Here is a 72,089-nt window from a genome sequence, read left to right as displayed (position 1 = left end):
CCAGCATCTGAAGTGTCCATGACAAAATATTTCACGTGTTGGGGAAGCCAACGCTGTCATCAAGTCAACTTTTAGGGTTTCTCTGTGTTTCTGAAGTTGGGATTTGAGGCTCAAATTGGGCTGGTGGAGTGTTGGATGATCACCATGGAGCACAACCACCCGATTCTGTTTGACCAGCCACAACCTGTAAACCATGACTGAGAATCTGTGAAGGACGCACAGCCACTAGTACTCCCATCAGTTTGGGAGAGAGGGCTTTCTTCCTCCCTCATATATAAATTTGCACCTGCTGCCCAGGTGCAAGAACTTATCCCTGCAGTGAGTATCATAAGCTGCCGGGAACCTACCTCAAGGAGAGTCTGTCTGGTCAACTTGTGTACCTCCTGTAACCATTCTCAGAGATTGTGGAGGTATTCCAATCCAGGTTCACTTCACAACTCTGGTTCAGGGGAAGGCCCAAATGCCAAGTCCACTGGAGTATGAAGCTTATGTCCAAAGGTTAGGGCTGCATGAGTACACTTAGTGGACTCTTGGACTGCCTTGCGACAGACAATTAATGGAAGGATGCAGTGTCAGTCCCAGTCACGCTGCTTGCGGGAGGTCGGGATGGCAAGCTGGGTGGCAAGGGTGCAGTTAGAGCACTCTGACGGTGCAGTGGTGTAGCCCATGTGTTCTTGATACCCAGACGCCAGCAGACTTCCTTGAACACTAGTGGTTTCCTGGGTTCGTGGTAGGGAAAAGGCCAAGGATGTCTACCCCAAGCTGTTCCATGAAAGCCCCCACCTGATACTCTTGAAAGGGGCTTTTGGGCAGTGCAAGCATCACACCGATGAACATAGAGCTCTACGTTCAGGCGACAACCTGGCCAGTAGAACGGGGACTGATGTCAAAAAGGTGAAAATTTCAGATCAAACATCCATAACTCTATGGATGCTATTAGTGCAATTGAAAAATTCCAAAAGTTCCTGAAAGGAGCAACTCTTTGCTTCTTCCATTATATTAGGGTCATTATGGTAATCACCCACCAAGTGGAACCAAGTGTGGAGAAGGAAGTATTATGTTTTGTCATTTTTATTTATTATTTTGTTATTATTGGTATTACTGTCATTACTGTTGCATCATAAACATATAGCAAGCATATGTATACAAGAAGTATTGATACAAGAGGTATTGATATTGCATTCAAATGTTCAAATATATTGGTATCATATTAGTCTTTATTACAAGTCCAGTTAGAACCACTTCAAATTGTGGAGTTGAATTTATAATTTTAAAGGCTTCTGAATGTTTGTGTATTCTTATACTGAAGTCTTCAGTGGGTGAAGCACTTAAAGAGCAGGGACAGGAAACGCGTCTGCAAGGCATGCTCTTGCAGAAGTGAAACTGAAAGCAGACTCTGAATGCAAGTACTGTGAGTGGGACAGGAAACTGTATGCAACTTTTAGTAGAGGCTTTTGATTAAAACATTTATTCAGTAGATCACATATATAGTTCCAGTTAGGTTATTATATGTAAGGATGAGCCTCTGTTCTGGTGAAAGGTCAGAAGTGTAACGGGTGAGATGTGAGAGCATTTAAGGGCGAGACACACATACAGACATATATAGTGAGAGAGGTCACGACACGTACGCAGTACACAGCATGCACGCGCCCCCGCACGTGCACACACACACACAGATAGACTCATTTAGGTAAGAGTTTATAACTGCAAAGTCGAGGCGTACGTGGTAGTCTGTTAGAGGAAGTGCACCGGATGTTCGGGGAGATAAGGAGGCGCTCATGGTGCGACAGCGAGGATGGAGACAGGAAGCACCTGGCGTCGACCCGAAGAAGATGTTTGTTTTAGACTATGTTAAGAGTCATTGTGGTTTTGGAGTGACGTATGCTTTGTTTAAATCTGCCTAGCAACAGAAAAGGGGGCTGTACTATCTTAACCCTATAAAACCGTTGTCTGAATATGGTAAAGCAGTTCAATACTGATTGGGTTGTTGAACTCACACATGTGTATTCATTAAAATGCCGTCTAAATTGCACCCGCCTGGATCTGTGTTATTTTTAGATCCCTCTCTCAACATTTTTGAACCTTGACATTTGGGGGCTCGTTCCGGTGAGAGAGAGGGATGGTTTTGGTGTAGACGGAGAGATCCGGGGTCCGTGGTAATTGGACGGGCAGACGGTAATCAGTGGTGAAAGTGAGCAGGCATTCCCCGGGGCATTTAAAGGTAAGACACTGCCTGTTGAAATATATTTCCAAAAGGTGTCACATTGGGCATGTCAAATTAAAAGCCTGGTCACTGTAATTACTGGTGAATGTCTGTTTTGAGTTTGCTGAAATTTTTATGAGGTTTACCGGTTGAAGTAATGATAATGAAGTATAAGTGACAGTACTGAGTAATGAGAATAAAGGAATGAAAAGAGAAAGCAGTTGGACTGCTAAAGTGAACTTAGAGTGATAGGGAATTTGGTCATTTTGTGGGTTCAAGTCCCATTGGTTATGCAACCCTTAAGAAGTTTCTCGGAGGTGACGCTCCCTGCTGGATAGAGAAATCTATCCTTCACCTAGCGGCGACTAGGGATAGTTTCGGGCAACATTCGAGGAGGACTTGGGAATCTCCAAAACTGTTGAGGGTTGTCCTTAATCTTAATCCTGGTTCGGATGTAGATTGTTGTTTCAAAGTATTCTAAATTTTTCTAGAACGACAGCGGCGTCTGTTAAGAAGCGCATTTTTCTCCTTGGTAACGCTTGCGCCTGGGCAGGACGCTGACCCTTGACCTACCCTGAAGAGTAGGGATAGTACCGTCGACAGCGGGGGAGAACTTGGGAACCTCCGAAATTGCTAGGAGTTAGAGTCTCCTATTTGCGCTTTTTTGGCTACCGGTAAATTAAGTTAGGGCTAGAAAATCTGGACAGAGCAGTTCAAGTCTGGTCTGGTGAATTGGTTGCAAAAAACCTGGGGTTTGCCCGTTCGAGTCGGTTATGGTAAATTTATCAAAATTATATAGGTTTTAAGAGGCCTAAGAAATCTGTGCAGTGTAAATATAAGACGTCTGTGTAATATAAAATATGAGATCTATGAGTAAGATCAGTCTCTGTGTCAGCAATGCACAGCCGGATGTGCACTGATGGTGTGTGTAAATGCAAATGAGGAGCGGTGACGCGCAGAGAGGGTGGTTTCAGTTTCGAGAGTATTGAGCTTTATAACTATTGTTTGCCAATATTGCTAAATGCCTGTAATTAAGAGGCTGGTTTTGCTTATTACGAGAGTATAAATACAGTGTGAATATATTAGTATGGATGTATAGTAATTGACTGAATTTTGAGAAATGTATATATCTTGAGCCATAAATGCTGGTGTGTTTTATTTTTCAGTTATGTGTGGGTGGTGAGAAGCCGTGAGGATGATGAGAGGTTTCAGTTTTTCTTTTTCTTTTTTCTTTTTGACTTGCTCTTTCTGATCATGGAAGGCATGTCCAAAATACTCGCATGAAAGGGTATTTTGAGTGATTTTAACCGTGTGAATGCTGTCAGTATTTGATTTGAGTGACTCTGCGTGAGTTCTCTGAGTGAGAGAAAAGGCAGTGTGTGTGAGACGACTCATGGCGTCTGTAAAAGGTTAGAACATTTAAAAGTGTGTATGAAATAAAGGAGTGTGAAATACATTTCTTTTGTGATGAAAAGTAGGATGTTCTAAAGTTTGAAAGTGCTTTTAATTCAAGAAATGCATGAGTGATGGTATGAGAGGTTGAGTTTCCTTTTCTCTCAGTTCAAAAAACACATAAGTATATACACTTGGTTAATTGTTTGGATGGTTGAAAGAGCTCTATTTAAATGTGTGTGAGTGAAATGAAGGTGTATTGTTTTTAGATTAAGATTTAGTAGAATTAAAGAGGGTCTGTAGACTATAAATACAAAGAAAAAACAAAAGAGTTAGATTAGTTTGAAGAACAGGAAATATGGCTCTGTGTACCGGGGCTGTGCGACAGGAAATAGTGAACAGGAACTTTGCATGCCCATATATGGGAACTGAGTGTGTAAAGAAAGAACACAGAGAGACAGATGAGTTACCTCTAGGCACATAAAGCAAATGAAGCCTTTAAGAAAAGAAATGAATATAATACTAATTCTATGCTTTAGTGTGCCAATACAGGTGGACTTCTCTCAACATTGATCCTTGAGTGCAGCAGCAGAACAATAGACTAACAGAATTGGGAGAATAAGCCAGTCTTTGGCTCGAAATTGTGCAGTTTGATCTCTCACTTTGTCCTTGACCCTGAGAAGAAGTTCAAAGGACAAGTCAATCTCCTGATGAAGACCGACAGAACATCGTGGACTCGAATACAGCAGGCAAACGACAGTGCCACTGATCCATTAACACTGATGACGACTGACGACCAGCAGCAGCATGTAAGAGTAATGCAACATGTACTGTGAAAATACAGGCTGGGCAGTTGAACAGTGGGATAAAGAATTGTGGAAGAGCACTGGACATTGAGTGTCATATTTGCCATGCTTGGAGTAATTTTGGAAGAGAAGAATGGGGAAGAAAACAGAGAAGACACAGACTGTGTTTGCTGGAGCTTTGAAGCCCGAACAGGATACTGTGAATGAAAGAGGACCAGTGAGAGAGGAAGCTGGACGAGTTTGACTGCGAGAATATAGGATATAATTGGATTGAAAATTGAAGCCTGAACTCATGAATGTTTAGGGATGTCCACCACAGCATAACAAAGAGGTAAACATTAGAAAAGGTAAGAATAATGAAAGAAAATAATTGTCATTACCTTAATGAATAGAAAACACACATACAAATTGTTACATGTGAAATTATTTTGAAATGAATCAGAAGTGAGATAGTTTGAATCTAAAGCTCAGTGAAAAGATGCATAAGTTAAATATGAATATATAGGATGCAATGAAGATGCAGCTTACACTTAATTAAGATGATCACCTGGCACGCAATGAAGAAAGCAGCTTACACTCAATCAACATGAAAATGCAACGAGTAAAACGCTTACATTCATATTCATGACATAAACATGACATAATTGATATTTCTGACCGGAGAAAGAGAAAAGTGGGTCGTTTAACCACTCGTGATAATAATGAAAATGTCTTAGTGTTGTTATTTTTAGGAACAAAGCAGACCCGGACCAACTCTCCACGGCAGCAGTCGGAAGAAAATTGTAGGTTAACACCAATGGATAAGTTAAGGCAAGTTTCTGGTTGAATTGTTCACAGGAGGATGTGTCCATGAACCTGAAAAGCAAGCCCTAACACCTGGCTGAAGACCAGGAGTGCTTTTATTCAAGGTGGGAAATTAAAGTTTGGGTTAGCAATTCGGGAAAAAAAAGAAAACTGACTGGTTAACTGGAGAATTGGGAAGTGTCTGGGAGACTGTGAAGCCATAGATGCAAAAATAACACATACACATACAAACAGAGAATGCATTAACCTTACAGAGACAAGCTCATGAAGATTAATGAACAGATATTGAATAAACCTGGCTAAGAACACAAGCATACGCAATGAAGATCAGCTTGCTACTTGTATGAGTGAGAGAATGGTGTGAATGTTGAAGAAAATACACTTAAAACACACTTGGATAAAATAGAGTTGTTGTGGAATAACTCAAACGAAGCTGTATGACAAGGGAGTGAGTTATGGAAAAAACAAAACAAAAAACAAAAGAGAAGTGATTAAAGTAGTTTAAAAGGGTGACTTAGGAGTGCTCTTGCACTGATTGATCAAAGTAAGTGATTAGTATAGAAAGAAAATGAAAATAATTGAATAATGTGATAAGGTTTAAACATGTATTTCTCTTGTCAAGTTGGCTGTTGAGCTGTGAGTCACTATGCAAATTAGCTGGAGCAAAGACACTTCCTGTGTGTGTGTGTCGGAGGCTTTCAGTTCAAGAGAGAGCGGTGGCTGTTGAAGATTATTTGGCGAAATATATAATGGTAAAGTATCAGGATATTTGATTACGGTGGTCAGGTCTGTTCAGAGGGGCAGATTTGGACAGGAAATTTATAATGTAGTGATGACACGTTGTCAAAATCGGTTTATATCATATGCTGAATGAAAACATGGCAGAGTGAGGAAGGGAGACATTGTGCAAACGGTCTTTGATCTTTTGACGAGGTTTTCGGTGTGTTGAAAGGGTGAACTTTGAGATTGTTTAAGATTTTTTGGGGCTGTTGTTTTTCATTTTAATAGAGGGAGTTTTGATAAACATGGACATGTCTAAAAGGGCCCATAGTTTTTGTAACAGTGCACTTAGGAAAAACCTGTCAGGTGATTTTGTTTTGTACTTTGATGAGCTAATAATCAGCTCTCTTTTCATTTTTGTTCTAAGCAGGCCTGGAAGAGAGTGAACTGACGGCGCTGGCAAAATTACCAAGCACGAAAATCAGGTGGGCTTTATCGATTATAAATTGGCTGAAAAGGAGACCTAATTGGCGGTGAGTCTCTGTTTAATTTTAGGATTGCAGCAAGTCAATCCAGTCAAAAGTATAGAGAACTATTTTCCTAAAAAGGAATACGAAATAAAACAAATGATTGAGCTCATTTTGCTGATGTGGAGCATCTGATGACGTGCGCAGAAGGCTGCAGAATCAGCAAAAATATCATGTGTGGATGTGTGAGTGAATGTGAGTGACTGGACGAAGGTGGGGATGAATAAATGTGGACAAATTTACCATGGGAGGAAAATAAAGGGGATGCTTTGTTTTGCTTTTGCCATGAGCAGGACAAGTGGGAGACTTAAATCTGGGGATGCTGATTTTGGGATGTTGATGTTTACTTTGAGGTAATTATTTACTGGGGTTGGATTATGTTATTACATTATAGAATGCTAAATGCTAAAAGGGAAACATTTTTTGATATAACTCAAGTTGCCATTAACTGAGGTAACACATGATTAATAACTGTTCTGTTTAAGTTTATTTTTTGTTATGACATAGACGGGATCAAAAAGGGAGAGTTGAGTATGAAATGTGAACTACAGGTTTTGTTTCCAGGAAATTCCAAGGATCCAGAGTTCGATGGAGCAACGAGTTTGAGAAGATTTGACATAATAATTAAATTGATTTTGTTCCTTAAACACAGGTTTTCAGGGCTGGAGCAAAATACCGGAGAGGAGAATTGCTGAGCTGTCCTGAGAAATGATATGACTAACCTTTTTTCCTTTTAATTTCCTAAGCTTGGGTGAAGCAGTTTGAGTTTTTTGCCACATGAGATGTGTCAAAAAAGAGAGGGATTTAAGATTTAATTTGTTTAATTTGAAATGGGTTTTAGTATGATTTTATAATGATTGGGGTTGTTTGATAATTTAGATATGGTAAAACTGAGGCAGAGATTGTTAATTCTAAAGAAAGGAGTAAAATGAACTGAATTCTGTTTAGAAGATAAATTGCTGGTGTTAATAAGAAGTGGTATATAAAACTTAAAGGGAAACTGTGGGAATAACGGATATGCTTTGGGGAGATTAGTGAAGACTTTGAGCAAAAAATGTGTGATTTCTTTTTGACTTTTAGAATAAGTTGTTATAATGTAGGTTTTAGAAACAGATAGTAAATAGATTTATTTCTAGGGTAGAGGAGAGCTTTTGATGAGGATGTTAGAAGTGTTACTGACCCAAATGAATAGTATTGAAGATTACATACACAGGAATGATTTCATACACATTGCATTTTGTGCTCATTAAAGAAATGTTGCTCAAGTCAATAACTGAAGGTCAGAAGCTTTGTTTGGCGTTATGTCCAAGCAATTTGTTGTGCAAGATGACCTGAGCATTGAAGGCTGCACACGCTTACAGACATATAGAGCTCATCAAGACACAGGACAGTATTGATTCCAGGCCAAAGGCCTCAAAAGTGCATTTAGCTTCTAACTGAATAGGAGTTTGGTTGTAACTAAACTGTGTGACATGTAAAATATTGGGATAACATATGCAGCTCTGAATTAGTCCTCTTATATAAAATGCAGTTACAGAATAACAGATGTTGGTTGAAGTGACCAAGTGGTTGCTTAAAACAGAAGCAAATGGGAGAAAGCTTATATATATTTTGGTTGAGTCTGATAAAGTATAAATTAGAATGTATCATTACATTAAGAGCAGCAAAAATGAAATAAAAGGGTATACCAAAACAGGTTATAACACAGGAAATGTGAGTTTTAAAATACAGTTAGAGTTCAGCTTTTAGCTATGATGAAATTTATTTAGGAGCTATTGATAATGTGCTTACACTTAGTGATTAAAGTGGTTGTGTTTTCTTGGATCCTTTAGTAGAATAAGTAGAATAAGTAGAATAGAATAAGCAGTTATAGTGATTTTTTTGATACATTTTCTTGTGATAGGTGACTTTAGATGAGAGGCACCTGCAGCAGCAGTGACAGTTTTGTGAACAGGATGTTGATGATCAGATAAGGAGCAACAGGAAGTCTGCAGAGACGTGCTTCCTTTGATCCTCTTAAAGGCAGTGCTTGTAAGAGTTTTACAAATGCTGAGTACGGTTGAATGAGATATAAAAATAAAAGTCAAAAACCAAATACAAAATTAGGTTCATGTTTTGGGTAATATTAGCTTGAATCAGGTTTGAATAAAGAGAACAATGGATGGACACAAGTTAGAGCATAGTAGGGAGAAGGTTTTTATCCATTACAGTTAAGGTGAATCTAGTCTTAGACTAGGATCTACTCCGTGAATTATTAGTTTCAGTCATGCTTTCATTTGTTTTGGTGACCGCTGGATACCATCCAGAGGTCAAGAGAGGAAGTGTGGAGAAGGAAGTATTATGTTTTGTCATTTTTATTTATTATTTTGTTATTATTGGTATTACTGTCATTACTGTTGCATCATAAACATATAGCAAGCATATGTATACAAGAAGTATTGATACAAGAGGTATTGATATTGCATTCAAATGTTCAAATATATTGGTATCATATTAGTCTTTATTACAAGTCCAGTTAGAACCACTTCAAATTGTGGAGTTGAATTTATAATTTTAAAGGCTTCTGAATGTTTTTGTATTCTTATACTGAAGTCTTCAGTGGGTGAAGCACTTAAAGAGCAGGGACAGGAAACGCGTCTGCAAGGCATGCTCTTGCAGAAGTGAAACTGAAAGCAGACTCTGAATGCAAGTACTGTGAGTGGGACAGGAAACTGTATGCAACTTTTAGTAGAGGCTTTTGATTAAAACATTTATTCAGTAGATCACATATATAGTTCCAGTTAGGTTATTATATGTAAGGATGAGCCTCTGTTCTGGTGAAAGGTCAGAAGTGTAACGGGTGAGATGTGAGAGCATTTAAGGGCGAGACACACATACAGACACATATAGTGAGAGAGGTCACGACACGTACGCAGTACACAGCATGCACGCACCCCCGCACGTGCACACACACACAGATAGACTCATTTAGGTAAGAGTTTATAACTGCAAAGTCGAGGCGTACGTGGTAGTCTGTTAGAGGAAGTGCACCGGATGTTCGGGGAGATAAGGAGGCGCTCATGGTGCGACAGCGAGGATGGAGACAGGAAGCACCTGGCGTCGACCCGAAGAAGATGTTTGTTTTAGACTATGTTAAGAGTCATTGTGGTTTTGGAGTGACGTATGCTTTGTTTAAATCTGCCTAGCAACAGAAAAGGGGGCTGTACTATCTTAACCCTATAAAACCGTTGTCTGAATATGGTAAAGCAGTTCAATACTGATTGGGTTGTTGAACTCACACATGTGTATTCATTAAAATGCCGTCTAAATTGCACCCGCCTGGATCTGTGTTATTTTTAGATCCCTCTCTCGACATTTTTGAACCTTGACAATACCCAGACGCCAGCAGACTTCCTTGAACACTAGTGGTTTCCTGGGTTCGTGGTAGGGAAAAGGCCAAGGATGTCTACCCCAAGCTGTTCCATGAAAGCCCCCACCTGATACTCTTGAAAGGGGCTTTTGGGCAGTGCAAGCATCACACCGATGAACATAGAGCTCTACGTTCAGGCGACAACCTGGCCAGTAGAACGGGGACTGATGTCAAAAAGGTGAAAATTTCAGATCAAACATCCATAACTCTATGGATGCTATTAGTGCAATTGAAAAATTCCAAAAGTTCCTGAAAGGAGCAACTCTTTGCTTCTTCCATTATATTAGGGTCATTATGGTAATCCCAGGCAAAGCATAGAAAACAGCACACCAAACAACAATGCAGGCCTTTTAAAAGTAGAATGGGAGGGAGAGCCTTCAGTTTTCAGGCCCCTCTTCTGTGGAACCAGCTTCCAGTTTGGATTCGAGAGACAGACACTATCTCTACTTTTAAGATTAGGCTTAAAACTTTCCTTTTTGCTAAAGCTTATAGTTAGGGCTGGATCAGGTGACCCTGAATCCTCCCTTAGTTATGCTGCAATGGGTGTAGGCTGCCGGGGGATTCCCATGATGCATTGAGTTTTTTCCTTTCCAGTCACCTTTCTCACTCACTATGTGTTATTAAACCTCTCTACATTGAATCATATCTGTTATTAATCTCTGTCTCTCTTCCACAGCATGTCTTTCATCCTGTTTTCCTTCTCTCACCCCAACCGGTCGCAGCAGATGGCCCCGCCCCTCCCTGAGCCTGGTTCTGCCAGAGGTTTCTTCCTGTTAAAAGGGAGTTTTTCCTTCCCACTGTCGCCAAAGTGCTTGCTCATAGGGAGTCATATGATTGTTGGGTTTTTCTCTGCATCTTTTATTATAGATATACTGTACAATATAAAGCACCTTGAGGCAACTTTTGTTGTGATTTAGCACTATATAAATAAAATTGAATTGAATTGAATTGAATTAATGCAGGCTCTCTCTCTTCTTTCTCCTGTGCTTTGCACACTGTAAAAACGATAACTAGTAGTTGTTGATTTGATTAAAGTTTTCAAATTAAACTGACTTAGAAATAAAACTTTCCATTTACAACCTAATAAAGCTTGCCTGCCCAACAAATTTCTTCCATTGCTGTCCTAACTAAGATTTTCTAGTGAGCATAACAAAGATTATCAAATCTAATATCTAATATGAGTAGATTTTTTGAGTCGAGTTGGGAACCAGTGGGAAACCCCGTAGATGACTGGCACACGTGGTCTGAACAAGTTTGAACTAGACCAAACGAGCCTGAGCAGACTGTGTGATAGTGGTTTGTCGATGTGTTCTGGACTGAAAACCTGCTAAGAAAATTTGAACAAACGTGGCCAACGTTGGATGAAGATTACAATTTTTCGACCATTACGGATTTTACCTGGTCTGAAGTTGGAGTGTATTATTTGACCATTTTTTGGACAAGTGCGGGAGCTGGCAACCATTTCCCCTAGCAGGTAAGCTAACGACATCTGTTATTAGGATTTTCTACAAGGATTTTCTAAGGGACTTGTATATCATGTAGCGAAGGACCGCGCGGGGGGGGAATGATATGCCAGGAGTTCGCTGTTCTCGCTGCTCTAGCGAGCCTTGAACCCCAAGCTAGCTATCGAAGCTGGTGGTAACAGACGTCTCCGAAAACGTAGAAGCATTTTTGCAAAAATGTGTTGTCTTAATAAACTGAGCAGATATTTGAAATTTACACATCTACATTCTCGCCTGAAAATATCTTAAAAGTTTACTTTGTGACCCAGAAAGAGTAATAAGAGTAATATTAAAATTAAGTGGCTGCCGCCATTGTTTGAAACTAGAATCGGCTGGGCCGCGCTATGAATTCTGGCATAGGGTGGGCCACGAAGGATACACCTGACCCATCCTTCAAAACTGTGGAAAGTATTGTATTGTTTTAAGAGCCTTTTTGTTGGTGGAGTATTGATTTTATTTAATTCCACGGGTAGACGCGATCTGTACGGTCCGACTTTGCACATGCGCAGTAAGGATCGTGGAGTCCGATCCGTAACTTTTTTTTTTCTCGTTTTTTTCCTACATTATATTGAAATGTTTCATTATTGCAAACATTTTCTCTCAGGCGGAGAGAGGTCGTGGAGTGTCAGCCTATGGTATCTGAGGTCCAGGAGAGCTGACCTGTGCTATTTTCATTATAATATATAATATTATATATATCATATAGATCTAATGAATTATTAGAATATATTATTTCATTATGAATTATTATTTCATTTTCATCTGAGGAGGTAAGACTGTCCTAATTTATTTATAATTTAATTATTATTCAAATTGGGCATGATTTATACTAGATTGACTATATTGAAGTAGTACACTATTTGCTGGGGTAATGCATTGGCCAACTATATTATCTTGTGCTACCACTCCAGTCAAGGCCCTTGCCAGTGTTATATTGAAATCCTTACCCTGAACATTTCTGCCAGTACAAGAGTCCCCATGCTAAATCGAAATTTTGAAACAGAAAGGCAATCTCATAATTTTGACTTAGCATGTTTTTTTTTCTTTTTGTGCTAGAAATAGGACTTCTATAGACTGAGATGGTTAGGGGAAGAATTCTAATGCAGGTCACAGAATCTGATTGGTCACAGATTTTGGTGCAACTTAGAACATAATATGTATTTGCATATTCATACTGGGTTTTGTGGAGTATATTTCTATTCCTGTGCAAAAGACGTATTCATGAGAGATTTTTGAAGTAGGTAGGTTTTGCTGTTGATAACACAATCAGGCATATAACATGGTGCAGACTGTCCAAGACAGCTACCCAGGAATTTTCTGTGCTGAATAAATATTTTGGTCAATGTATTGTTTAGATATCTGAAAAATTTCATCGGATCACAAGAAAAGACCTCCTGGGGACCTTCAATGCATCCCTTGACAAATTTGTGCCTGGCCTGCTGAAACTGTAAAGAAGAAGGGAGTTCTTTGTGAGGAGATGGAAGACCTCCTGGATAAACTTGATGAACAGGTGAGTGAAGTGCTCCTTTATTTGACAATTTTAGAAGAGAGTATACTTTTCTCTTAACAGAAACTGAAAAAGATGTTTGCTTCAAACAAAACACATCAGTGGACATGTCAGTAAAAATGAATGTCATCAGTCATTGCTTTGTTCTTATTTGGCAGTATTTTATTTAATTTGTAAAAAGAAAGTAAAATTGTTAACATGGTGTTGTTGTTGTTTTGGTTTTTTTTGTAAGTTTTGCATGTTGCTGGGTCTGACCTGTGCTTTATTTTCATTACTATGAGAGTTCCGATTTTGCATTGTGTATAGTACACTATGTTACTTCACTAATTGAAATTGTTTTCCACTGAATACTCTTTAGACATCCAACATTGTGTCCAACTTGCACTGAGAGGCCTGCCCATTTTCCTCAAGAGAAGATGCAACAGAGGTTTTCCTGAAGTGCTTAGTAAGTACAAAAAAATAATGCAAGTCAAACTAATTACTATGAGATGTTTTTAAAGGATGAGTTAATCCAAAATGGAAATGTACACTTCCTCAGTGCAGTCCAGATAATTTTATAGTGGGGATTGCAGTTGTCATAACTCTCACTCCTTTTTTTTCTGCTGAGCAGGAGCTGGGCATTGTTAGTGGTTGTTCCATAGCAGAAAATATTTTTGTACAAAACTCACAAGGTGGCATTAATTAAAGGAAAATAAGCTTTTTCTTCTTAAAACCTCCATGAGTCGAACGACCAGCATGGTATAGAGGTTAAAGTTAAAATCTTTAGAAATTTGTTTTGTCTTTAGTTTTTCTTAGCTTTCAATAATTCATATTTTACTTTTCTTCAGGACACTGACATTTTGGAACCAGTGTTGAACGGTGCATCAGGTGCCATCCTCACCATCCTACAAGATGACGATACGTCTGTGCGAGAACATGCAGTTGGTTTGGAAGGGGACATCGTGCTACATAACATTCCAGATCTCTCTACTGCCCTGGCATAGCTCTTTGGCCTTCTGTATGCCCTCAACATTGATTATCAAAAGCAGATGAGTTTTACCTTTGAAGCAATTGCCATCTTATTTTGACCTGGTCAGACAATATGAAGGCGAAGTGGATAAATCATTATTCGAAATGTAAATTTTAGTCAGATGAATCTGTATTGTTGACAATATATGGTGAAAATTTGTCTTGTAGTATTTTAAAAGATTTGTTATAGTGTTAGTTTCCTCTTCATTGATGGTAACATTTCTAATAACTTTTAACTTCCATATTTCATCATAGTAAGCCTGTGTAAAATGTCAATGTCTGGGTACATAGGCAATCGTTTGTGGCACTACCCTATTTAATATGCAATAGTAATGTTCAGCTTTTACAAGACGGTCAGCGTGTGTGTGCGTGAATTATTAAGTTGCTGGACACTTTTCTTTTTTGGTTCTGGACTCTAGGATTTTTAACATCTGCTCAAAGCACCCAAAAGAAACTGGCAACACGTTTTTGTATGTTTGTTATTACTTTTCTTTCTTTCTTTTTTTCTTTTCTTTTTTTTTTTTTTTTTTTTTTTTTTTACAGAAATTTACCCTACTACCCATGACATTCTGAAATGTACTGAAAAGACTGTTGAACAAAATAAATAAGCTTTTAGATAACATTGAATTGTGCTTTGTTTTATTCTTTATCTATTTATTGAGTGTTTTTTCAAGTATAATAACAGCATACATTTTCCTTTGTTTATATAGGTAAATTTTCAACTCACTGGAGTAAGAATTGTATGATTACTCAACAAGAATATCTGTGTTTGGTGAAGGCAGAAATACATGGCATTGAAACCAGAATTTCTTCGTTAGACTTCCAGGATTATCCTAATTAGGTGAACAAGAAGATCCAAGTTGGCAGAACTTGTAAATCTTAGTTAAGTCAACAACAGTTGGCAAAAGTTGAGAAAACTCAAAAATCTCTTGCATCATGTTGCCTTGAAATTTTACGTTTTCTCAACTTTTTCTTTTTTACAGTGCAAGCTCTCAGCCTTATTGCATACTCTGTGGTCTGTGCAGGATATCAGCAGCCTCAAGCCTTGATAAGGCTCTCTCTGTCTCTCTCTCTCTGTGAGTTCATTTAGGAAGATCTGTATTCACTCATCTGTCTGCTTTCTCAAATATTTGTCTCCTATTTTATTTTTATACATCCCTCCCCTGCAGCTGAAATAGAAACCACACCCTGCCACAGTAACCTCTGGCAAAGAACCAAGCTCTGGCCTCTCTTGGGATAACATTGATAAATTCAAGCTGTATGTCAAATAAGACTGTCATCCTGAATAATCTGATTCAGTCCAAAGACTGAAACTTCGACTGAAATTATCCGTTCCTCATCATTGCATTCTTATTATAAAGAGCGAGATGGCAGCAAATTAACTGTCTTTACATATACAAAAAAATGAAGTTCTGATCTGTGCACCTGATAACTTTGTTCCCAGGATAATTGAAAATCTCTGGTCTCTCTTCAGTTTTCCATCCATCCATTTTCTTCTGCTTATCCGGGGCCGGGTCGTGGGGGCAGCAGCCCAAGCAGAGAAACCCAGACCTCCCTCTCCCCAGCTTGTCCGGGGGAACACCAAGGCATTCCCAGGCCAGCCGAGAGATATAATCTCTCCAGCATGTCCTGGGTCTGCCCCGGGGCCTCCTCCCGGTGGGACATGCCCGGAAAACCTCACCCAGGAGGCATCCTGGTCAGATGCCCGAACCACCTCAACTGGCTCCTTTCAATGTGGAGGTGCAGTGGCTCTACTCTTAGCCCCTCCCAAATGGCCGAACTTCTCACCCAATCCTATCTCTAAGGGAGAGGCCAGTCACCCTTAGGAGGAAGCCCATTTCCGCCGCTTGTATCCGCGATCACGTTCTTTCGGTCACTACCCACAGATTGTGACCATAGGTGAGGGTAGGGACGTAGATCGACTGGTAAATTGAGAGGTTCGCTTTTACACTCACCTCTCTCTTCACCACAACAGACCAGTACAGCGTCCGCATCGCTGTGGCCGCTGCACCAACCCATCTGTCGATCTCCCGCTCCCTTCTCCAGTCATTCGTGAACAAGACCCCGAGATACTTAAACTCCTCCACTTGGGGCAGGAATTTGTCCCCAACCCGGAGTGGGTACGCCACCCTTTTCCGGGTGAGGACCATGGCCTCAGATTTGGAGGTGCTGATTCTCATTCCCACTGCTTCATACTCGGCTGCAAACCGTTCCAAGGCGAGCTGGAGTCCATCACCCAAAGAAGCCAACAGAACCACATCATCTGCAAAAAGCAGAGACGAGATCCTGAGACCACCCAAGTGAAAGCCTTCCGCCACTTAGCTACGCCTAGAAAGTCTATCTATAAAAATTATGAACAGAATCGGTGACAAAGGGCAGCCCTGGCAGAGCCCATCACCCACCAGGAACGAGTCCGACTTATTGCCGACTATACGGACAAGCTCTTGCAACAGTTGTATGACTGAATGGCCCATAGCAATGGGCCAGACACCCCATACTCTCAGAGCACCCCCCACAGGACGCCCCGAGAGACACGATCGAATGCCTTCTCCTGGTCCACAAAACACATGGAGACTGGTTGGGCAAACTGCCATGCACCCTTGATCCTTGAGAGGATAAAGAGCTGCTCCAGTGTTCCACGTCCAGGACAAAAACCGCATTGTTCCTCCTGTATCAGAGGTTGGACTAACAGATGAACTCTCCTCTCCAGCACCCTGGCATAGACTTTCCCAGGGAGGCTGAGGAGTGTGATTCCCCTGTAGTTGGAACACACCCTCCGGTCCCCTTTCTTAAAGATGGGGACCACCACCCCGGTCTGCCAGTCCAGGGGTACTGCCCCTGATCTCCACGCAACATTGTAGATGCGTGTCAACCAAGACAGCCCTACAACATCCAGAGCCTTCACGAACTCGGGGTGGACCTCGTCCACCCCAGGGGCTCGGCCTCAGTGACCTCGCTCTCAGAGATTGGCGGGTCATCCCCTTCGTCCCCAGACTGCTTCCACCACGGAAGACATGCCAGTGGGATTGAGGAGGTTCTCAAGTATTCCTTCCACCGCCTGACAATTTTCTCAGTCAAAGTCAGCAGCACTCCACCCGCGCTATACACAGTGCAGGTAGAACACCGCTTTCCCCTCCTGAGTCGCCTGACGGTTTGCCAGAATCTCTTCGAGGCAGTCCAAAAGTCTTTTTCCATGGCCTCTCCAAACTCCTCCCATACCCGAGTTTTTGTTTCTGCCACAGCCCGCGCCGCATTCCACTTGGCCTGTCTGTACCTATCAGCTGCCTCCGGAGTCCCACAGGCTAACCAAGCCCGGTAGGACTCCTGCTTCAGCTTGGTGGCTCCCCTCACCTCCGGTGGCCACCATTTGGTTCGGGGATTACCACCACGACAGGCACCAACTACCTTGCAGCAGCAGCTCAGTGCAGCGGCTTCGGCAATGGAGGTGCTGAACATGGTCCATTCAGATTCAATGTCCCCAGTCTCCCTCAGAATGCTGTTGAAGCTCTGCCGGAGATGTGAGTTGAAGATCTCGCAGACCGGGGCCTCTGCAAGGCATTCCCAGCACACCCTCACTGTACGTTTGGGAGCGCCAGGTCTGTCCAGCGTCCCCCGCTACCTGATCCAACTCACCACCAGGTGGTGATCAGTTGACAGCTCAGCCCCTCTCCTTACCCGAGTGTCCAAAACATATGGCTTCAGGTCTGGTGATACGATTATAAAATCAATCATCGACCTGTGGCCTAGAGTGTCCTGGTGCCACGTGCATTTATGGACTGTGGGGATCAGGGAAATATTTTACTGCTGTTGTTCATGATCATCATCATTACCATTGCATTAATAACATAATCTACAGCATTCATATTGCATTCAGATGTTTAAACATATTTGCATCATATTAACCTTTATTGCAGGTGCAGTGATAACCACTTTAAACGGTTGCGTTGAATGTATAATCTTAAATGCTTTTGAATGCTTTTTTATAATCTTAAATATTTATATGCTGATTATGTTGGTTCGTATGGAAGAGGCCCAGACTTCAGTGTGAAAGACTAGGTTGCAGGCTGACAGGAAACGCATGCTTTTGCAGAGCGTGCTTGTGAAAGTGAAACTAAAGCATAGTGTAAGTGTAAGTTATTTTGAGGAGCTGTTTGGATGATGCTATTTGAATAACCAGGTTATTCATTATTATCTTTTATTTGTCTATATCCTTCTTATTAAGCTTTTAGTAGTGGTCCTTGATTAAAACATTTATTCAACATATTACATATATAGTTTCAGTTAGGTTATTACACATGTAAGGATGAGCCTCTGTTCTGGTGAAAGGTCAGAAGTGCAACGGGTGAGATGAGAGAGCATTTAAGGTCGAGACACACACACACACTGGAGGTAAACTCATTTATAGGTGAAAGTTTAATCATATTTTGCTTGTGAGTGCAAAATTGTGTCTGCATAAGTGACAGTGTGCCTTAAGATGTGTTGCTGATGTTCCAGACGATAAGCGAGCATCCGGCAGCGACAGGAAGCACCTGCCGTGGAGACGAAGAAAATGTTCTTTTCTGACTGTGTCAAAAGTTGCTAACAGAACATTCGTGGTATCTGTGATGACGCAAGAGGGGGCGTTAAACCCTGATGCTATAAAACGATTGTCTTGTGTATTTTTGGGCGAAGATCTACAGCTGGTGTGTGCAGTGTTCATCGCTGCGTATGTTCATTAAAATCATTGTTTGATCAAGCTTTTCTGGACTTCGTTGTTTTGTTCTCATCCTCAATATTCTGAACACATGACAGGACACTCTTATGTTCGAACATGGTGTTCCTTATGGCCAAACTGTAGTTTGCACAGAAGTCCAATTACAAAACAGAGCACGGGTTCAGATCCAGGAGGCCGTTCCTCCCAGTCACGCCCTTCTCGGCCTCGCTGTCATTGCCTATGTGAGCATTGAAGTCTCTCAGTAGGACAACAGAGTCCCCAGGAGGAGCATCCTCCAGTACCCCACCCAGGGACTCCAAGAAGGCTGGGTACTCTGAACCGCCACTCGGCGCAAAAGCCCAGATGATGGTCAGGACCCTTTTCCTGACCCGAAGGCAAAGGGAACAAACCATCTCTTCCCTATGGGAGAAACCCCAACATACCAGCAGCAAGCCGAGGGGATACCAAGATACCCACCCCAGCCGACCGCCTCTCACGAGGAGCAACTCCAGATTGAGACAGAGTCCAGCCCCTCTCCAGGAGGCTGGTTTCAGAGCCCAAGCCATGCGTTGAGGTGAGCCCGACTATATCTAGCCGGTACCTCTCAACCTCATGCACTAACTCAGGCTCCTTCCCCACCAGAGAGGTGACATTCCAAGTCCCAATTGCCAGTCTCGGTAGTCGGGGATTGGTCTGCCAGGACCTCTGCTCCTGGCCGCCGCCCTGCTCACATTGCACCTGACCCCTACGGTGCCTCCTGCGGGTGGTGGACCTACAGGAAGATGGGCCCATGTCCCTTTTTTGGGCTGTGACCGGCCGGGCCCCACTGACACCATGGACACGCCACCAGACGCTCACCCTCGGGCACCCTCCCCGGGCCAGGCTCTAGGGCAGGGACCCAGTAACGCTATCCCAGGCAGGGTGAACTGTTCCCTCGATGGTCTTGTCATAGGATTCTTCTGAATCGCTCTTTGTCTGATCCCTCACCCAGGACCAATTTGCCATGGGAGACCCTACCAGGGGAAAGAGAGCCCCAGACAACATAGCCCCTGGGATCCCTGGGACACACAAACCCCTCCACCACAATAAGTTTGCGATTCGCTGAGGAATCTTCAGTTTCCCACTTTGAGAAATCTGTTGTTACTTTTGATCAGGTTCAGCTTTGATATGCACCTTCTGTCTTCTATAAACTCTTTTTTTTTTATCTGCAAAGCACTGCCTGTCTTAAATATTTTATTTCTCATAATGAAATAGAAGTTATTATAAATGCTTTTATTTCACCTCAGTTATTGTAAATCATTATTCCTCTGCTTTTATTTTATCCCTGCCATTATTCCCTTTTTCTAGCTACTTGCCATATTGTATTGTAGAAGAGAAGTGGAGCAATCAGTCCTTCCTCTAACTGCTACATCATGATCTAACACAAACTGGCGCTTCCCAGGGAAGTCATTTTATGCATTTATGAGCTTCTTTGAATTCACAGATTGGAACCTAAACATTAGAACTATGCTCCTCTCCAGTGTTTTTCTGATTTTACATTTCAATATGATTCCTCTTTGCTCTCATTTGCATCTACCTTTATAATTTCAATTATTTCCGCTTAGGATTTGAGCAAAATTCTTTAACCAACATTTCTTAATTTTCCTAATCCATACTTCCTTTTGCTCCTTGACCTACTAATACCAACATGTTCTCAAAACGTAACATATTATGCTATGTGACAAATTGTCAGTATGTTACACTGTCGGTCACCCAAAACATCTCTGTGTTACTGCGTTCAGAAACAGGAGGAAACATGAGAACCATTTGGACTGAATCTATGCATGTATATTTATTTATTTATTTGTGGATCGCTTTGGAAAACATTTTCTAACACGATTAAGGTTGTGGTTAAGGGTTAGGGATAAGGTTATGGTTGGGGTTAGGATTTTCTATACAGGCACTGTGGAAAGCATCCTCACACAGAACATCACATCCTGGTTTGGGAACAGCTGTGTTAAGGACCAAAAAGCTCTTCAGAGAGTGAGCCATACAGCAGAACGCTGCTGCAGGGTTGCTCTCCCCCTTCAGGACACCTACACCAGGAGATGCCGGACTAGAGCAGCGCAGTTACTGAAGAACCCGTCCCATTCTGGCAACAAACTGTTCCAACTTCTGCAATCAGTTTCCGTCCTTTACTTCTGTGTTACATACCTGATCCCATCATGGCACCATCATCCTCTGTACACTTCCTCTACTCACTGAGACAACTTTCTCTGCTGCATTTCCACTTCCTCTCATTCTTCATTTCCTCTGGATATCATCTATGTCCTCCTGTGTCCTAATATCATCTAACCCCTGTTTAACTTCAGACTTAAATATAGTCCACTAATACCGCCAAACTTCCACCTTCCCTTTCTCCTCAAGATTTCTTTATCAGTTCAGTCCTGTTTTACAAGAAATGAGATCGTGGTCTCTTCCCATTGTTGTTTCCTGGAAACTTCCCAGCTGTAAATTCCTGCTATGTTTCTTGATACCGATGTTAAATCCAGCACAAACTCTTTGATGAGTCTGTAAATGTACTCATTGCATTGTTTTCAGTTTCATTACTTTATCATGTGCACCGGCTTTTCAAGCACATTGTGATCTTTACATGTCACATCTCCATGAATCAAACAGGAACTGAGTGAAAGATACAGGAAATGTTTCCAGCTCTTCCTCCTCTATCGGTCATTCTCTCCATACCTGAGAGTGTCCAGTCTCCAGCCTGGATCCTTCAGTCCAGCCGACAGCAGCTTCATTCCTGAGACTCCAGGATGATTGTAGCTCAGGTCCAGCTCTCTCAGATGGGAAGGGTTTGAGCTCAGAGCTGAGGCCAGAGAAGTACAGCCTTGCTCTGTGATCAGACAGCCTGACAGACTGCAGACACACAAAATTCTGTGAATAATGATATTCTATTTGTCAGATACAATAAAATATTTCCATTTCCACCCATTCAATTTCATTTAGCTTCATTTATGAGTAACAAATGTCTAGTGTCAGGTAACACCTTACAATATTAGAGAGAAAGCCCCAACTATCCATTCCATTATAATTCCGTTCAATTCAATTTCAATTATACAGATCAGAATCACAACAGTCCCCTCAAGGCTTTTTATATTGTAAGGTAGACCCTGCAAATAAAAAAAACAAAACAAAAAAAACAACAATCATAAGACCCCAAACCATGAGCAACCACTTCGTGACAGTAGGAAGGAAAAACTCCCTTCTAACAGGAAGAAATCTCCAGCAGAACCAGGCTCAGGGAATGCCAGACATCAGCTGCTACCGTTTGGGGTGAGAGAAGGAAAAAAGGATAAAGACATGTTGTGGAAGAGAGCCAGAGATTAATAACAAGTATGATTCAGTGCAGGAGGTACGTTTAACTTAGTTTTACAGACAGCAAGATGTAGGTTATAGACTAATTAACTTTAGCATAGCTTCCCATCACTCATTAGCTGAAACTCCCCACATGGATTTGGGCAATCAAATAGAAACGAGTGTTGCTGTGTGGAAGCATTTTACAGTCAGTGCTGCAGATGAAACCAAAGTGATATGTAATGTGTGCAAAAGTCAAATCAGCAGAGGCAGATATATCAAATATCTGTCAACATCTGCTATGCATAATCACATGCACTTAAAGCATCCTCTCCTGGTACTGTCTGCCAACCCCCCCCACAAGAACCAATTCATCATCACAGCCTTGTTCTGCCCCTGCAAGTCAGTTTCACTGTCTGTTCAGTGTCCTCCAACAAGGACGGGTAGTGGTGGAGTTCATAATGTTCACAATGGTATTTTATTAGTTGTTGGTTTAACCATGGATGAGGCAATGGCTGTTATGTTATTTTTTTTTTCAATGACGTTACATGTTCATTGCTGGATTTATAGAAAACCATCAACTAATACTGCATATTCATAATTATTATTATGGATATAAGTAAAGAATACTTACACTATAACATTAATTAGAAGTGTAATGCAAAAAAAACCTAGATTTTTTGGCCTATTTTGAATTTTATGAATACAAATACAAATACTTTCCCACCCTCAACAAATACAAATACAGATACAAATACCGGCTGCTTTGCACATCTCTACTGTTGACCATAATATTCTATTAGAGTGATTAGAACATGCTGTAGGTATTACAGGTACTGCACTGCAGTGGTTTGTATCATATCTAATAGGCTCCAATTTGTTCATGTAAATGGAGAGTCTTCTTCTCACACTAAGGTTAAATTTGGAGTTCCACAGGGTTCAGTGCTAGGACCAATTCTGTTTACATTATACATGCTTCCCTTAGGCAGTATCATCAGAAGACATAGCATACATTTTCACTGCTATGCTGATGACACCTAGCTCTATCTATCTATGAAGCCAGATAACACACACCAATTAGTTAAACTGCAGGAATGTCTTAAAGACAAAAAAGACCTCCGTTGGGCATCTTTCTTCGCCTTTAGACAATAATTCTGATGGCAAAAGAACCAAACGGGACAGGTTAAAAAAAAAAAAAAAAAAGACAAAAAAGACCTAGATGGCCTCTAACTTTCTGCTTCTTAATTCAGATAAAACTGAGGTTATCCTTCCCACTGTCGCCAAAGTGGTTGCTCATAGGGGGTCATTTGATTGTTGGGTTTTTCTCTGTATGTATTATTTTAGGGTCTACCTTACAATATAAAGTGCCTTGAGACGACTGTTGTTGTGATTTGGCACTATATAAATAAAATGTAATGTAATTTAATTTAATTGAACCCTGCCCCCCACAAAGGCACAGGGAGAACAAGGAAACTGTGTTGAGGTGGAATTTTTTCTTATTTTCGTGCTTTGGATGATGTAACATAACAATTTACCAACATTTGGGACAAATGACATACTTTGCACCTTATATAACAAAGATAGTTCTACAGTTATCTTAATATATTAGTATTTATTTTATAGCTTTCATTTCTCTTTCTTAGTGTTATGTTCCAATATTCACTGTTTTCAGTTTGCATTTGGACTTTGTTTTTTTTTACATTCTGCATTTGCTACATTCAATTTAATAATTGGCTTGATTTTTCTTTAAACTCTGCCTGCTTATGAATCTTTACTTGGGTCCTCATATCGTCAACATCGACATGACAGGGGGCTGCAATCAAATCTGCCATCAGCAACAAAATGTCAATGTTAAGATACAGTTGGTTTCAGTGATTCATGCCAAAATGGGCAGAAGTCAACTACAACACCTACTGCTGTCAAACCAACCTCATTGTTTTGTCAAACCAAACGTAATACAGAAAACATGGAGCATAAAGACTGAGGATGTTGTGAAGGGCCAACAATTGGATTTTGAGCAAGCTAGAACTTTTGCCATTGATCAAAAGATTTGGAAAAATCAAAAGACAATTCTATAGGGGTTAACTGTTTATGCAATAATATAATTCAAATATTAAATGATAACCTGTGGGAAAGTCTGAATTCTGACCTCAGAGTTTCCAGTGTACAATGTAGTCTCTTCACTCCAAAAGACAGAAGCTTCATTCCTGAATCACACAGGTCATTGTTACTCAGGTCTAGTTCTCTCAGACTAGAGAACTGGGAGCAGAAAACTGAGGACAGGGCTTCACAGCTTCTCTTTGACAGTTTACACCAGTTCAACCTAAAGAAGCAATGATAACTGTGAGCATCTTAAATCCTTAATCTAGAGAAGACAAAAAAAAATAAAATAATGAATACCATTCAATGTGAAAAATCATTGTAGTAAAAACTATTTCAATTATCTACCATTATAGTTAACTATATTTAGGGTAGCACTGTGGCACGGTGGTTAGCACTGTTGCCGCACAGCAAGAAGGTCCTGAGTTCAATTCCACCATCAGGCGGGTATTTCTGTGTGGAGTTTGCATGTTCTCCCCATGTTTGCCTGGGTTCCCTCCAGGTACTACGGCTTCCTCCCACCATCCAAAGACATGCAGCTTGTGGCGATAGCTTAATTGGATAATCTAAATTGCCACTATGTGTGAATGTGCGAGTGAATGTGAGTGCGAATGGTTGTCTGTCCCTATGTGTTGGCCCTGCGACAGACTGGCGACCTGTCCAGGGTGTACCCCGCCTTTCGCCCTATAACAGTTGGGATAGGCTCCAGCACCCCCACAACCCTGAAAGGGATAAGCGAAGCGAATGGATATAGTTAACTCTTTAAATGTGGTCAGTAACACATTTATATTTATGTATCTAAATCAGGGGTCCCCAATCCAGGTCCACGAGGGCCGGTGTCCCTGCAGGTTTTAGATCTCACTCTGGGTCAACACACCTGAATCACATGATTAGTTCATTACCAGGCCTCTGGAGAACTTCAAGACATGTTGAGAAGGTACTTTATCCATTTAAATCAGCTGTGATGGATGAAAGACACATCTAAAACCTGCAGGGACACCGGCCCTCGTGGACTGGGATTGGGGACGCCTGATCTAAATGGAAAGTAGTAAATTGGGGTAGATTAGTTGAGTATCGAGTGGCGTAGGCATACATTGCTATTGGCCATCTAATTAATTCTCTTGCTAGGAAACCATAATCACATTTTTTTTAAAGATATAGCAAATTAAAGAGGACTATATTTTCTCATTACCAGCTCTAAAGTTATATACTGGACCTTCACTGTATAAAACAATCCCTTGATGCACCTAAATTTTTGAACTCATTCTCATATAAAGCCAACCTACATAAAGTCTCCATTCTTCTAATGGGCCACTTTCAGGAAACCCGCCTAAGAACAGTAATAAATAAAATCCTTTCTCGTTGCTGAAATCTGGCCCACACAATGTGCTTACACATGGCCCACACTCTGCAAAGAATGATGGCCTTTTGGTGGCCCATATCTGGTTTGCCAGAGGTGGCCCACACATGGGCCCATGGTGTACCAAAGTGTATACTCACAAACCTGTCAAACCTGCATTTGAAAGGTTGGCTAGCATAGCAGTATAGTATTGCAACATGGCATTTGGGTCTTCTAACTAAAATAGGAAAATGGGAGCATAAATAGTGCCATCATTGCCAGACCTGGCCCACAACTGATTGACACCAGTCACTCAGATCCAGGCCAGTCAGATCTGCCTGGACGCTGGTCTCATTTATACTGCCGCTCCTGGTAAAACCTCTCTGCTACTCACCACTCTCACCTGCCTGCCACCCTGTGCTTCTACTTGGAATTTTGGACTCACCCAGACCTCTGTCTGTCGCCTTTCCCTCCAGCTTCTCTCTACCTGCAACCAATGCCTTTGACCTTCCACAGTTTCCCCCATCAAGTTCCCATACCCAGCCGTCATAGTGTCCCCTCACAGTTCATGTTATTTGCCACTTCCTTCTTCCTAGATCATGTTCATAGTTCTTGCTTTATTTACAGCCTTTCATAGTTCATGCTCTTAGCTCCTGCTCAGTTCTTGGCCTTAACTCTGTTTACTTTGTGCACTGTTAAATAAAGTTCTTTGTTTAAAAAAAAATACAAAACAAGAGTAACTGTTACAGTTACAGTTTAAAAAGGTGGTATTCAGAATATGGTTACTTTGTTGGAATAAAGGGATTGAACGGCGGACTTTTCCTGTTTCATATGTTAGGCTATGCCCTCTCTATTTTTGGTAATTCCATGCCGGTGGAAACCCAAACAAAACACGCATTAAGAGGCTCTAATGCCTGTGTCTCAATCTCGTGGCCCATACTTGCAGCCCACATACTGACGTGACAAAATATTTTTTAAAATTATTGGTCCAGAGGCAGCTGACAGGTATCGACAGGCCAAGCGGAATGCGGCTCAGGCAGTGGCTGAAGCAAAAACTCGGGTGTGGGAGGAGTTCGGAGAGGCCATGGAAAAAGACTTTCGGACTGCCTCGAAGAGATTCTGGCAAACCGTCAGGCGTCTCAGGAGGGGAAAGCGGTGCTCTACCTGCACTGTGTATAGTGCTGGCGGTGCGCTGCTGACGCCGACTGAGAAAATTGTCAGACGGTGGAAGGAATACTTCGAGGACCTCCTTAATCCCACTGACACGTCTTCCGAGGAGGAAGCAGAGTCTGGGGATGAGGGGAATGACCCGCCAATTTCTGGGGTCGAGGTCACTGAGGCAGTTAAACAACTCCTCGGTGGCAGAGCCCCTGGTGTTGATGAGGTCCGCCCGAGTTCCTGAAGGCTCTGGACGTTGTAGGGCTGTCCTGGTTGACACGCCTCTACAATGTTGCGTGGAGATCAGGGGCAGTACCCTGGACTGGCAGACCGGGTGGTGGTCCCCATCTTTAAGAGGGGAGACCGGAGGGTGTGTTCCAACTATAGGGGATCACACTCCTCAGCCTCCCGGGAAAGTCTATGCCAGGGTGCTGGAAAGGAGAGTTCGTCCGTTAGTCGAACCTCGGATACAGGAGGAACAATGCGGTTTTCGTCCTGGTCGCGGAACACTGGACCAGCTCTTTATCCTCTCGAGGATACTTGAGGGTGCATGGGAGTTTGCCCAACCAGTCTACATGTGTTTTGTGGACTTGGAGAAGGCATTCGACCGTGTCCCTCGGGGTGTCCTGTGGGAGGTGTTGCGGGAGTATGGGGTGTCTGGCCCACTGTTACGGGCCATTCGATCCCTATACAACCGTTGCGAGAGTTTGGTTCGCATTGCCGGCAATAAGTCGGACTTGTTTCCGGTGGGTGATGGGCTCCGCCAGGGCTGCCCTTTGTCACCGATTCTGTTCATAATTTTTATGGACAGGATTTCTAGGCGCAGCCAAGTGGCGGAGGGCTTTCACTTGGTGGCCTCAGAATCTCATCTCTGCTTTTTGCGGATGATGTGGTTCTGATGGCTTCATCGGTGTGGGGCCTCCAGCTCGCACTGGAACGGTTCGCAGCCGAGTGTGAAGCAGCGGGAATGAGGATCAGCACCTCCAAATCTGAGGCCATGGTTCTCAGCCGGAAAAGGGTGGAGTGCCCACTCCGGGTCGGGATGAGTTCCTGCCCCAAGTGGAGGAGTTCAAGTATCTCGGGGTCTTGTTCGCGAGTGATGGGAGAAGGGAGCCGGAGATCGACAGACGGATTGGTGCTGCGGCTGCAGTGATGCGGACGCTGCACCGGTCCGTCGTGGTGAAGAGGGAGCTGAGTGTAAAAGCGAAGCTCTCAATTTACCGGTCGATCTACGTCCCGACCCTCACCTATGGCCACGAGCTGTGGGTAGTGTGACGAAAGAACGAGATCGCGGGTACAAGCGGCAGAAATGAGCTTCCTCCGAAGGGTGGCTGGCCTCTCCCTTAGAGATAGGGTGAGAAGTTCGGCCATCCGGGAGGGGCTCAGAGTAGAGCCGCTGCTCCTCCACATCGAAAGGAGCCAGTTGAGGTGGTTCGGGCATCTGACAAGGATGCCCCTGGGCGCCTCCTGGGTGAGGTGTTCGGGCATGTCCCACCGGGAGGAGGCCCAGGGCAGACCCAGGGCGCGCTGGAGAGATTATATCTCTCGGCTGGCCTGGGAACGCCTTGGTGTTCCCCCGGATGAGCTGGAGGAGGTGGCTGGGGAGAGGGAGGTCTGGGCTTCTCTGCTTAGGCTGCTGCCCCCGCGACCCGACTTCGGATAAAGCGGATGAGGATGGATGGATGGATGGTCAAAAAATTATTTAATATGAAGGCAATAGGCAGAGAGTTACAGCCATAGCCCTAAAGAATGTAGCCTCATGGGCAGTGTAGCCCAGTTTTAAGTAACCTATTAAGACTTGACAATAAGTTCCATTGGAGCAGACTTTCAACGCCTCTCTCTGTCTCTCACTAGCAAAGTTGACGCAGACAACAAAGTAAAGCTAGTTTTCGGCTATGAGCCTGATACAGAACCTGACGTATTAGCCAGAGGTCCCTTTACTACGGTTTGGAGCCGCAGACCTGTTTTATTATACGAGCTGAATAGTTTTCTATACAAGATTTCTTGACCTACTGTTACTCATTTTATATTAAGATTTAAACATCTAGTTGGTATTGGTATGGCGGGTAACCTTCAGTAATAGTAATAAGTCACACAGCAATAGTACATTCATGTTGCAAAAAGCATGGTAATATATTAGGTAATCCAAAGTATTCAGAAAACGTTACTCTCATTGAGTAACATAACGGAATACGTTACAAAATACATTTTGGGGCATGTATTCTGTAATCTGTAGTGGAATACATTTTGGAATACATACTGGTTATATGATTTTGACATACTGGCATACATCGATGCCAGTAAGGTTAAATGTGAGTCCTGAAAAAAAACTAAGGGTCCAATTTTTATCACGTGGTTAATGTTGAATGTTATAAGATTGTGTTTAACAATAACTAAGGGTTCAGTACTGATGTCTTAGAGAGTAAAACTTCATTTTGGAAACTGCAGGAATTTATTTTATTTTACATCATTTCTAGTATTACAAAGGAAAACAAATACGTTCCAGCTACATTAATAAAATCATATGACAATATTTTATGCATATGAATATGTTGACCTGTGTTAAAAGCACACTGGCTTTATTGTGGTTTAAAAAAAAGGATAATTATATATTTACTTACAGAGCTTTGTTGGAGGCTTTGACCACTGGCAGCAGCCTCAGAAGAGCCTCCTCTGAAGCAGAGTATTTCTTCAGGTCAAACACATTCAAATCTTTTTCTGATGACAGTAAGATGAAGGCCAGAGCTGACCACTGAGCAGGAGACAGTTTATCTGTGGAGAGACTTCCTGATCTCAGGGACTGTTGGATCTCCTCCACTAGAGAATGATCATTCAGCTCATTCAGACAGTGGAGCAGATTGATGCTTTTCTCTGCAGACAGATTCTTGCTGAGTTTCTTCTTAATGTACTGGACTGTTTCTTGACTGGTCTGTGAGCTACTTCCTGTCTGTGTCAGCAGACCTCGCAAGAGAGTCTGATTGGTCTGCAGTGAAAGACCCAGGAGGAAGCGGAGGAACAAGTCCAGGTGTCCATTTGGACTCTGTAAGGCCTTGTTCACAGCACTCTGGTAGAAGTGTTTCTCTGCAGATTCTCTTGTGTCAGAGTTCTGGTAGGTTGTCTGTTGTTCATCCAGCAGATTGAGTCCAGAGTTGATGAAGGTCAGATGGACATGAAGAGCAGCCAGAAACTCCTGAACACTCAGATGGATGAAGCAGAACACCTTGTCCTGGTACAGTCCTCTCTCCTCTTTAAAGATCTGTGTGAACACTCCCGAGTACACTGAGGCTGCTCTGATATCGATGCCACACTCTGTCAGGTCTGATTCATAGAAGATCAGGTTCCCTTTCTGCAGCTGATCAAAAGCCAGTTTTCCCAGAGACTCCATCATCTTCCTGCTCTCTGGACTCCAGTGTGGATCTGTCTCAGCTTTTCCATCATACTTGACCTTCTTCACTTTGGCCTGAACCACCAGGAAGTGGATGTACATCTCAGTCAGGGTCTTGGGCAGCTGTCCTCTCTCTCTGGTTTTCAGCACATCCTCTAGAACTGTAGCAGTGATCCAGCAGAAGACTGGGATGTGGCACATGATGTGGAGGCTTCGTGATGTCTTGATGTGGGAGATGATCCTGCTGGACTGCTTTTTATCTCTGAATCTCTTCCTGAAGTACTCCTCCTTCTGTGGGTCAGTGAACCCTCTGACCTCTGTCACCATGTCAATACAGTCAGGAGGGATCTGATTGGCTGCTGCAGGTCGTGTGGTTATCCAGAGCCGAGCGGAGGGAAGCAGTTTCCCCCTGATGAGGTTTATCAGCAGCACATCCACTGAGGTGGACTTTCTAGGGTCAGTTAGGATTGTAGTTTTGTGGAAGTCCAGAGGAAGGCGACACTCATCCAGACCATCAAAGATGAACACAACCTGGAAGTCTTCAAAGTTGCAGATTCCTGCTTCTTTGGTTTCAGTAAAGAAGTGATGAACAAGTTCCACCAAGCTGAACTTTTCCTCTTTCAGCACATTCAGCTCTCTGAAAGTGAATGGAAATATGAACTGGATGTCCTGGTTGGCTTTGTCTTCAGCCCAGTCCAGGCTGTATTTCTGTGTTAAGACTGTTTTCCCAATGCCAGCCACTCCCTTTGTCAGCACTGTTCTGATTGGTTCATCTCTTCCAGGTGAGTCTTTAAAGATGTCTTCTTGTCTGATTGTTGCTTCTGGTCTGTCTGGTTTCCTGGATGCTGCTTCAATCTGTCTGACCTCATGTTCATCATTGACCTCTGCAGTCCCTCCCTCTGTGATGTAGAGCTCTGTGTAGATCTGATTCAGAAGGGTTGGGTTTCCTGCTTTAGCGATCCCCTCAAACACACACTGGAACTTCTTCTTCAGTGCAGATTTAAGGTCATGCTGACAAACAGTAGTACAGAGTTCTAAATCAAAAGAAGAACAATGCAATATGTAAGTTACTGATCAGTAAAATGCACATGACAATTTTAATCAAATACATCATTTTGAGGTTTGGTGCATCTCTTATATTATTAGTAAGTGTTACCTTTATCACTAGCAGCTTAAATATTTAGATAAATCCTCTTACTGTTCTGCAGACGGTCAGCCAGCTCCTCCTGCTTCATTCTTCTCAAAATGTTTAGTGTGATCTTCACAAATGCCTCTCTGCTGCTCCTCCTCTGCTCTCTATTCTCTCCCTCGAACACCTCCTCATACATCCTCTGACTCTCTAAGCATTCTGGGTAATATGGACTCAGAACCTTCTGTATCCTCTTCAGCTCGTTCTTCACAAAAGTGAAGATGTTGTCCTCAAGCAGCTGGAACAGAATACTTTACGAATGACCCAATCAGACTGAAATCATGGAGCCAAACATCAGATCCATGTTGGACACACTGACAATCCACTGGTCTACAAATTGCAGCATGGTCATGAATTTGAACAGATTTCATGTAAAAGTAGTTGTTGTACATGTACAGACCATAAATATGGAGTCCAGCTGTGTTTGATACTGCTGGGCAGACTGACCACTGGGAACCTCTGAGCTCTCCTGGTCCACTCTGTGGAGGAACCATGAAGAATTAGTTCAAGCACAGGATAAATATCAAGAAAAAGGCATTTTGACAAACAAACTGACTCAGATAACTCCCTGTAGTGTTAGGATTGAAAATTATTATTTTGTTATTTTATTTATACACAATACAAATGTGCTCATAATTGAGTTGGCGCTCTGTAATTGAGGATTAAAAGCTTTGTCCAACGCTACTGTCTGGATTTGAAATATTGGGAGATGACGTAGAGTGCAGAGGGTTTTGCAACATGCTTACACATACACTGACAATAGTTAAAATAGTCTCTGGGTCAGAGAGTCCAAACAAGATGTCACCGAACCAGACCTCAGGATCAACAGTGGAATAATATTAGATAGCCAAGGCTTCGCAGGGGTGTGTTTTGTGTCTGTCTTTTTGATTCCAGGAAATGGAAGCAGATAGGAGGCTAAGGAGCTTGGAAAGAAAAGCGTCTGAACTTCTTTAAGTTGCTTGAAGACGTTTCACCTCTTATCCGAGAAGCTTCTTCAGTTCTAGGGTCAAATGGTGGTGAGTCCCAGATTTAAGCTCTGTGGGAGTATCCCCCCAAGAGGGACAATGGACCCCCTGTTGATCCTCTACCTAATCACACGAGCCAAGGTGTGAAAATGGGTGTAGGTCACAATCAGCCAGGGTCTCGGGTGAGCTCATTGTGAAACCTAGCCCTACCCTATCATGAGAACACAGAGAGAGAGAGAGGGGGAACAAGAGAACATGGAGCACAGACAGAGCAACTAAGAAACAAGAGGTACTCAAATAATAAAGACAGCAAAAACTATAAATAACTGACAACACAAAAGACTGGGTCACCGACTGAGGACCCTGACACTGACACCAGTAAGAAGAGTACCACTGTTCATAACACCATTAAAATTAAACCTGTTATGACTGGAGAATTTTCACAATTTGAAACTTGTCAACCGCACATAGATTGATGTTATCTTCTCTCATTTTTTGCACTATGTGAACAACCTCATATATCAGCAATCCTATTAGATGAATTCAAATAAACTTATTCCAAAACCAGGTAATATTTGTTTGTCTGGTGCACTTTTACATGGCGACACGTCTGTCGACATTGCGTCCGTCAACTTTGCTAGCTTTGCTTTGGCTTTCGCTAGCTTTATCCTTTTCTAGATTATCCCAAAATGCCCTTGGTCTACGTGTGTACAATCGCCAGCTACTTTTAGAAATCAAAGCATCATATGATCTGGCTCTTCAACAAACGGTGACAGGAGATGATTATGGGCCTCCACCACTTTTTGAGCCCCGTATTCTGGCCTATCTATACCGACACTCCTACACCACTTCCTGGAAGAAGGGCCCGAGGAAACGAGGAAAGCGGGCTGGTACACTCATCAAAGTCAAGGCTTTTCTCTGTGCTTCCCGTGGAACTATAGGACCAGGAGAGTAAATCATTACATGGATCCTGCCTGTTGTCCCTGGAGCTTTCAGCTTTTTATTTCCCTAAGCGGCCTCGGACCCGTGGATGCGGTGTGGACCACAGAAATCTTCGCAAGCTTGCCAGAGCATCAGATGCTAGGATCTACGCCCTTCCAATGGCTCTACTAAATGTAAGATCTTTAGCAAACAATTTGTTTATATTAAACGACTTCCTAAAGTCACAACAGCTGTACTTTCTGTTTCTGACAGAAACATGGCTTCAACGGGTGAGTCTGTAGCTTTTTCGGAACTGGTTCCTCCTAATTGCTCATTCTTCAGCCTCCCTCAGTCCTCTGGTGGGGGGGGGAGGCTTAGCCACCGTGTTCAACACTCGATTTCATTGCCATCAAACATTACAGCACTATTCATTTTCTAGTTTTCAACTCCAACTATTTGAGTTACACCTGAACTCTACTGCGCCTTTGTTGTGTGCCCTCATATACCGTCCTCCCAAGTTCAGTGTCTTGCCTGGTTCTCTGTGTCTGTAAGTTTCCTGTTTTATTCTGAAGGTCTTTGTCTCATGTGAGTGTGTTCAGAATATGTTTCCCCTGTCTCGTCAGCCCTGATTTCTCCCAGGTGTGTTCCCCTCCTGTCTGTCATCCCTTGATTACTGCTGTGTGTATTTAAGCCCTGTGTGTTCTCCTGCCTGTTGCTGGTTTGTCTGTGTTAGTCCCCTCTGTCATCCTGAGTGGTTTCCCTGCATCTGTTTGCATCTCTCTGTCCTTCACCCTGTTTGGTTATCATTTCAGGTTTGTTCTTTAGTTTTCCCAGTTTAGGTTTCCTCAGTTGCCCCTCATACCCCCTCTGCCTGTTCGTGTCATTCTGCCACTTTGAAAATAAACGTTCACTCATATGTTCCGTGCTCTCCTTGCGTTTTGGGTCCTTTAATAATTCCACATGGCTCATCCCACGAGCTGTGACACTTGACTGCGATAGTTAAGTAACCTAAGATCATCACACTGCCCCTTTGATTGTCTCTCCCAAGCTTGCTTAAAAACACTTTTAATACTGTTGGGCCTTTTATCCTGAGATTAATTAATACGTCCCTTGCTACAGGCTGTGTCCCATCATGCCTTAAACAAGCTATAGTCCAGCCTCTTCTTAAAAAACATAACCTGGACCCAACTGTTGTGTCTAATTACAGCCAAAAGTGGTGTACTTACAGTTGCAGGCCCACCTTGATTTTAACAAGATCTCTGAAAAATTTCAATCTGGTTTTAAATCACTACATAGTGAGAGAGGCGGAACTTTTAAGAATTTTTAATAATAATTTATAATATTTTTTTTTTTTTTTTTAAATAATTTTGATATTCTTTTAACCCTGGACTCTGGCAGCCCTGCTGCTCTTTTACTGTTAGACCTGTCAGCAGCTTTTGACACGGTCGACCATGACATCCCGTTATCACGGCTAGAATTTCATGCCGGCCTAAAAGGACTGCCCTCCTGTGGTTTCGGTCCTACTTGTCAGAAAGGTCTTTTTACGTCAATATGGGCCCCCATAGTTTGTGTACAAACAGACTCAATGACAGCTTTTACAAAAGGGCAATTGATTATGGAAATGTTTCGTCACTCATCCAAGTGACTTCTTAAGTCTCAGCTGACTGCAGGTTTCCCCAAACCTTATAAACAGTATATTTCCATAACGACTGAAACTAGCACCACTGAATGAAAAATGTCTGCTTCAGCTGTAGGTCAACAATCCTCACATCACATCTGAGTAATAACAATCTCTGGAAATGACAAGAACATTCTCCAATCATTTTATTAACTTTGCCTGTGTTATGAACAAACATCAGAATTTTCATATCTGTAATGTAATATAATATAATATAATATGATATAATATAATATTTTGTGTGTTTAAGTTTGATTTTTTTTTCTGTCAGTATAAATTGATGTAACTAATAGATTGTTGTGTGAAAAAATAATACTCAATGTTTAATCTTTTTCCCTTGTTGGTAGTGGCTCCTAAGAGACCAGTTAATTTGAACAGTAAATCTTGAACACTGGCAGCGTACAGTCGTGGCCAAAAGTTTTGAGAATGACACAAATATTAGATTTCACAAAGTTTGCTGCTAAACTGCTTTTAGATCTTTGTTTCAGTTGTTTCTGTGATGTACTGAAATATAATTACAAGCACTTCATACGTTTCAAAGGCTTTTATCGACAATTACATGACATTTACATGCAAAGAGTCAGTATTTGCAGTGTTGGCCCTTCTTTTTCAGGACCTCTACAATTCGACTGGGCATGCTCTCAATCAACTTCTGGGCCAAATCCTGACTGATAGCAACCCATTCTTTCATAATCACTTCTTAGAGTTTGTCAGAATTAGTGGGTTTTTGTTTGTCCACCCGCCTCTTGAGGATTGACCACAAGTTCTCAATGGGATTAAGATCAGGGGAGTTTCCAGGCCATGGACCCAAAATGATGTGGTCCCCGAGCCACTTAGTTATGACTTTTGCCTTATGGTACGGTGCTCCATCGTGCTGGAAAATGCATTGTTCTTCACCAAACTGTTGTTGGATTGTTGGAAGAAGTTGCTGTTGGAGGGTGTTTTGGTACCATTCTTTATTCATGGGTGTGTTTTGGGGCAAAATTGTGAGTGAGCCCATTCCCTTGGATGAGAAGCAACCCCACACATGAATGGTCTCAGGATGCTTTACTGTTGGCATGACACAGGAATGATGGTAGCGCTCACCTTTTCTTCTCCGGACAAGCCTTTTTCCAGATGCCCCAAACAATCGGAAAGAGGCTTCATCGGAGAATATGACTTTACCCCAGTCCTCGGCAGTCCATTCACCATACTTTCTGCAGAAGATCAATCTGTCCCTGATGGTTTTTTTGGAGAGAAGTGGCTTCTTTGCTGCCCTTCTTGACACCAGGCCATCTTCCAAAAGTCACTATGCACCATGGTTAACAATGGAAGGACAATGATTTCAAACATCACCCTCCTTTTAACATGTCAGGTCTGCCATTATAACCCAATCAGCCTGACATAATGATCTCCAGCCTTGTGCTCGTCAACATTCTCACCTGAGTTAACAAGACGATTACTGAAATGATCTCAGCAGGTTCTTGAATGACAGCAATGAAATGCAGTGGAAAGGTTTTTTTGGGATTAAGTTAATTTTCATGGCAAAGAAGGACTATGCAATTCATCTGATCACTCTTCATAACATTCTGGAGTGCAAGAATGTTAAGCAGCAACTTTTCTAATTTCCAATATTTATGTGATTCTCAAAGCTTTTTGCCACAACTGTATAACATAGAAACACTACGTTAACTGCTACAGCATACTGCTTTGGTTCATGTTAGAAGAAGCATATATGTGAGGGTTTTTTTTGGTATCTTCACAGTGTACATTAACTTCACTTGTTTACTAAGACTGACAGGTCGTCAGACAGCCCCACCTGTAAAATGGTGCACTACCTGCTATTGATTACTTCCTGTTTGCTGAAGTGGATTTTCAGTTGTTTAGAAACCAAAGTCTTGTTTTTAAGAGACAGTTTAAATGGGATTGAGGGAATGATGTGTTTGCACTGCAGTTTATATCCAACAACATCAAGCAGTTAAATCAAAGAGTTCATGTTACTAACAGCTCACCTCTCTGCAGCAGATGTCTGCTGGTCATTAAAATGAATGAGGCGATCATTAGACCAGTCACTCTTTAAGGACACAGAGCTGGGTGTAGGTCCAGGTTTAAGTCTCCAAGCCTCCTAAAAAAAAAAAAAAAAAAGCCCCCTTCAATAAATACCTCTTATGAATATTTAATGAAAATGTGAACTGTATAAACTGATAAAAATTTTAAATAATTGAATATTGACATGAACTTACGTTTTACCAGATGACTTTTTCTCCCCTAAATTACTAAACAAATCCTTCATCCGTTTGTTCTTAGATGACACAGAGCTGGGTGGAGGTCCAGGTGGGTTCCTGTGAATAATGATGGAGCAGTGATGTGAGTGCTGAGCTGTGACATGGAGAAGAGTCATGGACAGTTAGAGATGGTCATCTCACCTCTGAGCTTTGGTCTGGCTCTCATGTTCCCCACACAGAGTGCTTTTAGAGGGAGGGACTCCCTCCTCTCTGTCCTCACACTGATCCATGCTGCTCAATTCACATCAGCTCACACACACTTTCTACCTTCACCTGCAGAGGAAACACAAATCATTCATGTGCACATCAGCTGAAATCCTCCTTTCCATCATGTGAGCTGTCCAAATATCAGCTGCTTCTTTCCTGCTTCATCTCAGTGTCAGCTGAATGCAGTCAGACAGCAGTGTGAGGCAGAGGAAGCTGCCATCAGCTGCTCTACTATCAGTCCACTAGATGGAGCCGTGAAGCACACACGATGCATTCACTGACATACAACAACAGTCAGCACTGATAGAATTATGATGTTTATGATTATGGAATATTTATTTCAGTACTGTTCATTATCAACTTCTCAGATCATTCCAGAGTAAATTAATGAACACATTACTGTTTACTTTAGTTTTTCCTAATTTCTCATTAATGCTCATTTTTGCATTAACAGGACTTTTATTCTTCTGTTATAGTTGCTAAAGTAACACACACACACACACACACACACACACACACACACACACACACACACACGTACGCTGCGTCCTCTGTGGACTCTCAGTGAACTCACAAAGTACGAATTATAAGTGCACAAACACGAACCTAGCTCAGAATGGTGGACTAACTACAGTGGGACTTCAGCAAATCCCTCAAAGCCTCCATAAATCTATCTACAGGATCATTGCAGACTGACAGCAGTGGTCAGAAGGAACCAGCGGGGGGCATTCACTGAGTCCTGTTAAATATTCTCCATGAATCCTGGAGAATATTTAACCAACAAACATGAACTCTGATCCTTCATAAAACAACTTCGGAGTCAAACTGGAGACCAGACTCTGAAGCAGGTCCTCATATCAGGACTCCAGTTTGGTAGTTTGGCTGTGAGCCTGTTCAGAGTCCACATGAACATTGAGTGTGATTAAACATCACAGCACAATCACACTTCTTCTGTTAAAGAAGATGAAACAGTGGCAGATGTGTGAAGAACATTTCATGATGTTGGTACCGGCCTGCAGCACAGTCTGATGAAGACGCCCACACAGACTGTTAGTCTGAAGTGACGTGAGGAGAACAAACCTGCACACTCTGTTTGAAAGGCTCTGAGCTGGATGTTGGAGACTTTGTTGTTGCTTTGGAGTCTTTATCCAACACCAGGCGTCAGAGATGAAACCAGTCTTCGTGTGTTCTCCATGAGAAAACACACTAACAAACAAAGAGCAGCTGCTCTGTGATGAAGAGGAGACCTCAGAGACTGGAATGAAAGTTGCACTTACTCAGCTTCTTCCCATGAACGTCTTCACTCTGCAGCTCTGCTGTCTGGACCAGGTCTGTGTAGAAACAGAGAAAATCCTCTGCTTCTTCTCCGTCATCAGTCCTCTGTGTCTACAGGCTGCGTCACATTAAACACTTCACACCATAAAAGATTCTTAAGTTTCTGTTGACAGGGCAAAGATCAGCTACCGTACACTAATATTAAATCAGTTTGATTAATAGTTAACCTGCAGCAGGTTTCTGCTCCGACTCTGAGACCTTGAAGAAACCTGGGAACAAATAATGTGATGTGCGTGTGTCTTCATGTTGTAGATTTTATTATATACTGTATCTCTGTATACACTGGACATATACTATGTCATTATAATCACATATACTCACATATATACTATGTAATCATTTATACTTGTATACACTACATATACCTACACTAGAATCACTGGAATATATTGGAATCACTGTGTTAAGCGTTTAACCATATTCAAATCACAAAACCCACATAGGCCAAGTATTATCAACAACTATTTTTAAAAAGTCTGTGCCACCTCGTTCTATAAGCACCAAACAAAGGGTTAACTAAACTTGGTACTACTGAGGATGCACCTGGGACCCTCTCTCTGCCTGTCTTCCCTGCTCAAACTGGTGAAAAACCCTTCTTTAACAAATATTGTAGCCTATCTTTGGCAAACCCGACAAAGTTGTCAAGAGGATTAAATGTTTTTACTGTGCTGCTGGCGTTGCACCTGTTGTTTTGACAACTTTTGAACTGTCCATAAAACTGTTAAAATGGACCCAATTAAAAATGATGGATCACAAGGGAATTGTCGTGGAACTTTAATTAACAAAGTCCGCAGACTCAGTCAGCTGTAATTAATACCTTTTAATATAATGCGCATGAGAGAGATGGCATCCAGTGGGGCCGCTGTCATGCAGTCTCAAAAGAAAAAAACATAGCCCTTCTTTAAGTGCAGGGTAGACAAAGACATTCCACAGTCCTTGAGATGGGGCAATGTGTAATTAACCACCAACTAAAGAATTACATCCCAAATCCTCCCCCCTTCCTGAGATAAGGAGAAGGAGTTTCATTATCTGTCTAACCTCCCATGAACCATACCCCACTGTGTGTGTGGAAACATAAAACACAGATGTAATGCTATTCTATATGTATATGACTAAGTTACACAAAAGGTGCTATGGTCAAAACATGTGGTCAATACATAAAATAAACAAATTTCCATTACTAAATAGTGCCCAGAAAGTAATGTAACACATGTCAGAGTATAAAACAGAACAAAATACATGTAGAATTGACAACTGATTGGGGAAAAGTACTGACAAACATATTACATTGATAATTAGTGTAATATCAGCATTTGCAGAATTGGGAAAATACCTATAGTTTAAACTTAAACCTTTAAAAGACAAAGACTGGAAAGTTACCCAGCAAATGGAGGAGGGATGAGCTTTTTACCAGCTTTTTACTGCGTGTCACTTTGTGTGTCTCTGCTATTTGTGCTTAAAGGCTCTACACCCCATGGTATGCTTGTTGCTTTGCTATGTGTTGGCAATGTAATGTTTTGCTGTTCATATGACACTGTTTATGAAATTCTGTTTTAAGAATTCGATTCTTTTCCAAACAATCTTATTGAGTGATTTGATTTGATTTGATTTGGATCTAAAAAGAGGGATCTCCATACCATTGGTGAGATAAAGTTTTCATGTTGGCTTTAAAATTTGCAACCCTACATGCAAGTTTCAGGACTGTGAGGATTAGACACCATTAAAGAGTCTGAAACTCGAAAGTCAAAGGTCAGCTGCCTTTACATTAACCTGCAGCAAATGTTCCTCAGTCTATGGGTGTGTCCCAATTCAGGGTCTGCATCCTTGGAGGACACGGCCTTCGAGGTCTACGTGGGCCGCGTTCTTGAAGACCGAGAAGGCCGGAAGTGCAAGGCTTGTGAAATGGGACGGTCTAGCCTCCGTCGCGCTGCTCAGGTTGCAACCATAACACTAACCGCTGGAAATGTTTCATACAGCATTGTTTGACAGAAATGAAGGAGAAAGTCTTTTGTTCGTCTGTCTGTTTTTTATATGAGCTTTGTTTGATTTCAATAAGTATCTGAGGCTGAGACCACAGGACTGTAAAACATGATTGTTGGGCTTCATTTCTGTACAACAGTCATTTAAGATTAGCTAGTAAATAACAATTAGCTAATGTTGTTTATGAGACTAAAGTCAGTGTAAATATAATATGGCCAATATTATTGTTATTATATTAATCATTATTAGTTATTACAGCAGTGAATATGAACTCTGTGTCAAATACTGAGCTTCAGTAAAGATTCAAGTTGCAGTTATTTATATTTCCTATCACCTTAAATCTTCAATCAAAGTCAAGGATCTTTGACACTGTATATATAGATGTATTGTGGTCGCAAATTTTGAAGCCATTCTGATAACCTTCTCCCACCAACGATGTGGAGATCCAAATCCAATTAAACTCAAGACACTCAAAAAGATGCTCTGTAAAAGAGTAGAATTCTTGGAACAGAGTTTAATACACTGAATCATATGAACAGCAGGAAAAATACATACAGACATTTAGCAAGAGAATTACATAGCAGAAAACAAGCAAAGCAAAACCCCGGGGTGTACAGCCTTAAGCACAGACAGCAGAGCAACACGGAGACGGACAGGTAGCAGCAGCAGGAGGAAAAGAGCCCTGGGGGCGTCCTCTGGTCCCCTAATATAGGGACCAGTGTCGCCGCCCCCTGCTGCTGGGTAACTTTCCCACACGCCCAGCACAGCTGCTGGGGTCAGATAGTGGCCAGAGTTCACACCTGGCGCTGGCTGAGGGCCCGGTCCAAAGTGACACCAATAGGTTAACCCTTTGCTTTACCCTCTGACAATAGGTCACAACATGGTCAAAGGTCACACATTAGTACAGCAAATAGCATAGTTTTTGTGAATAATACTTGGCCTAACTACATCAAATATATGAGTTAAATGCATTACATAAAAATAAACACTCCAGTGTAGGTTTATAGTGTGTGTGTGTACATGACAGTGATCTCATTATGTTGTTTTCAGTATCTCTGCTACCATGTAACATTTATTGTGTGCGTGTGTGTGTGTGTGTGTGTGTGTATTTTGTATGATATTTTATCGTGATGTGTTCAGGATCTCTATTACAATGTTACTGTTTTGGTTGTGCTGCGTTAAAGACGTTAAATTAATTAATTATTAAGTAAATTATTCAAGAGAACTCTCCCCCTACATTAACTGCCCTGTTACAGTACCAACTTAATAAACCTCGGTGAAGCAAAATGTCTTGTGCTTAAGACTCTACATGAAAGTTAAAATATATATGTTCAGTGCACATAGATATATAGAGTATATAGTTACATAGTTATACATATCAAACAAAAATCCACCACAGTATCATATATAAGAGACAAACATTGTTCTTTTAATATGTTGGCATTACTAAATTTGGCTCAATGCTTACATATATGTGTAAAAAGGAAATGTACGAGCTGTGAAAACTGTTTCTGATAGAATGAAGATCAGACTGATATATGAAATATTCCTTTATTGGGTGAGAAAATCAGACCATGTCATAACTGCTTTAAGTCATACAGAATAGATATCAGAGCCTTAAACAAACAAACACTCCTCTTGTAAGACCATAGTGAAGTTTGCTGATGACACTACAATAGTGGGAAGGATATCAGACAACAACAAGTCTCACTACAGAGAGGACGTCCAACATCTAATCAGATGGTGTGGAAACAACGAGCTGGTTCTGAACACTGTCGAAACAAAGGAAATGGTTGTAGAGACAGGAGAGCCAAGAAAACAACACGACCACGCCTCCACATACATGGTGAGGAAGTTGAGGGTGAATGACATTATCACAAGTCCATGAGAACACAAGTCCACATATTGAGAAACAGCCTCAGAGTCAGTTTGTGCCAGTATTCATTTAGTTTTGGTTGTCAGTGAATTATCAACTAGTAAAAAGCTGCTGCACCAGACAAACCAGTGTTCCATGTTAACTGGTTTTTATGTGAACTGGTTCCATTTGTTCATGTTTCTCACTCTCTGTGTTCCAGATGTTGGCTCTGCAGATTCCTCATTTTTATTGAACGTTTGTCTCCGTCTGTCAGTGTATCTGATATTTGATTACAGACCTTGGCAAACAAAGCTTTCCAGTTTGTGCCAGTGCAAATGCAGACACACATCATTATGTTCTTCACACAACAATGATTTTAATTAACTCAGATTAACTGGTGATGGTCGCAGACAGTTGATGGATATTGTGAAAAATGAATCATCTTAAAAAATCAATCTCAGGTGTTCTGGTCAATATCAAACGTCACCACTTTGTATTTGTAATGTTTTATTATAGCTTAAAATAATAAATTAGTTCAGGGTGCCAAGAATTTAATTTTAATTAAATTTAAATACATTTAAAATTAAATTTAATTAATTAAATTTAATTAAATTTAATCCTGAGAATGAGAGTTCACTACAGACACCTCAAACAATAAATATACTTCTCATCTTTACCTTAATCAATCATTATTAATTAATTAATAAATAATAAATTAATAAATAATAATTAATCAAGTACAATGATTGTCTCAAAGACACGTACATCTCACACTGATAAATAAAGCACTTGGCATTAGATGAGTCAGATTGGATACAGGTTTAAGGAACCTGGATGAAATCACGTGTTTCTTGTAGGCTGATCTGCTGCTCAGTGTCCATCGCTCCTCATTTTAAATCCTGTTTATCATCTTCGACTCGGGTCAGTCACTCTGAGGGAAACAAGTCCCAGCAGCTCTAAGCTCAGGAAACAAACTACATTTACTTATTTTGTGCACAATATGGTGATGATGGTATACTGAAAAGCAGCTGCCCACATTAAACTATCACCAGGTAACCTGTGTGTTTCCTCAATCAGCAGCAGGTGTTAACCAGCTGACAGGTGAGCAGAGTGTATGCAGGTAGAATGAGGGTCTGTCGAGCTGATCGTTGGTGTCAGGAGGAAAATGTCAGCTTGTTATTAAGTTCTGAATGATGTTACAGAAACACAGAGACACAAGACCAGGCAGAAAATAATTTCTTGAAAAGGAGCTTTACAGACATCCTGAAACACTGAGGACAAGACAGACCATGTAATATACTAGAACAGTCTCATAACTAAGAATACAGAGAATAACCTAAACTAGACTTGAAGGCAACTTGTTAACAATACTAAAACTTAACATCCTTTAAATATACCTTAGAAATCACAAATCCAGCAATAAACTCAAAATGTTGGGTCACATGACCCAGGACCGTGACAAACAGATGCAGCCACATGTTGTATTTGGTACAGATTTGAATTCAGATATATAAAACTGCTCTTCCTGACACAAACACTGAGGCACTTCTCTTTAGCATGAAAACATTGTGAAGCTGACTTCTCTCTGAGTAGAGATGTCAGTGCTGATCAGTAATCAAAAAGTAATCAGTGTTTTTAATAGTAATGTGCCATCTGTTAGCAACAACATACAAACATGTGGTGTACATCTGAACATGTAGTGTAGAGAGTATCGGGGAAAAGCATCTACACAGCTGCCTGATGCTTCTTTACTTGTTTGACAGCAGGGGAGGGATCTCCCAACTGAACTGGGAATTGTCACTTGTTTCATTTCATTTTCAAGAGTTTCTGAAATATTTTCTTGATTTCTATTCTATTTCCTGTCTGTTTCAGTGCTTCTTTCATGTTTCTGATTTCTCTCTGTTTCACTTCAGCCAGCTTGATTCTGTCTTGCAGGTTTTGGATGCAGGCTTTCAGTCTGATTCGTTCATTTAACACTTCAACTGTTGTCATCAGTTTTTGAGGATTAGATTTTCCCAAGAAGTCTGTCAGTTGATCCATGTTTGTCTGTGTAAGTTCACATAAATTTCTAAAAACTGCATTTTTCTCTCTTCGGTCTTTATGCTGGCAGTTATCAAACAGGAAGTAAACTGGCTGATTCTTCTTATTTTTGGCCATTTAATTTTTGCATCTTCAAGAGCTTTAAAAGCATTTTCAGGTCTGCTTCCATCTGAGTGTGTGATCAGAGCTATGATGTTTTTCTCGTACACGATCACATCTGATGTCTGACTTTTCTTCTTCTCCTCTACAATCGTAAACCAGACTGAGTTGTAATAAACCAGAACGAGATTCTGTGATGTCACTGAAGAGGGTGAAGTAAGAATCAAACACTGAGCTACATCATGTCTGGTCTCACCTGAAGAGTCACAGGCGAAGCACCTGCTGGAGGAGCTGCTGGCCTGAACAGTGGGTATTCTAGAGCAGTGATGTGGCTGATGGAGCTCAGAATCCACACGTCTCTGTTCATGGAGCATAATGGAGACGGAGACAGCAGCTCCTCCCTAACACTTCCTACCTGCTGTGTGAGTCACGCCTGGAGAAATGAACCAAGATGGAGCTGAATTCTTTACAATAAGAACCAATCAGAGAGCCTGTCTGTATTTTTTCCATCATTTATCATCATCGATACTCGTGGATCTCACTCTGGTTACAAATGCAGGTTTTGGATGTTTTTTGAGCTGACTGGTGTATTTGTACCTGCAGGCTTCACACAGCGTGAACACTGAGTGTTCAGACAGGCCTCAAATGTTTCACCCTATAATCTGGAAGAAAAACATATAACACAGTGCACACGTTCATAATAACATGTGAGGATAGTAGGGATGCAACAATACCAATTTTTTCAAACCGATCCGATACCGATACTTGGATCTGAGTACTTGCCGATACCGAGTACAAAAACCGATACTTCTACCACACACAAGTTAAACTTAACCAGTAGTAAAGAAACGACCCCACACAACTCTTTAACACAAACGAAATGTTTACTGAACGTAAGGGCAGAGACAAATACTGTACAACACATCCCTTTTTTAAACTCAAATGATATTCCAATTCCTTAACCAAATGAAATACACTGTATAAATGAAATAATTCCCTTTCAAATTATATTAAACAACCCAACTTATGTTATCACCTTTTGGTAAGTGACTCACTAATATACACTCCAAAACACGTTATATAAATCCACTAAACATACAATATTCACACATGGGCTCCACACACTCACATTCACACTTGTTGCAGGCCTGTTTGCTGCTCACGCCGGACATGGAGAAAAATCCTCTTCTCCCCAGTAAGAGCACAAAAGTCTGACTTACAGTTCCGTTGCCCGGTAGATCGCCGTTCACCAGTCCCACACTAAATCCACTCCCTGCGGACCCGATGCTGTCTCTGCTACAGCACGTTAGCCAGTCACTGTCCAGCTCTCCGACAGTCCATAGCGGCTGCCTCCGTGGCGCAGCCAAGCAGTCCGGGCTAGCCTTTAGACTCGGCGGTCGTAGCTGGAAACACAGTTTTCTACGGTGGTGCGACCGTTGAAACAAAAAGTCACTTCACCCACACTCTGTTGCGAAGCTCTCGCACGGTTAGCTTTCTAGTCACACACTCTTTTGTGCTAGTTAACCTCAGTAAAACTAGCCGAGTCTCTCACTTTGGTTCTCTTCTGTGAACTGTGAACACCTTATGTGGCGTTCAAGTCCATGGGAATTATGAGTATCTACTCCCAAATTCCCATCCGGGCTACATTAGTATCGGTTCATGGTATCGGTTAACTTTTATGAGTACGAATACGCACACATTTTACAGTATCGGCCCCGATACCCGATACCAGTATCGGTGCATCCCTAGAGGATATGCTGCTGTTGTCATGATGAGTGTTTAGTGCTGACACCAAATAACAATCAAAGTTATTCAGGTGAACAGTCAGTGATGAATATGGAGGAACAGGACAGTCACACACATCCAAATAAAGCATGTTGTGTAAATACATAACTATATTGTCGTTACTACTGGTTGTTACAGTTACTTCTTTGTGTTAAATGTTTAAATGGTTTAACAGGCATGTTCCTGTCTCTCTGGTGCAAACAATAAATTGAAAGTGTTTGAGGAACAAAGAGAAACAGAGAAAATCAGCTGATGATCCAGTGAAGACACTCTGAGCAAAGTGACTGAATGAAGCAGAATTTTTATTGAGAATTGACAAAAAAGTGCATAAAGCAGGAGATGATTTAATATGGAAGAACAGAATATGGAGAATTTAAACAAAGTCCAACATGAAAGGAGCCAAATGTTTCCACTCGGCCTGACTCCTCAGAAATATTTCCAGTGTGAACACATGAAGAATCCGAGGCATCGATCAGATGGAAGAAGATCACGTTTCAGGACTGGACTCAGAAACACTGAAGAGTCAAAGTTGGATTGAATATTTCTACACTGTGTCTGAGTTCAGTGTCTCCAACATCCTCTGCACTCACTGATTAGAAAGACAACAACATGTCTGTGGATCTGGAGTGACATGTTACTGTCCCACTACTACTTTACTGAGTCACCATGAGAGGAGCAGCAGAATAAAGCTCACACTGACAACATTAGAACAACGTGACAGAAACACATGTATTTGTGGAAAACACAGAGTTTAGTTTGTGACATCAGAGAAGCAGGGAGCTGTTGTCACACTGTTGTACTGATCATTAAACAGCAGGGGGCGTCCTCACTGCATTTACAGCTGGCAGCTCAGACCTGCTCTGCATAATAACTCACTGTGGGGTCCATGTCGTAATATTTGTCATGAGATGTTACATAAGTACAAATACCTGTGTGAAATACATGTATGTTAATAAAGAAAAAGCAATAACTCTAATTTTTTATATAAATGAGAAATTATATATTTGTTTTATTAACTGGATAAAATATGAAAGCACAAATGATGTTCCCGTCTTAGAAGGAGGCCCTTTTGTCCACATCAAAAATCAATTCCTCACATTCAATTAACTATCAGCCGCTATAAAAATACAAAATATCATTACCACATGATTTATAGATGCATAAAACAAACACTGAGCCACAGTAGCTTCTCCTTAGGACTCTAAAACTGCTAAACAAACTGACTGCTCTCTAAGTAGAGATGTTCAATAATCGACAAGTAAGTAATTTCTAATATGCATTTTTAATAGTAATATGCCATCTGTTAGCTAAACAAGAAAAACCTGTGGGGTACATCTGAACATGTAGTATAGAAAGTATCAGGAAAAAAGCCATCTACACAGCTGCCTGATGCTCCTTAACATGTTTCACTTATACCAAGGGAAGGATTTCCCAATGTTTTTGATAGCTGATGGTATTTGCATGTACCAATGTGCTGCTTTTTCGTTTTTTTCATCCACCCTGCTTCGCATCTCCTCCAGTTTCTGGACCTTCTCTGTGTCTCCTTTCTGCTTCATCTTCTCAATCAGGAAGTCCAAGTGGACAATAGTGGACAATGAATCAGCTTTCAGAGCGATCTGCTCCAGTCTGACAACATGTTGGTAGGACTCATCCAGGAACTGAGACCTCTCGGCTGTCAGCTGTTTCATTTCATTTTCAAGGTTTTCTAACAGGGTACACTTCTCCTCACTTTCTTTTTGATACGTTTCATATTTCTGCTCCTTTTCTTTTTTGTTCTCTGATAAAACAGCTACTGTTTTCATTGTTTCATCCACTTCCTCTGTAAGAGTTTTTAACTGTCTGGCTTTCATCTCACGTTCTGACACATTCTTTTCATACTGCTTTTTCATTTCTTCATTCGTCTTCGTTACTCTCCTTGTCTTAGTCATATATCTCCACTTTTCTTTCACATGATCTGATGCAGGACACTTGTTGGTACAAACAGTGCAGAGACCTCCTTTCATGACCTCACAGTGTGCAGGTTTCCAGGCCATTGTGCATCCAGGATAGTGACAGTTCTCCTCACAGACTGTACAGCAGACAGCTCCTCTATAAAAAACCAACAATCTCTTCCCACCATCAATGGCATCTTTCACTTTGTAGGGCTCATCAACTTCTACAGTGAACCTCTCATTCCTCTTCATCTGTTCTTCATGTTCCTTTATAGTTTGTTGTATTTTTAGAGCTTCTTCACGTTTCTGTTCTCCTTGGCTCTTCAGAGTTTCATGGATTTTTTTAACTTCTTCAAGCTTTTTCTTTTCTTCTCTTTGTTTTTCTTCATGTTTCTTCAGAGCTTCTTGCATCTGTCTGATTTTTGTCTGTTTCTTTTCACCCAGCTCAATTCTCTCTTTCAGGTTTTGGATGCAGGCTTTCAGTCTGATTCGTTCCTTTAACACTTCACCTGTTTTCATCAGTGTTTGAGGATTAGATTTTCCCAAGAAGTCTGTCAACTGATTCATGTTTTCCTGTGTGAGTTCCCATGAATGCTTTGAAGACTTATTTTCTTCTGTTCGGTCTGCATACTGACAGTTATTAAACAGGAAGTGAACAGGCTCAGTCTTCTCATTTTTGGCACATTTAATTGCTGCAACTTCAAGAGCTTTAAGAACATTTTCAGGTCTGCTGCCATCTGAGTGTGTGATCAGAGCTACAATGTTTTTCTCCATGTTTTTTCCAAACAGAGATGTCACTGAATCAAAGACGTACATCAGTCGGTCACTCAGTCGATTATCACTTGCCTTCATTACCAAACCCACTGCATGAAGTTCATGGACTCCATCATCTGATCCAAACAAGTCCAACAATCTGTGACTGATGATGTCATCATGTCCGATCCCTCTGGTGTCTCCATATCCAGGAGTATCGATGATGGTCAGAGAGTAGGGCAGAGTTTTATCTTCAAACCCAAAGATCTCGTACACGATCACATCTGATGTCTGACTTTCTGTCTGACCTTTTGTCTGATCTTTCTTCTCCTTCTCCTCTACGATCTGAAACCAGACTCTATCCTCCCACTTCACTCCCATAGTGAAGTTGAGCAGAGCGTTGATCAGAGTAGATTTTCCTGCTCCTGTTTCTCCCACCAGTAAGATGATTCTGTTTGTCTTGTATTGATTTCTTTCTCCAACAGTCATTCTTGTCAGAGTTCCAATCTTCTGTTTCTTTGCTCTCAGCTGGTAGACAGCAGGGGGTGCTGAAATGATGAGAAAACTGTTTAAGATGATGTCTTCATGTGGTGATGAGTTCAAACTGATCCTGCAGAGAAAAGAACAAAATGTCTTCAGTACACATGTAAACATTATGAACATGTTACTACTGTTTAACATTTAACACTGAGCCAATCCATCTCTGCTCTGAATCAAAAGTCACATAAAATTAAACGTTTTTTTCTTGTAACCATTTAGATTCATATTTTTTTCTGTCCGCTCTCCCAAAGCATTAGTGGTCACACTGATATTTTAAATTATACGTTATATATTTCTGAGACAAAAGTGACTGTGGAGGCTGACAGCACACTGCCCACATGATCAGAAGACAGCTTATTTTTTTCATTTCTTTATTAGTAATTCACAGGCTGAATAAATTTATTTTTTCCCTCAATCTTTCATTGGGCTGGCATGACACCATCTAAGTGGGTCACAGCTGTTGCTGGCCTGGATTCCTACAGTTTCAGTTTCATTTGTAGTTTTTATTGTCATTATTTGTGACACTCATGCTCTTCATCGATTACAGAAATGTAGGTTCTGTAATCGAATTCATTAGTGTTGTCATGCTGAGAGAAGAAACAGTTTGAATGCTGAGGGTGAAATAAACCCAGGACAAACTTTCACTGATGTGTTTCAGCAGTGACATTAATCTGTACACTTTGTCTCAAATTCTTTTGATTGACGTGTGAGACAAACAACCACTGGTCCAGATGTGTCAAAACAATGATTTTATCAAACACACGCGTGGGAAGAAATACACCATCACAATCCTCAGCATAAATCTCTACTAGAAAGCACACTTCAAATGATTTTTAAATGTCAGGGTTCAGGCCCCTTCTTGCATCAAGCAGATACATAACATGCATAAGTTACAGTTAATGACAGTCACCACACTTCTTTGTTGACAACCTTTAACACACTTAAAGAGACATTTTCACCGTCTTCACGCCAGGTGTTTCCTGTTATTTGGTCTTCTTCTCACTTATCTCTGGAAGATCATGAGCACGTTCTGTAAAAAACTGTCGCTCTGCAGGTACAAATTGCAGTTAAAAGCAAAAATATGGCTTAACTCTAACCTAGAAATGAGTCTACTTGCTGTGTGCGTGTGTAAGCGTGCATGCCCTGATCTTTACTACACTCTGTGTCACCTTTCACCACGAATCATCTAAAGCCAACTTTTTATGAACACATTTTGCAATATGTCTAAGAAAACGATTATAATTACTTCATCTAATAAAAGTTTTACCAAAATGCCACTACTCATGCTTAATAAAAAGGATATATTTCCAACAACTTTTAATTATCATATACCTTTGAAACGAAAATAGTTATTAATTATAATTATTACAACTAAAATGTATACATTAATAATAATTATAAATGACAGTCACTTGCTGTAAATGCTGTCGTTTGATATACCTCTGTGCGTCTTTGCTTCCTTTATCCTCTCTCCTTTTCATCTCCTCCAGTTTCTTGATCTTCTCTGTGTCTCCTTTCTCCTTCATCTTCTTGATTAGGAAGTCCAAGTTGACCATAGTGGAATCTGAATCAGCTTTCAGAGCGATCTGCTCCAGTCTGACAACATGTTGGTAGGACTCATCCAGGAACTGGGACTTCTCTACTGTCAGTCGGTTCATTTCCTTTCCAAGTAAATGAACATCCTTCTCTTTTGTTGGTGGTTCATTTTTCTGATCTTTTTTTATTCTGGTCACATATCTCCACTTTCCTTTCACATGCACTGATGCAGGACACTTGTTGGTACATGACGTGCAGAGACCATCTTGAAAGACCTCACAGTGATTTAAGGGCACCGTGCATCCAGGATAGTGACAGTTCTCCTCACAGTCTGTACAGCTGACAGCTGCTTTCAAACCTGGCCCACTCATCTCCTCTCTGATAGCTTCTTTATGTTTAAAAACTTGAGCAACAAATTGAGGGACCTCTTCATTCTCAGTGTTCTCAGGTTTCCCCAGAGCTTCCTGACTCCGTTTCATCTCTTTTTGTTTGATTTCAGTGAATTCAATTCTTTCTTGCAGGTTTTGGATGCAGGCTGTCAGTCTGATACTTTCCTTTAACACCTCAGATGCTGCCTCTGGCTTTAGAGGTGTAGTTTCTCTCAGGAAGGCTGTGAAATCTGTCATTCCTTCCTCTGAGTTTTCATAATTTTGTTTCAGGTATTTTTCTTTCTGTTTTTCATGCTGGCAGTTATTAAACAGGAAGTAAACAGGTTGATTGCTCTCATTTTTAGCGCATTTAATTTTTGCAGCTTCAAGAGCTTTAAGTGGGTTTTCAGGTATTCTTCCATCTGAGTGTGTGATCAGAGCTATGATATTTTTCTCCAAGTTTTTTCCAAACAGAGACATAACCAAATCAAAGATGTACTTCAGTCGGTCAAACAATGGATTCACACTTGCCTCCATGACCAAACCCACTGCATGAACTTCATGGACTCCATCATCTGATCGAAACAAGTCCAATAATCTTTGACTGATGATGTCATCTTTTTCAATCCCTCTGGTGTCTCCATATCCAGGAGTATCGATGATGGTCAGAGAGTAGGGCAGAGTTTCATCTTCAAAACCAAAGATCTCGTACACGATCACATCTGATGTCTCACTTTTCTCCTCCTCTACGATCTGAAACCAGACTCTATCCTCCCACTTCACGCCCATAGTGTATGAGCAGAGCGTTGATCAGTGTAGATTTTCCTGCTCCTGTTTCTCCCACCAGTAAGATGGTTCTGTTTGTCTTGTTTGGATTTTTTTCTCCAACAGTCATTCTTGTCAGAGTTCCAAACTTCTCTTTCTTTGCTCTCAGCTGGTAGACAGCAGGAGGTCCATCAGATCTCTTGGAGATGATGCTCTCATATTTCCTTTAGATAAAACATAGATTATGTAAATACAAAATGATATAATTTGTGTAACTGAAGTAAGTGTTTTCCCCCTCTGTCACAATATTTCTGATGACTTTTCAGAGTTTATTGGCTTTGAATGTTTATTCTCAAGCTTGGAGAATGTTTTTTCACCTTTTCCCTCAAAACATCACTTAAAGTCACAGCTCATGCTGCTATTTAGTCTAGTATTATTTTGTCTCAGTTTGCCTATGTATGAGCAATTACCAATATTCTGTGGGCATTTTTATTGAATTTTTATGAATCAAAATTTCTATTCCTTTTTGGTTTTTCTTTAAAACAATAAGAATAGACTTAGCTAGTTTTGCTACGTTCTGTAGTTAATTATACTTTTAGAAAAGGGATTTGTCTGGTAACTTTTGGATCCTCCCATTAATTAAGGGATTAAGAGCACACTAGATGGTGTGGAGGAAATGTTTTTTTTTTTGGTCAAATGTCAGCTGGGACAAAGGGAGGGTTTAAAATGATTTGTGTAATCATACAAAGTTAACTTTTATTTATGTTTAAGTTGTAAAAGATTTTTCAGAACGCACTTCCGACTTGATCCTTTGAAAATATATGGTATTTATTTCGTGGTAAAATATAAACCAAAAATCAACCCAACAATCCACCTGTTGCCACCCATAGCATTTCTTGGACTGTTTTTCTGTTTTGGAAAAGGCTATGACACGAACAAATGAAATCTAGAATTTTCTGACCGTAAAGGGGCAAAGGATTTGAACGCATTTGTTGTTATTCTTTATTTTTGTGATTTTGAAATATGTTAAAGTTTATTTTTTGTTTGTTTGTTTATGTTTTTAGATTATTTACAAGTTTTATTTGTAGGTTAATATTTTGCTTCATTTTGTTTTGCGTTATTGTTTTTCATGTTAAGTGTGGTGGCAGATTTCTTTTCTCATGTATTAATCACATATTTTAACCATGTCACTTAAGTATAGTTAGAGCACTCCTGTCACCAGTTTGTATGTATGTGGAATGTGATCACAAGTTGGGCCCAAGTTTTATTGCACCTTCACAGTAGACTCATTTTACTCTTGAGGGCTCTGGACGTCCTGTTGCAGATGAGGTGATGGTTGGTTGGAGCTTTTCTTAGAATGAACAGATCTGGTAATAATTGATCTGCTTGTTTAGAGTTTGTTTAAGAGTGTCTGTGTCTGCATATATAAGATGTAAGGGCAGTGGACACAATTCAGAGATGGTCCTGGTGTTTCACTGGGATGCTCTCTCTACATTGCAATGTGTTTATTAAACCCACTTCAAATCAAGCTCACTGGGTATGTTGCAGGTTATTGTTAAATTTTCCACAACATTAAGTCAGTCAGAAAGAACTGTAGGGCCATTTTGTATAACTAAAGGGACTGGTATAGGACCAGCATGCACTGGGGTGGGCCTGTGGTTTGTTATCAGAGCAGGAGAAGCAGCAGGAAGGAAGAAAGATGGATATTTGTTATTGCTTGCCAAACTGGAAAAATAAACCATAAAATGCAACTTTTGAGTTTGATCATTGAACTTCTGTTGCCTGCGCCCAAAACATTGCCACAGTGCAGCAGTGGCTTGTGGATTTTAAACTTTAGGATGTTTGGTTGAACAAACAAAGGGAATCGCCACTACAGCATTATTATTGCTATATACATAGCTATCATTTGTATGTTGCACAATGACAGCAATGGAAGTAATAAAACAGCTGGAGACTATAAAAGACACAAGTCAGTCAGAGGACATTCACAACTACTAAAGGTTATAAAACTACAGCAGTGAATCAGAGTCTGGAGTAATCACAGTGATAGATTCTGGGGACAGGAGTAGCTGTCCAAATGGGTTGAAAAGGGTTTGGTGGGATTGAGCTGGACATGAGCGGGAACTGATAAACATCTATCCATCCATCCATCCATCCATTCTCTTCTGCTTATCCTTTCCAGGGTCGCGGGGGGTGCTGGAGCCTATCCCTCTGTGAATAGGCTTTCACTGATTCTGTGAGGGTTTTTTGTTTACATTGAAACACTTGTTACTTGTGTAGTGAAAACAAATATTTGAATCATTAGTTGATTGCTTGTTTGACAGTCCTATACTGGTGCTCAGCCAACATTTTGTGTCATTAAATAACAACATGAAAAAAGAAAAGCAAACTTTTTTGCTAAAGAAAAAGAGGTTGCCCCATTTTTTTATTGTATACAGTGGCTTGCAAAAGTATTCCACATTTTCCACATTTTGTCACATTACAGCCACAAACATGAATCAATTTTATTGGAATTCCAAGTGAAAGACCAATACAAAGTGGTATACACGTGAGAAGTGGAACAAAAATCATACATGATTCCAAACATTTTTTACAAATAAATAACTGCAAAGTGGGGTGTGCGTAATTATTCAGCCCCCTTTGGTCTGAGTGCAGTCAGTTGCCCATAGACGTTGCCTGATGAGTGCTAATGACTAAATAGAGTGCACCTGAGTGTCTAATGTCAGTACAAATACAGCTGCTCTGTGACGGCCTCAGAGGTTGTCTAAGAGAATATTGAGAGCAACAACACCATGAAGTCCAAAGAACACACAAGACAGGTCAGGGATAAAGTTATTGACACATTTAAAGCAGGCTTAGGCTACAAAAAGATTTCCCAAGCCTTGAATATCCCACGGAGCACTGTTCAAGCGATCATTCAGAAATGGAAGGAGTATGGCACAACTGTAAACCTACCAAGACAAGGCCGTCCACCTAAACTCACAGGCCGAACAAGGAGAGCGCTGATCAGAAATGCAGCCAAGAGGCCCATGGCGACTCTGGACGAGCTGCAGAGATCTACAGCTCAGGTGGGGGAATCTGTCCATAGGACAACAATTAGTCGTGCACTGCACAAAGTTGGCCTTTATGGAAGAGTGGCAAGAAGAAAGCCATTGTTAACAGAAAACCATAAGAAGTCCTGTTTGCAGTTTGCCACAAGCCATGTGGGGGACACAGCAAACATGTGGAAGAAGGTGCTCTGGTCAGATGAGACCAAAATGCAAAATGCTATGTGTGGCGGAAAACTAACACTGCACATCACTCTGAACACACCATCCCCACTGTCACATATGGTGGTGGCAGCATCATGCTCTGGGGGTGCTTCTCTTCAGCAGGGACAGGGAAGCTGGTCAGAGTTGATGAGAAGATGGATGGAGCCAAATACAGGGCAATCTTGGAAGAAAACCTCTTGGAGTCTGCAAAAGACTTGAGACTGGGGCGGAGGTTCACCTTCCAGCAGGACAACGACCCTAAACATAAAGCCAGGGCAACAATGGAATGGTTTAAAACAAAACATATCCATGTGTTAGAATGGCCCAGTCAAAGTCCAGATCTAAATCCAATCGAGAATCTGTGGCAAGATCTGAAAACTGCTGTTCACAAACGCTGTTCATCTAATCTGACTGAGCTGGAGCTGTTTTGCAAAGAAGAATGGGCAAGGATTTCAGTCTCTAGATGTGCAAAGCTGGTAGAGACATACCCTAAAAGACTGGCAGCTGGAATTGCAGCAAAAGGTGGTTCTACAAAGTATTGACTCAGGGGGCTGAATAATTACGCACACCCCACTTTTCAGTTATTTATTTGTAAATAATGTTTGGAATCATGTATGATTTTCGTTCCACTTCTCACGTGTACACCACTTTGTATTGGTCTTTCACGTGGAATTCCAATAAAATTGATTCATGTTTGTGGCTGTAATGTGACAAAATGTGGAAAAGTTCAAGGGGGCCGAATACTTTTGCAAGCCACTGTATACCTCATAATTTGTTCAGTTGTTTTAATAGTACTCACTGTGTTGCCATAATGAGCTGTGAGGATCAAACAGATGTGATGATACCTGTGTTACGGGTCCGAAATTGAGGACGAGAGTAAAACAATCATGGTCCAGAAGAGGTCGATCAAACAATTGATTTTAATGAATACACGCAGCGTGGGGAGACGTACACTGGAAACCATCAGTTGTAAATCCCCACCCAAAAATACACTTCAGATTGCTTTTATAACATCAGGGTATTATGACGCCCCCTCATGCGTTTACAAGCACATAATTTGCATCTTAAGAACATTGTTTGTCTCCTCTACAGATAATGATCTATTCTGAATAGAAGTTCCCCTTTCTGGCATCCTCTTTCAAATATGGTGATGATCTCAGGCCTTTGAGGTCCCCCTGGACTGGACAACTTCTTCTGTCACCTGTTGGCAAGCAAGCTCTAGTGCAGCAGGTTGCTGAATACATTCAGGCCTTTGCTCAGCTACTATTTTACTGTAACAATATACTCCGCATATGAGTTTTGATATATATATTTAACTCAATCATTTTAAAGTGGTTATAACTGCCCCTATAATAAACATGTTAATATTTGATTATGATAACCCCTGTAATACAAATTATAACATAATGCCAGCAGCTTCAATCAATGCTCTGATGAATGATAATTGATGCAATGATAAGGATGATGGTTATATACAGTTCAGCAGTAAACTAATTTCTTTAAATCTTACACCTGGAAAAAAATATGAGAGAAAATAAATCTAAGCAGCCATCCTACAAAAATAATTGATTCATCCATCCGTCCATTCGCTTCTGCTTTTCCTTTTCAGGGTCGCGAGGGGCGCTGGAGCCTATCCCAGCTGTCCGGAGAACCCACGCAGACACGGGGGAGAATTGAGTCAATTCAAGTTTTATCAATATAGCACCAAATTGTCTACTGTGTTTATTCTGTAAAGAGCCTACTGCCATACGCTGTGTGCAGCAGGCAGAATATTTGACACACAATGCAGACTCACCTACAGAACTCAGCTTTATTGCTGGACTCCAGAAGAAGAAAACAAACTGGAATACACATGAACTAAACAGACAGGCAGAACCACACAGTGGGGAATGATGGACAGTGTGATGCTGAACAGAGGAAGACGAACACAATAAATACAAGAGGGAAACAGTGCAAAAAGGGAACATCTGGAAACATGGCAGGTAACAGAACACAAAACAAAACAGAACACAACTTACACCGACAGGAGACTATCAAAGTAAAACGGGAAGTACAGAAAAACACAGATTCTGAGACGCAGACTGGGTACAGGCAACAACAGGAGTGACAGAGACACGACTGAGGAACAAGGGAATAAATATAGAGACAAGACTATACATGGGGCATGGAACAGCAGGGAGGCAAGACAATGAAAGCCTAAAGACTCAGACGACCTAACAGCATAACCAGAGGGACGAGACAGCAAGGCAAATAAACATGATGAGGAACAGAAAAATAAACATAAAGACAAGATGGCCTAACAGGAGAGAATACACAGAGGTAAGACCAAGACAAACAGGTAATGAGATGAGAACGGGACCAAACACCAGAAAACCTAGACTAGAAATACAGATAACTAAACTAGGAACCAGTCACACAGAGAACACTATAATGAAAAAACAACATTCAAAATCATAAATACAAAAACAATGTGTTGATGACCCAGATACCCCAACAGCTACAGTTCTGGAGAAAGCTTTAGCTATCAGACAACCCCATATGAGCAAGTACTTGGTGATAGTGGGAAGATGTATGTCAGTGTTTACTTGTTAACTGTAATATTCTGGTGTACTTTCACTTTCAGACTACAATAAATGAGCAGCATAAGAACATGAAACAAGCTGTGGCTTATTCAAGGAACAGGAAGGTGTTTTAGTGCGTGCATAGCATCCCTCTGTGCTCTTCACACATCATGACACAAGGGCGTAGATTTGGTTTTGACATTGGTGGGGACGGATGATTCAACCACCACACCCCGCCCTGTTTCTTTTTTTTTCCCCTTTTTGTCTTTGCTTCTTGATAAAAAAGGAGAAATATACTTGCCTACATATCCTATTCTACGTGCTTTTAAACCACTTAAAATTACAATTCATAGTTTTATATGTGAAATATATAATCCTAAATTACTATTAAACAAATGACTAAAGTATTTTAGACTTTAGTTTACTTCAGCCATATTCCATATAAATCAGGTATCATACAAAAATAAAAATAGAGTCATGACAATAAAGAATATGACTTTAAGGACTTAACAACATTCCTTCAGTTATAGTGCACCAACATCTCTGATACATTAGCACTAAGGAAACACTGAATGACCTGCTGGTTTTTGTCCATAAAACTACTCATCTAAGATTACCACAAAGTAAAAAATCTCTCAGCAAAATTATGCAACATTTTAGGCATTTTAGGCCCTGATTAACTCCATGAGCTGGGATTTTTATTCTAAACATGAACTGTTACAGCAACAGACATGGACTACTGGTGCCCCACACAACAACTCAATGTCCACTATGTGAAGGAGCCAAACACATGCCTTCTCCTCTCGTTAACAGAGATAAACTGCTGGCATGTTTGTCTTACATCTATACTGTCCAGTCTCTCCTGGTGGACATACAGCAGCATTGTTTAATCTCATTTGAGTCATTGTTGACCTTAGCCATGTTTTTAGTCTTCTGAGAGCACTGAAGCTTCTTTCAGCCTCAGTACATGTGTTTTATCCTCAGATTAAAATTATTATTCTGTGCTTGATGTGCCTCACCTTTGGCCCTGGCTCTTCCCCTCTGACTGCACTAGGACATATTACCACCTGATAAAATACCACATTGATTCGTGCCATATAAAAAGTGAGACATGTCAATTCAGATTCTTTGTCAAATATACACTCATGAATTTACATCAGCAGCCTAACAAATGTCATGATAATAAATACTAGTTAATCTATAGCACCACATCATCAGTCAGTCACCTGTGACCTCGCCTCTTCACCTCTGTCCGAGCTACAACATGGCAGAGCTGCCTCTGTCACCTGATAAATAACAGTGAGACATCCCAAATACATGCAGTCACACATGTGCTTCAAATACAGTAATGAACCACCAAGTCATCATCCAATTTCACCTGTGATCTTGTATCACCATTACTCTCTGAGCTTTGTGTTGGTTCTTCTGTCACCTGACAAATAGCACATACATGACAATAAGAATAAAATGTGCAGCTGCTTCAGTGTTTCTGTCAGTTTGTGCAGATCTTGACTCATCAGTAATGTTTGTAGTGTGAGTGCATTTTTAAAACAATTTGTGCAAACTGCACTACAAGGTGGAATATTTGCAAAATCATGACTACCTCATGATATTTTGTCTCAAAAATTAACCCTATGAATATGTCAGTACATTAGGATGAAATTACTGTGTCACCAACATTTTAACGTTAGACATATAATTTTAACAGCCTCTGTAAACTAATATCCGGGCTTGCTCAAGGCTCCGTTTTCTCTGATAATTTCAATCAAAACTAGAAATTAGAGACTGAGATAACTAATAGTGCTGCCTGTTGTGCAGTTAGCTTCCAAAACACGTTATTCATGGTTCCATACACACTGTTCCAAAAAATAGTAATGTCAAAGTATCTTACTGTATATTTTACAGTTTTGTACTGTCTTTCTAGGATATCATTAAATTTACATGAGTAGACTGTGATCTTACATGTCAAAGGTAAAACAACATAACATCACTGTAAATATAGTAAAACACAATTTACTTGTTTGTTAAACATATGTTTCTGTACATAAGCATATTAGACCGTAAAAATACATCCAGAAATGGGAACAGCTAGTTCTCTCCCATCATGCCTTGGGACATGTGCTGCTGTTTAGATGTTCTTGTTTTATTGTTTATGGTTACGTTACTTTTAACTGTTATCTTGAATGTTGTGTTTACGCTGTGGTGCAGAGTCACTGACAGTTGTTTTGTAGAGAGAGTGCTGTACCATGAGTGACTGCTGTTGTGCTGTTGTTGAACCTTGAGGCACATGGTCTTGATGCATTCTCAATCATCCAGGAAAGTAAATCTCCAAAAGTTGAATCTGTTCATCTGGACGTAGTGTTTTGTGGGAGAAATGTTTCGTCACTCATCCAAGTGACTTCTTCAGTCTCGAGAGTGAGACTGAAGAAGTCACTTGGATGAGTTCCAATAATAAAGAGCTCCCTCTACCAGCTTGGAGTTGAATAACAAGCACAATCTCTCTGTGAGCATCTTTGTTTAGATTTCTCTGCATGCCACAATTTAAAACATTGCACGGCCACACTGTGCTAATGTTATATGTTTTGAAAAAGAAATGTAGAGGTAGGAATTGCAGGTAATATAAATAACATGACGCTAAGCATCGGCCAATGAATGTGAACTAACAACAACAAGGTCGCGGGCATGGCTGCACTGTAGGAAAAAATCCTAATATAAAAGTATTTTACTTTGCATTTTACAGTTTTGTTCTGTTCTTCTAGAATATCATTAAAGTTCCGTAAATAGACTTTGACTTCACATTTCAAATGTAAATTAACGTTAAATCACTGTAATGTAATGAAACATAATTGTCATGATTATTAAATGTATCTGTCTGTACATATGCATATTTAGATTGTTAAAATACATTCACAAATGTATCATGATTCCACAAATATCTGTCCGTTATTTGAAAGATTGAACTGTTGAATTCAAATGTAATGCTATGGAAAAGCATATAACATGATTCCTATAAGCTTGTGTTACATCACATAAGTATTATTATCATTGCTAGTTAGGGCGATCGTGGCTCAAGAGTTAACAGTTCGCCTTGTAATCAGAAGGTTGCCGGTTCGAGCCCCGGCTCGGACACGCTCAGTCGTTGTGTCCGTGGTCAAGACTCTTTGCCTACTGGCGATGGCCAGAGGGGCTGATGGTGCGATACGGCAGCCTCGCCTCTGTCAGTCTGTCCCAGAGCATGCAATCCATTATTAGTTAAACCAACTGTTAACTGTATATTTCTGTACATTTACGTATTATGATTCATATTGCCACATTCATTGACCTTGTTTATAGGTAATTTCATTGTTTAATCACATTAAAATGTTCCTAATTTAATGTCTAAAAGCACTTGGAAAAGGCAGAATCCCATGTAAAATTAGCGCAACAAACTCTATTTTCATTAGTGAAAATGACCGTATTTTTATGGGAGTTATTTTCTGTTATTTTACGGTCGTATTTTGGCGCCCTAGCTGCCGGAATATTACTGTTTTTTTAAGATGGTTTTTTTTTTTCCTATTTATAGATGATTTCACTGTTTAATGACATTAACATGTTCCTAATTTAATGTTTAGCGGCACTTGAAAAAAGCGAGATCCCATGTCAAATTAGCGCAACTAATTGTATTTTCATTACTGGAAATAACCGTATTTTTATGCGGGAGTTCTTTTCTGTGATTATACGGTCGTATTTTGGTGCCCCAGCTGCCGGAATATCACCGTTTTTTCAGGATGCTTTTTCTAACAGTGCACTTTTAGACTGATGTGGGCCAAAACCTAGCATAGCCTGTAATGTTATTATGACGGACACATTTTATGAGTGAACTTGGCTTTAAGTGACTTACAGGTTTCTTGGAAAAATACTTTCTTATATCCAGGTTCTTCCTTTTTGCTGTGTTTAAAGAGTTTGAATGCTGTGATCTCAGTGTTTTTACTGCTTCCGTCTGAAACTAGAAGCTCAAACAGATCTGATCAAGGAAAAGTGCCACATGAAGAAATGTTGCTGCACAGATGACCCTGGTTAGAAATGAAAAGCACGCGAGCCTTGTGCTTTGCGCTGGGCAGAGGGGGGAGGGGCGGTAGTTACACTCGCAGTAGCACAGGAACAGAGCAGGAGGGAGAGAGAGAGAAAGAGAGGCAGGGACAACAACGTCACATTAGAAAGGTATAGTAATCATCCACAACTATTTTCAGTTGCAGATGATAAAGGATTCAGAAAGTTTATTCATGCGGGCCCATATGACAGAGAATATGCATCTTCTTTTTGTTTTCATATTTTAATTTATATTTATTGTGTTGTGGTTTGCAGTGTTTTGTGTTGTTTCACTTTAAATTTGTTTAAAAGGAAAAAGCTGAAAATTTAAATAGTTAAAAGTTGAAATGTAAATAGCAGTTTTTTGTATTATATGATTTATTTATTAGATTTTATGTGGAGTGAAAAAATAAAATTATATTTACGGTGGCCCCTAGAGACAAAGCACGTACAAACTCCAAAACACGTAAAAACTCCAAAACACGTAAAAACTCAACAGAAGTGCTCCAGGATGCTCGGCGCAGTGTTGAGCTTTTGTTACCTAGTGGCTACACAAGCCAGCAAGTGCCAACGACTGGATTTGGTGTGTGGTAGTAACAGGTAAATGAACATGTTTTTAAATTATTTGAATATATATGAGTGCTTGTGTATAAATACACAAAACATATACAAATAAATAGATCAAACATAACAAAGATCGCACTATCGGGAACGGAATAAGCTGGAAGTGGGCTCTTTTTATCGTTTCCCGTCCTGGAAGCAACGTAAGGGATCTCATGTATCTGATGTTACCAAACGAAGACGTCAGGCTTGGATAGCAGCGGTGAGACGAGCTGATATCGAGTTCTCTGCCATCATTTTTTGTTGGTGTGCTCCCGACATTTTCATTCCAGTAAGTTCTAAAGAAATTCATATCTTTATAGGCTTTTAGTTTTATTTTCAATGCGCTGATGTCAAAGAAAATTAGAACAAACATCCTAATGTGTGATGCAGCAGAACTATGTTCCTTTTATAGAGTAGCTTATCGGTGACAACTTCAGAGTAGCAAGTGTAATTTGCCTTTTTTGCGGACGGCTCCTTTTGCCTTTCACTGCATACGGTGTGTTTATGTTTTATCTAGATGAAATTTCTGGGGCAGCTGCTGAGGAGAAGTCACTGTTATGTGCAACCTCTGGCTGTATCTTGGTCATATGGTCAAAGTACTCACAATGTGGAGGCTTAAAAACGGCCAAATCTTGTACCCAACCGTTTGTGAATTAGATGTGCACCTCCAGGGATTTATAATTCCAAAAATGATTCGCCATGTATGCGCTGACTCCACAGACAAGGTACAAGAAGGTATCAGGGAAGGACAATGGCATTAGGTCTTCAGGGTTTCTACTCCACTGCCGAATTTCATACGGGTCCACATTACCAATGCATGCTATTTTTTCCAAGTACCGTCTCTTGGTGTCCAGGTGCAATCGGTCTCGATACAGTCCTTTGATTTTTGAGTTGATTTTAAGCATGGTTCTGGCAGTCATCCTTCCAACACAGTGTGTTTGTTTTGATTCGTGTCCTTCTCAAATAGCGCCGCGCTCCCACAATGCACTGTGGCATTACATCAACTCCAAAGCCCTGTTAAATCATTTTTTGAATGCGTTTTTAAAGAATTTCTTCACTCATGAGCCGTAAGTAGAGGTGACATGGGCCGTGAGATAGAGACACAGGCATTAGAGCCTCTTAATGCGTGTTTTGTTTGGGTTTCCACCGGCGTGGAATTACCAAAAATAGAGAGGGCATAGCTTAATGAAATAGGACAAGACCACTGGTTAATCCATTTATTTCAACAATGTAACTGTATTCTGAATACCACCTTTTTAAATAGTAACTGTAACGGAATACAGTTACTCATATTTTCTATTTTAAATACGTAACATCGGTACATATATTCCGTTACTCCCCAACACTGCCTTCACTTCAGTATAAAGTGTAATTTCTTAAAAATCAAAGTTTGAGTTAATTTTCACTGCAGTGAGGGGAAACAGTTGACCTTAGTACTAACATATAATAAATACCTTAAGTCTAACTTTTCTCATCAAGAAAAATGCCAAAGTATTTTTTTAATGTTTAATGTCTGCGACTGATATGCAAGCATTTTAAATGTTTTGATTTCTTAAGAGACAATTTTAAAATTTAAACAGTAACTTTTGTTCCATCTAAGCAACATAGAACCTGTTCTGTCCTCCATCTTTGTTTCAGTGTGAACAGTCTGTTGGAGCGGATTCAACAGTTTGTGGCGCAGTATTTTTAACACCGACATCTTGACTCTATATCTAACACACATCTATAGAAAATATTCATTTACAAAGTCCACTCTCTGTCTCCTGGGTCCGTGTAAATATAAACACCCAGAGCTCAGAGTCTCTCCAGTTGAGCTCAGGCCAATTAAATTTTTTAGTGTGACTCTGATCACAAACTAACAGAAAATGGCGGACACACTCAGCCTCGTTGGAAAACATTACAGACTGACTTTAATGGAGAGACCGAATATAAAAAAAACAACACACAGTTTGTTGTGTGAAAAAATCAAACCTGAGCTAAACAAACAGTAAAGTTCCTAAAGACAAACTGTTAAAGGAGGAAACAAACTTACAGTTTCTTCACACAGAGACACCAACAACAAGCTCCACTCCACGAAGTTCAGGAAGTGAAAGTAAACTTTGAGCAGGAAGGAAACACCTAACGCTGCGTTCTTCAAAGCTCATTTCAACCTGTTGAAGTCATGACTGAAAGTGCAGACTGAGAGTGGATCACATGATGTTTAAGGTGTGTCATGTGACATGTTCAGTATTGTCACACATGTGTAGATCGTCCCTGATATCATAATTGCTCAAACACTGATGATTATATTTGAAGAATTATTACTGATGGCAGCAAAGTTTGATTGGAGCTCTCTGTCTGTGCTGATTTGTCGCCCTCTGGAGGTCAAAACACAAACTGCATGATGTCACTGTGACCACCACAGTGACAGGAAGTGTTTTTAAATGACTGAAACACTGAAATGATGCTAACGGCTGTCGTTAGGCTCACTGATAGCAGTGCTGATGTGTTCATGTCAAACACTGGCTCAGGTCAGACTCCTTCATCCTTCTCCAGCGTGAGGCCGCCCTCAGACCCACAGGAGCTCTGACCTTTGACCTCCTGACCCTAACCATTTCAGTCTCTTTGCATCTTGAAATGTAAATCCACCCAAACTGTAGCCGAGCAAAAGAAACTGGAAGCTGTTCTAGTTTCTGCGAGTTTCGGCGAGTTTCTGTTCCCAGCTCAGACGTGTTAAAAGCTGCTGCTGTGCTACATTTGTCATTTCCCAGAACAAACCTTGTGACCAACACAGCGCAGACAGAGGTGGCGTTCACGCTCTGTTTCTGGGTGGGAAACTCACCTGTGGGTGTGGCTGTTCCTCCCCTACAATCTCTGATGTCACAGCTGCTAAATTAGACTGAAGCCAGACTCAAACAGAAAACAGCCTCAAAGACTCAGAGAGAGAGAGTGCTGCTCCACCTCTGGACCCAAATATATGTTCCACCACCATGCTGCAATGCATCTTGGGATAGGGTGGGCCCACCTGTCCTTGAAATCCAGGGAGAAGGAGGACACGTTTGTGGGAGCCTGGGATTCTGGATGGCCTGCGTGGCCTCGCTGTGATGTCATGGACCTTCAGAGGAAGCAGAGACTGAATTGAAACACACCTGCTGACTTCATGTGTTCTGCTCTGACAGCTGCCATGTGTCACAGCATGGATAATAAAGCCATCAAACTGCACTCAGCTCCAATAACACCATCAATGTTTGATGTCCAGAGGATTCATGAGACTGCAGATGATAAACTTTGACAATAATTCATTAAACACGTGTTTATGTGAGGTCAGATTATAAATGTCCTCAGCCAGCTGTTCAGTCTGTGTTTAGATCTTATGTTAGCACAAACATTATTGCATGTGACCCAAAATTCATGTGAAACTTTCACAGTGGAATCATTTACATCCATGTGTTAGCTCTTGTACTGCTGGACCATTTCTAATGTGCATTTAACTGTATGATCTCTAATCAATGATCCAAATCATTGATTCAACTCATCAAAGCCCCAAAAATGGACTTTAAATATTGAATTTGAGACATTTGAAGTCAAATCTGAAGAAATGATTTCTCTGTCATTACTGCTGCTGCTGCAGGCATGCAGATATCAAAGCTGAGTTTTTGTCAAAGTACAGGCATGATGAAAAATGTGTATTTCATTGTTTTCCATGTCCTAATAAAAATACATCATCAGTTCTTGATTGAGTCTTTGTGTTACTGTTTGTGTGCACAGTCCATCAATGGGTGTTATTAGCAGTTATCAGCCCCATAACTGTGGCTCAGATTGCCCCTGCTAGCAGGCTCAGTAGGTCGTTATCACCAATTGGTGAGCCGGATCGCTGTGTCGCTGTTGGAGGGTCGACGATGAATCCAGATCCAGTACAGACAGACTTCACTTCACACTGAGACAGGCTCATAGCAGCTAACTACTGAAAAATGTCTATTTAATCAGTTTGAATATTATTTCCTCATGAACAGAAACAGATTTCACAATGAAAAGGCTTCTGAACGTTACTCTTTTGCCACGAGCATCATCTGTATGATGGAAGTTGAGCCTGGAAATAGTTTTTTGCTAGTATATTACTTTAGCTGACGCTAACTTCAAAGCCTGCCATGAGAGTGTTAATAACGTTACTAATGTTCAGCTACACTTTACTAGGTCACATCTGTGAGACGCGTCACTTAAATAAAGAAGGAAATATTGGCTCTGTTTTATCTGCTGGGCCCAAAAGTGACTCCCCGTATTTAAACTGCTATGAATAACTTGTTGGTCTATAATATGTGAAACGTGTGTCAAATGTCTCCATCATTCATTCATTCATTTTCATTCATTTCATGGAAGATATCAGGTCATCTTGAGCCACAAAAACATTCCTATCATGAGGTAGAAGCTGGAATCAGTTTGTTGCAGAGGGACGTTTATATATCCCATATTTATCCAGTTAAAGTCACATTGAAATTCAAAAATGTCTTTTCAAGAGTCGTCTGTCCAAGAGGAGCAGAAACAAATATAACAACAGTTATTTAAGCTGTTTTAAAGGCCACAAAGGAGCAGATTGGTTATAATGCAGCTGCTTCAGAGGAATAAAGATGAAACACTGTTTTTATTTCATGTGTAACACCTTTCAATCATGTGTTGACTAAAGTCTATTGACCAGTATAAGTAAAGACATCACACACACACACATGGAAACACTGAAACCTGTTTTTGGTGCAGCAGCGGTCCCAGCTGCTCGCCTTTATCTAGACTGGGTCGGCTGCTTATCTCAATATAATCAATGTTTAAAGTTCTCAGTGTTTCTGTGTTGCTTCAGTATAGGATCTCCCAGCATCATCACTGTGCTGTCCAATCATTGTGTGCTAGGTTACCCTTATAGTGCGATGTGTGTTTGCACAAAGAGAAGCATGTGTGTCAAATATAAATAAGCACAGAACAGAAAAGCTGCCAGTTTCTTCTATTTAGAGTCAAGTTAGTGTTTTGTGTCTTTGTTTGAGGCCTAATGTCAAGCAGAGGTGTGTGTAACTGGACTGCTCTGTTATATGTGTGACATGTGTGCTTCAGCATCATCTTCGTCACTGCTGATTCCTTTGTGTCATCATGTGTTGAGAGAGAGAGAACAGTTATAACGGAGGAGCAACAGGAAGCCCTGAAATCTGCATCAACAAGGAAGTGTTGGCTCACCAGTGATCCCAGCAGAGCCACTGGTTTGGCTCCAGTTGTTCTAGATTCAATGATGTTGTTCCTACAGATACATGTTAGCATCTTTATTGTAGTAAAGTCTTGTAATGTGAAGCTAGAAACAAGGCAGGAAACAGCTCCATGATCTGATCTTAATGATGTTGTTTTATTTCTGTCTTTCAGAACTGGATTGAAACTATCAAAGGTCTAAAACAGCCTCAACCCTCCCAAAGACAAACTTTACACACGTCATCTTTCAGCTACAATCTTTGTTGCAGGGATCTTCTGCCAAACAAGGCTGAGAGAAGATTTCTTACAGCTGTCATGTTGATGCTGTTTCAATCTTTGGGCAAACACACTCATATATTAGGGCTGATATCAGGGCTGCACAAGTTCTTTGTGATCATGAATAATAGAAGTGTGCCTGTTGAAGATCATGTTTCTACATGATTATATGTCCTGTTATTGTTCTGTATTATATTCAGCTTTCAGCATCCTTTCCCAGCCCCTGTTACACCATCCATACAAAGCCAATCTGACTGTGAGCCAATGTGTTTGATAGTTTGTGTTGGATCAATAGATTTGACAGACTTGGTTTGTCATCCAGAGGGAAACAGTCCAAATTCAGATCTAATGAAATGATGGAGGCTGTTTCCTACCACGGTGCTAATGTGTGACTAACAAGGCTCATGGTCTCCAGCAGACAAGCGCCTGGAATGAGGTGAGCTGAGTGTTGCTTTGGTGGGTCTGTGCCCACGTCATGCATCAGGATTCATATTGGCAATAGTTCATATCTCTGTTCTTTAGCCTTCATCACAAAGCTGTGAAGGAAAAACAAACATCTAACAGGATTTGATGGATGCAAAGTCCACTGAGCTCTTTGTCATTTACAAACTTGTCCAACCAACAAGAGCACAGATGAAAAACACAGTGACACTTAAAGGATTTTGCCATATATGAGCATAGATTACTTTCATATAGATTTGCAATGCAGGCTTTTGGTGAGCCGCTGGGTTCTGTCTAATAATCATCTCAGCATTTTACAATAGAATAGCTCTTTATTAGCTCTTCATTTATTGTTATTGGACATGAAACAAGGAAGCTGTGTTTCTCATTGGATGTTAGTTTCATGTTCATCAGGATCATTTTCTAAAGAGCTGATATTTAGACCATTTACTGCACTGGCTGCACATTCTGTCTACATTTCTCTGTATGTGCTGTGTTTGTCTTTCATATTTCTCCATATTGACACAAACAGTGAACAGCAGTAGATCTACTCTTCATCTGTTTTAGGCCCAGTGAAAGATCTGAAGCAGAAATGGTGTCATTAGGGAGAAGAAGAACGGCGAGGAGGCAGCAGCTCTTAAAGATGAAACACAGCAACTTAGCCCTGAGCTCAGAGAGCTTCACATGAAAAAAGCTCCTCAAGCAGATCATGTCAGAGGTTTGTCATCAACAGGAGGAACTGTTCATATCATAGAATGAAGGATGCTGTCAGCTGGATGAAGAAGGTTATTTAATGGCAAACGTTCACATTGAAGTCAAATTGTTGTGGTGTTGAACAGATTCATGGACTGATTGTCTCCAGAATGTTAGAAGAGCTTCAATGAATCATTAGAAACAACTTACAGCTGCACAGTTGTGTCAAACACATCTTTGTGTCATTTTGTGTTTCTACATGTGACACACGTCTAAAACATGCACACAATTTGAAGACAAACAGGGATCATTTGTTCCCACAGCCAGATGCTGAGAGCCATTTCCTTGTAGTCCTGTGTCTATATATATGAACCATTAGATGTTATTGGAATGATTGTCAGCTTTGATAGTTTCATGTATGTTTAGCTGGACGGCTGTTTGATCCTCCACATGTTTAAAGGTGTCCAGTCCTGAGACACTGGGGTGGAAACAGCTGTGATGTCATTGGACTGTCACAAAGACAGAAGTGCATGAAGTGAGCAGCCAAGGAGCCGCTGATGTTTTGGATTCAACAGCATTTGAAAGGTTGACACAGACACATTTGCACATAGAAAGCTGAATTTGTCATATGCCGCAGTGAACTCACTGTTCAGTGTTTTCAGGAAGCTTCTTAACTGCCTCTGCTGCCAAACAAGCAGCTGATGTCCTTGAGAAGAAGCTGAAGAAGTCTTCAACAACAAATACAGGAAGTGGACTTTCAAATACTAGATTCACTTTAGACTCACACAAGAAATGACTCAACTAGCTGTGTTTGATTGACTCCTTTGACTCTATGAAAGCTCAGTGTGTGTCTGTACACAGACTGTTGTGTTGGACTATTATTCAGTTGTCTGCTGAATGTTTTCAAATGTCTGCATCTCAGTGTAGATGAGGCTGGGGGTCATGGGAGGCCACCATAGCAGTCTCTTCAACATCATGACATCATCATAAATGCTGCTGGACTGTCTGATGGGCTGACGGTGAAAAAGCCGTCGGGAAGGAAACAGAAGACATTTCAGAGGCTGCAGCAGATTTCTTTGATTTGGGGCCTTTTTCAGCTTTATTGGACAGAGCAGTGAAGATAAGTGACAGCAAAGCAGAGGGAGAGAGAAAGGGGCGTGGTCAGAATCAAAGCCAGGCCAGCTGCTCTCCACCTCGTGGCACATGGTCACCTGCTCATCCTAGTGAGCTCCACCAGCAGCCCTTTCACACAGTTTACACTGTCAAACACTGTGTGTGGACCTCAGCTAACAATAGGCTCCATTTAAGTCTGGACTACATGCTTTTATATTGAGGCAGATTTTTACCTGTTTTTATTCCATCAGCAGCTCAACATCATGAGCAGCTTTGACATAAAGACATCAAACTTAAACTGGATCTACTTTTAATACAGGGGCTCAAAAACAACTAACATCTTTATTATATATCAGGACAGAAAGTCATTTCATCTCAAATGGAAAACAGCTTTATTTGGAATAATCAGCACTATCAACTGGTTTGGGATCAGTTTCATGTCTTTCCAGCTTCTCCAACAAAGTTCCTGTAAAATCAGCATCTTTATTGGTTTGATAGTGATTGATTATTCAGTCCCAATCTGCTGTCATCTAAAGAACAAAATGATGTTTCTATGAGTCAAAAAGCTCCAGATGTTGTTCACAAAGAAAACAAAGATTAGGAACTTAAACACAAAGTATTTGGAGCCAAAATGTTCCCAAGCTGCTCTTTTGAAATGGCAGAGGTACAGTGGTGTCTAACAGCACACTGTGGAAGGCAAACATGTTCTTGTTGGATGAAACTTCATGAATCCTTTGTAGATTTGAGCTTTTGGAGCCTTTCTTTTCTCTTCAGGTGTACAGAGGCTGAGGAGGCAGGTGAAGCAGGTGGAGCTGTTGTAATGCTGGCAGAGGGTGTGTCTTAGTAACTCTGTGAGGTAGAACTGGATCCAACATTGTGGATGTGTTGATGTTGGAGCCATTAAGATTCTCTGCACACTGTAGGATTTCCCTGTGATTCACTGCGGGGGCATTTTGGAGTCTGTCAATGAAACTCTTCATATTTGTGTTTGACACCAGTTTATAGAAACAGACAAATGTGTCATGCTTTTGTTCGGCCTCCACAAATATACACATTTGTTCATTGGTTGGACTTTTTGGAAGGAGACACATTGAAAACCATGTTAATAAGATCTTGTTGTTTCCTGTGGATCCGACACAGAGAGTGGACTTCAGACAGAAAGCGTGGAAGAGATTTTAGAGGCCGTGTGTGGCAACAGGAAGTTTCTGTATGTTTGCTGATCTTACATGTGGAAAACAACACGTGATGTTTGTGAAGTTCTACAATGATCATTGTTCTGACAGCATTTTGAGTGGGAACAGTTCAAACTGGGAGTAGTGGGAGTTATTTACTGATTGAAACAAGCTGAATGTTTCTGTGCACGATGAAGATCAGCAGCTCAGCTGATCAATGAATTGACATCTATCAGTCATTTCATGAGATGAAGTCATCAGCAGACATTTGTTCTAACTGTGTGATAAATGTCAGAACGTCAGGGCTCTGCTTTAGTCACTACTTGATGATCATTGGCTCATTGTTGAATCACGTGGCCCAGTCTGACCTCTGACCCTTTGCTGCAGGTCTTCTGTGTTATCTCCACTTTCATGTCTGATCTTCTGCTGTATCGTCCAAAATAAACATCTGAATCATTTCCAACACTTCAGCAGATCTTTAGTTTGGGCAGCACAGTACAAAATAACACATATTGTACTATACTGCCCACTTCCTGATCTTATTGGATCTGTGTGTGAGGTTGGTGAAGGAAACACATGTTTACTGAGTGAATCGCTGCCATTAGGAAC

At 40.9% G+C, this 72,089-nt stretch overlaps 1 long non-coding RNA gene and 1 pseudogene across 1 annotated transcript; one reads left to right on the top strand and one right to left on the bottom strand.

The window, feature by feature from the left end:
- Positions 1-12,832: 12,832 nt before the first annotated feature.
- LOC120438083 lies at positions 12,833-13,875 on the top strand. The gene is made up of 3 exons (XR_005611650.1): positions 12,833-12,873; positions 13,229-13,315; positions 13,698-13,875. It is a non-coding gene; the product is annotated as an uncharacterized LOC120438083 (long non-coding RNA).
- Positions 13,876-46,488: 32,613 nt separating this feature from the next.
- Positions 46,489-64,647, bottom strand: LOC116333337 (annotated as a pseudogene).
- Between the last annotated feature and the right edge of the window lie 7,442 nt (positions 64,648-72,089).

Source organism: Oreochromis aureus, linkage group 3 (assembly GCF_013358895.1).
Source record: "Oreochromis aureus strain Israel breed Guangdong linkage group 3, ZZ_aureus, whole genome shotgun sequence".
In the NCBI taxonomy this organism is placed as follows: Eukaryota; Metazoa; Chordata; class Actinopteri; order Cichliformes; family Cichlidae; genus Oreochromis; species Oreochromis aureus.
The sequence above is the reverse complement of the archived record's forward strand: the minus strand, read 5'-3'. Positions and strand labels throughout refer to the sequence as shown.